Source organism: Daucus carota, chromosome 6 (genome assembly GCF_001625215.2).
Source record: "Daucus carota subsp. sativus chromosome 6, DH1 v3.0, whole genome shotgun sequence".
NCBI classification, from domain to species: Eukaryota; Viridiplantae; Streptophyta; class Magnoliopsida; order Apiales; family Apiaceae; genus Daucus; species Daucus carota.
Genome location: NC_030386.2, coordinates 7336995 through 7408296, shown reverse-complemented (window position 1 = coordinate 7408296; position 71302 = coordinate 7336995). Strand labels below are relative to the sequence as shown.

Sequence of the window (71302 nt, the reverse complement as noted above, 5' to 3'; positions counted from 1 at the left end):
GGAGATGAAGAACAGAGGGATTGTTCCTAACTTGTACACCTACAATTCCCTAATACTCAATCTTGGGATTGTTGGGATGATAGAAGAAGCTGGTAAGATGTATGAAGAACTTCTACACAAGGGTATCGAACCAAATGTGTTCACATATAATGCTCTAATTCGAGGGTATAGCCTGTCAGGTAATACGGATCGTGCATATGAAGTGTATGAGAAGATGATGGTTGGGGGCTGCAGCCCAAATACTGGAACATTTGCTCAGCTCCCTAATCAATCTTGATCTCTAACTGAGAGTTACTTTGCGGGCTATGTAGATCACGTTTATGATATCCATACCAAAGGCAGTTACCAGGTTCTTTTTGATTCTTTCCTTATTTATATGAAAAAAGTGAAGGGTTTTCTTTCTGCCTATTTCTAGTTCAATTCGTATAGCTTCCTTTATTAAAAACTTACTGATGTTTCCTCTCCTTTTCTCCAGGTATGATTATGGCCTGATTGCTTAACTACAGGTCAGGAATTAATCTAACTTTTAGGGGCTGTAAATATCACACACTGTTGGTACAACATGTATCTACAAGATGGTTAGGATGAGGCGGTGTGAATTGTGAATTATATAGGTCAAATTAGATACTTAAAGCAATAGTACAGTCCAGGATTATATCTGGAAATGTAAGTATGAGACGAGCACAGTATGAATATATACAATGTTTTACATTTTTCAAATTATAATCACCCATTTTCATATCTTTCACATAGGAATCGGCAAAATTTTGTGATGAAGTGCATAACAGTAAGAGTAGTAATTTCCCTGGTCAAGCATCAACCCCGTCAACTGTTGCTGGAGTAACGAGCACGACCCTTGTGAAGACTCCGTATTCAATGGTAACTAGTGCAAGTTCATGTATTACAAAAGCGTAAAACCTCTTTTGGTTTTCTTTTATTTGTTGTTGATATACTTTGTTCATAGCCTAGTTGTAAGACTCTTCCCCTCCCCTAATGACCAGAAATGGTGGCTCGGTGTGGACGAAATATGTCAAGTTACAGGTGCCCTGAAAGGCTCTTAACAACCAACCTGGCAATTAAAACCTATTCTGAAGCCTTATTTAATCTAAAGATTCACCAAATAAATTTGGGGACTTGCAAAGCTGGAATTTGCCTTCCAGAGTTGTAAGAGCAAGTCCAATAGGTTACCTATCTCAATACTTATTAATAATATAAAATAATGAATACTAGTGAGTCTTGGTGATTTAGGTAATCTATTTTAAGAGCAACTCCAACGGAACATCTCCCTTACCTATAATGAGCCTACGTGGACAAAAATAAGGGGTTTGAGTAAAACTTCTTCACTCCAACCATCCTCTCCTTACCTAAAATTTTTAGGTGAGAGAAAACAAAACCCCATATTTAGGGGATAGAAAAGCAAGCCCCTATTTTTTTCCACCTCATCTCCCTCTCTCATTTTCTTTCATTTTTCATTTTCCCTCTTCTTTTTATCTATCTCATCATAGTAAAAATTCTAATAAAATATTATTTTTTCAAATATAGGGATGATTATAGGGAATACCGTTGGAGTAAAACAAGTTTTTGTTTACCTATATTTTAGGTAATCATTATTTTATTATATTTTAGGGGTTCAAAATAGGTAACACCATTGGGGTTGCTCTTAGTGTCAACTCCAATAGCAATCCCTATATTTGTTCTCTTAAGATTATTTTAATAATAAATTTAAGAGAGAGAATGGGAAAAGGAGGGAAAAGACAAAGAAAGAAGGGGAGAGATGATTATTTTATTCATAAATATTAAATAGGTAATGGCTAGGGGTTACTTATAAATAGGTAATGGCTAAGAGATTTGAGGTTGTGCTAGTGATTTAGGTAACCACTAGGATAATGTTGGAGTGCTTTTTTTTTGACACATTACCTAAATGTGAGTTTAGCACATCATATAGGTAACCTATTGAACTTGCTCTAATTGCTTGTATAAACTTAATTATACTTGTGGAAGTCTATGAGATCCCGTTGGAGGCTTTGGGTTTTAAGTTTACTGTTACTTGAGAAACATTTTTTTTTCCCCAATTTTGAAAAGCGCTGCAGTGTGAATTCTAGTTGCTGGTGAGAAAAGAAACCAGCCAGCAGGGAGTCTGCCAGTGGGACTGGCTAAGGTCATGGCTTTGTTTTTGTTGCTCAAAAGTGAGTCTCAGAGCCTAAACTTCTGAAACTGATGCAAGAACTCAAACATGGCGTGAGATTTGGACGGTTTGGCACCATGGTTGTCACGTCGATGAGTCGAGGCGAGTCGATGGGCCTCCGTCTAATCGACTAGTCGTTGACAAGTCGTAGACTAGTCGACAAAAAAAATATTATTATAAATTAAAAATAATATATATATATATATATATATATATATATATATATAGACACACACACACATATATCATGTAAATTAGATTTTTAGTTCTAACACCTTCCACAATGTTTTATTTCAGATTCTAAGGAATTAAGAATCGGAAACTTAAAGAGAATGATGGAAAAGCGAAAAGAGTTAATATGTAACAACTGATATATAACAATTGTGTGATACTGTGATGTGATGTGGTAGTGCAGCAAGTAAGCAACAAATATGCGCAGAAATAATATATACAGAGTTATGCAGAACTTATTGTGCAGATTGCAAAAAAATAGAGCAGACAATATAATCAGAGAAAACCAAATCAGGAAATTTAGCAGCTCGACTAGTCGACCGCTTAGTCGACTAGTCGATCGAAATATCAACATTCAGCTAGTCGACAAGTTGAGTCGACATCCATTCACCGCTTAGTCGACTAGTCGCGACTAGTCGGCCGACATGACAACCATGTTTGGCACAAGTACGTGATATATGCAACATGCAAGTATTTTATTTCATGCAACGGATTTTCGAAAAATATAATAGGAAAAAGGGTTAAATCACGTTTTTGTCTTTTTATTATTAGGTGATCGGTACGTCGGAGAACAATTTTGGCACGTGTTTCTTCCGATTAAACATTATTTGCTAGTTTTTATCAGTGTTGTAAAAAGCGGGAATCGGACTTAGTCGGTGAAGTTACGGAACAAGGATTAATCAGGGATTAATTGAATTGATCGGGGATTAATCGGATATTTAATCAATTCGGTGAGCTACGGAACAGGGATTAATCGGTGATTAATCGTGATTAATCACCGAACAGAGGTTTTTATACATTATTTGCTAGTTTTGTTCGTCATTTGCTTTATTTCTTTCATTCTATTTGTTATACCCAAAGTTGGCATGGGTCTCGACAGATCCACATCGACAAATCAACATTCGTTAAGATGGGCCTATCCATCTTAATTAACAAAAGAGTTTCAACCCCAATATCAGAATTGGACCAAGTTTTCTATTCTCGTCATTCCACCAGGTCATTTCATCAATAGACCTCCTTTACTTAAGAAGATTATCAATGCTGTAAACCCATTCTTAGAATAGGGGTCGCTACATGAAAGTGGCTCCTGGGTCGCTACACCCGGATCGTCATCCGGGATCGTCATCCTTAGGGGTCGCTCCTTTCTGACTCATTCTTCAACAAAACTCTCCAGCCTTATCATTTATACTCCAAGGTGGCACTTGGGGAGTCATCAACTTTATACGGTAAGTCTCTTTTGGGTTCTCTCTAGGTTTACTCCCTCTATTTTGGATTTACTCACCCCACTAGAGGATGATCAATGTATGCAGACTCATAAGAGTCCCGGCTAGAGCGGCATAAGTGTATCTAATAAGGTCTCTACCTCCGCCATAATGAGGTCTCTACCTCCGTTCTCTTGAGATCTAAACCTTTGGTTACTAGATCGTTATCCATTATTCGATCCACTTCATGGCAGCTCGTTAGTCATCTAGGCTTGGGATATACGAGCTACGGGCCTTCTTAAGAGCGCTTATACGGACCTGTGCCCTGATGGACCGCGATAAATCTCATTCCATCTAGATTATTTGTTCCGAAAGAACTACGTGATAGTTTCAACCCTATAAATAGGTAATGTAAGCCTCTTGTGTCGCCAACTTGATTCTCGTTAAGAACGCCGAAAAACACTTTTTCTTGTTTGTTTATGGATCATTAGCTACAATATCCATCACCCTATATATGTGTTTCATAACGTTTTTGCTACATTCAAGCAAGTTCCTACATTTATTGTTAAAAATCTAAATTTTAATTTTTTTCTATATAAGATAAAAATCATCAAAACAAATAAACAATATTACTGAGAAGTATGTTCTTAAAGACCATTTTGCACAAATTTAAAAAGCCCAGCAGGTGCATCCGACAAATTGACCACCTTTACCACCAGAAAAAACAGCCGTCTAATTTAAGTATGCTAGCTTAGGCAAGGCATGAGAACTTTAAATTAAAATTTTTAATTAAATAAAATTTTTAATTAAATAAAATTTGAAATTATGATTTGTTTATAAGTCAGAACTGTTGTAAAAATATATAATTTTTATATGTTGTTGGTATAATTTAAAATTTTATCTTAAATTTTAGTTGAATCTAATCCAAAATATTAGTTTCCCATGATTTAACAGTTATTATTAACTTAATCTAACATATTTGTCTTTAATAATAAAAATATTTAATAGCATGATGTAATGCATATTTGTATATAATTTTTTGTCTTTCTTTTTTAATATATACACTTGAATATAAATAATTATTTTAAAAATATTTTTATGTTAAATTATATCCGTTAATAATTTGAATAACATGCATGCAAGTAGAAGGCATAATTTGTCTTGAATTAGGAAAATGTGTTAAAAATATGGGTTCTACTTTTCACACTTGTTTCCGTCAAAAAGAAATAAAAAAACTTGTCACACATGTGGGATCATCCGATAATGACGATGCAATATGAAATACATCATCACATCCATTAACGACTTCAAATAAACTATTGTAATCAAGTCATTCCTTTTCTCGCATTTATCATGCCAATGTCTTAAATTCTTTCTATCAAATTTTAATATATTTTGAGTATAATATGAGACGCCAACTTCTATTAGATTATACTAATAAATGTATTTTATATTAGAATCATTATAATGTGATTTAAATATTTTTGTAAAAATTTATATGGTTATATATTAAAATTGATAAACATAATTTTTTTTGAGTTAGGAAAAAGAATCATAAACATACAATAAGAAGGTAGAATTTGTTTTGGATTAAGAAAAAGTTCTTATATTCGTTCCACACATAAATCCGACTTATTAATTTTAAAATATATTAGATATAAATAATTTTGTGACGGTGCGATTTATACGATTTTACAAATAAAACTGGTAGGAAATATTTATCTTGGATTAAAAAAAAACATAAACACACGAAAGACAGGATTTGTTTTGGATTCAGAATAGAAATTATAAACATGCAAGTAGACATCAGTTGCCTTATAAAACAGAATTTAATTTTGTTCGAATCTAACGGTGCTTATTTGTTCAATATACAATCCAACAGATTATAAGCTTTTGGACCATAAATCCATGCGACCAAATTACTCCCTTACGCTTATATAATCTGAAGGGTGTTTGTTCCTTTTTTAAAATTTATTATTAACTAGCTTATAACCCGTGCAACGCACGAGCGGTTATAATATTTGTTATTTTACTGTATATATTTTAAAATTTAACTAATTTTATTTTGAAAATAAAATTATGATAGAATAGTATGATTAAATAATTTTTTTATTTAACAGCTGAATAAATTCTTAGTAGTTAAATTTGTCAAATAGTTAATTAAAAATTACGTCGAACATATATATTTTAATGAGTATGTTAAGATATTTTTTTATATGTTATAATTTAAGAAGACCTGTGAACCTAGATATATATCGATCAACCAATCAATATTTCGTTATTAATTATTAATAATATCATATAGAATATATTATAAATTAAAGAGACGCGTAAATCCAAATATCGACCCATCATACTGATCTAATATATAATATTTTAGTCTAATTAGAAGATAAAAAATAAATTATAATATGTTATAAATTAAAGAGGTCCGGGGGTCGAATACCAACAGCCTCGCCAAACTCGACCTACCGACCAACAACTTTTCCTATTTCGGCTTTAGTGATATAATGATATAAGTATAGTATAGATTTATAATATTACTTTTAAATTGAGACCATTAGAGTATTTAAAAATAATGTTAATGTATTTTAATTGAAAAATATCACCGGTTAATCGTAAAGCATCTGTCTTTTTAAGTTGCAAAATCTAAAAAAGATAACGTGTTTTAGTTAGAAAGGTAATTACTATGTTGATTTATGTTATTTTAGAAGATTAAGTTATTTTAGTTAGAAAATATAAAGAAGATAATCTATATCTATATTAATTAAAAAAAATAATTGGTTAAATAGATAGGCTGTATTTCGGGCCATGTATCGACTAATGTTTTACTTTTAATAATATAGTGTGGATATATAATAATAATGTATTTTTTATACGTATGTTCCATGTGTTATGTTTAGAAAAAACCCTTTTTAGTTAGGATTGTGAAAAAGATAATGTATTTTGGTTAGAAAGGGTAATTGCCATGTTGAACAATATTATTTTTAGAAAATTGAGTTTTTTTGGTTAGAAAATATAAAAAAGATAATAATTTTAGTTAAAAAAGATGTTTGATTATATGAATAGGCCCATAACTCGGCCCAAGTACCGACCGAATAAATTTTTAATGTTTCGGCTTTAATAATATAGTATAGAAGTATAAATGTCAAGAATATTATAATTCGAAAAGAGTTTCGAAATATTTTTTATTAACACCCGATCGTGTATTATCTTAGATATTCACAAAAATGATATATCTATCAACTAGCGTTATGTTACGGTTAACAGGACACATTCTGTAAAAAAAATTATTTTATATTATATTTTATTGAGATTAAAATAACAAAATCTAACATTTAACCTCTGTTCTAAAAATAGGTGATTAATCATAATTAATCATTGATTAATCCTTATTTCTTATTGATCAAATATTCGATTATTCAATTAATCTTTCGATTAATTCTGATTACCGCTTTTTATAATACTACGGTTTAACAGATTAATAACCGCTATTTGGGACAATTACAGAAATATGTTATTTCGGACATTACCTCGTAACTCGTTGGCTCGTTGTTTTACGAGATGTGGGCCCTTTTCTCCTCCTGAAGCTAGTGTAGGAAAAAAACACAGATGAGATTAACAGGATACGCCCAGATAGTATCTAAAATCCCAACTTGCTATTTCTGCACTCTTTTCATATCAAATCCTATTCCTAAACCCCCTCCAACAACACCCCAATGCCTCTTTCTCATTCCTCCTACTTTTACCATTATTGTCTTTGTATTTTATATTCCCCCTTGATCCACTACATAAATTTAACCAACTTCCTCGCCTACCCCTCTCTGTATAAACACATTGTTCCTTGTCAATTCTTGAGCTTTGGCCAAGATGATGAAAAGGGCTTTTGTCAAAAACAATCAACATGATGATGCTAAGATGCAGTCTAAGTATCAAGGCCTCTTGCAAGACTACTTGGAACTGCAAAAGGTTCGATTTTTAGTTTTTGTGTCGATTCTTGATTTCGGGTGTTTTTTGAATTTTGATTAGAGCCCGTCTCTGAATTGTTTTGGTGAGGCCTGATTGTTGATGTAATGGATTGTATGTTACAGGAATTTGTTGCGAAGAAGAAGAAATTGAGGAGTGTAATTGTGAAGAGGGATACTCTTTTGGGTGAAGTTAGGTAATGTATATCTTTGTTTTGCTTTTTAATTTTATTATAGTAGATATGTTTATTTTGGTTTAATAGTGATCGAGGTTTCGATCCTGATTTTGTGATTTGGCAGCTTCCTTAGGCGAAGGCATAAACAACTTTTGAAAGCCAAGTCTGTTACGCCACTGGCATTGGATTATGATCAAGCTCATCTGCCCAGTTCAAAGGGAAAATTTGTTGAGAGTCACAGGAAGCTCAGTGCTGATGATACTACATTGAAAGATTAAGGTTTATTCTTGGCTTCAAATTCAATTTTTTTAATTGATTGATACATAGTGAATTTCTTGCCTGCGAATTTAATGTTGCTGATTGACTGATGCGTGGTTCATTCACTAACCATACGTATTGGATTCCGATTTGAACTTTATTTAATGCTCTTAAATCAGTGTTGTGAAACGCGCAAAATAAAAAAACACAAGCTCCAATATTGAAGCGCGATTACTCGCGCAATTTTTTGCCAAAAATTAAATTATCTATATAATTATATAATTCTGAGATTGTTACTTCTAATACTAGTTTCAAACATAAATAATAGTCTCAAACATAGTGGAAATATCATATAAAAATATCATACTATCAATCAATAATATTTAGTATGTCGGCAAACGGAACATTGAACTTTTGACTTGTCTTTCTCCACTTGATTCTCATATTTCCATCCAATGGCAACACTTCAAGTCATCTTTAAGACTTTAACTATGGCCCAAGTGATCTGTACCTTTGAAGAGAGTAATTTCTAAGGGTAATGTAATCGAACACCTAACAAACGTTGAAAATAGTATTTAAATTTTGGCATATATGCTATATATTGAAGACCAGGGCATGATATAAGAAGTGTTGACATAGTGAGAGATGAAGAGAGAGGGTCGAGATGAGTAGAATTTTTTTCAACTTGAGGATATTTTAGTCTTTTTATATTTTTGCGAGTTTTTGTGCTTTTTAGTGCGAGTTTTTGCGAGTAATCGCAAGTTAAGCGTGATTTTTAGCCAATTTCATGATTGCGCTAAATCGCTCAAATGCAGCTCGCGGAACCTTTGCCTACTCGCAAAGCGCGATTAATCGCGATTTTAACAACACTGTTTTAAATTATGTTGACTTTTGTTATCATGGTACAGATGTGTAGGGAGGAGCTGGAGGGCCCGAAGCAAAAGAATAGACTAGGTTTCACAGACACAACATACATCAAAGCATGGATAAGAGAGCTACATTATTGTAAGCAAGAAAAAATTTACAGGCGGGAAACATTACGTGTAAGGGTATAAGCTTCGCTATTGTGTGAGGATGGAGTCTTTAGTTTAATTGGTACTTGATACACAGTTTATACCTTATTGTACTTGTCCCTTTCGCCTTTATTGATATATACAAAGACATGATCACAACTTATATAGTCAATGATACATTTTTGCAAATCATTGTGGATGCCTCAACGTTTATCAGTTTGTGGATGTGGCTTTTATTTACTTTTGCTCATGTTATTTAAATATGACTTGTATCCGTCAACCCTACCTTAATGCCATGTCTTCACGAGTCTAGGCTGGCTATCTTGTTCCTAGTGTAAGATTGTTAATGCATTTTCAAGGGTGAATTGCAGTGGTTGATGAGAAAAGATACCAGCGATGACCATGGGGGGTCGCTCACCACTTGCTGTGTTTTGGTTTTGTTTTTTGTTGCTTGAAAGTGAGTTTCAGAGCCTAAATTATGAGAATGATCACAATAACTTATACATGATGTGAAGACCCAAAATTGTATGGCACCAGCACGTGATATATGCAAGTAATCTTCAGAATGATAACAAGAGCTTGTATATGCATTCACGCAGTCAGGTGTAGTTTGATCATATCAAATAAAAAGTGCGCGGAAATTCAAAAAATGCAGTGTAATGTTTGTCTTAATTATGTGCTTTAGGTGTAATTCATGATGCTAACAATAACACAATCAAGCACTTGTCTGCTGTGTTAAACTTTGAAAGCTCCCAAGCTGCATGCTCAAATTATGGCCAATATGCAAGGCCAAGGTAGAAGACACAACATCTCATTTTCTCTTTTTAAACATCTGATATGCAACTGAAGTCATATTCAATTTCAATTAAATTTGAATTGATCTGTACCAGTGAAAACCATAACTGCCTTTCGGCAAGGGGTCAGTAACTTTCTCAAAGTCCGCCTAACAAATCTTGTTTGAAGCTTTCTTCCATTTCTCAAGTAGACTTCTCAAAGACCACCTAGCAAAACTTGTCAACTTGGTTTTAATACCAAATGAATCATATAATTTTATATGGGGGGAGTTGACTCACATTGAAACATGAAGTCTTTGTTGTAACAATTTCATGTTTCATTGTATTTTAGTGACTAGACTTTGTTTCACAATAAGTAAGAGCAATAAGGGCATTATCAGTAATCACTGCCCTTCTTCAGCACCTGCAGCTTATGAGTTCTAAAATGAAATGCTATGAATCATTATGCTGCAAAAACAAGACACAGATTCTAAAATGAAATGCTATAAATTATGCTGCAGAAACATTAAGTAAGACACAGAAGCACAAGTTCAGAAGGTGACCATATTTAGTTGAATTAACTATACATATCAAAAGCCAAGGACCCTCACAGTACAAATATACCACATAAAACTGGAAAAGGAAAACATAAAATGTGACTGCTCAAGCTAAACCATCTACCAATTATAATCATCCCGATATCCCACATTGTCAGGCACACTGAATACTTAATATTTTTGTAATGGCTCAATATGACAAGGGATCTGATTGAGATGAAGTGAAACTGCAGCCACTAGTTTGATGAGTCGCCTTTAGGAGACGAGGATGATACAATGTCAGATTGGTTAGAGGCTGAAGCTTCATCATCTGCAGGTGCAGCTGATGCCGACTTGATGGGTGATACGTCGGTTTTATTAGAAGCTGAGGCTCCCTCGTCTGCAGGTGTAGCCGATTTGATGGGTGATACGTCAGATTCGTAAGAGGCCGACGCTTCCTCATCTGCAGGCACAGCTGACTTGATGGGTTTTTTAAACTGTACCAAAATCATGGTCATGTTGTCGCATCCCTCACCTCCAGCAGTAGATGGTGCTAAGCATCGATTAAGCACTCTTTCACATATTGTGGAAAGCTTGCTTTCCTGCACGATAATAAAACTTTGTCAGAATATAAGTGGCAATATTTTTACGAAGCACAATCATATCATGGAAGTAACATAGATCCGAATCTCCAAAGAATCAAGTTCACAGAGATATGTGATCTCAATGTACAGTGGAAGGAGAACTACACTAAAAGCCTCTACAAGTGTCCATTTAACCTGCTCAGACCAATTCAAATTTAGTTCGTAAAGATGTCTGATCTTAAAAGTACACTGCAGACAGATTTATGGAAAGTCTCTACAAATGTGTCTGATTGGTTGTTACCATATACTTTGTTTTAACTTGTGCTACACCTTAAAATCAGCTTCAATGTGTCTTGACAGGACAACTATCACAAAAACTGCAGAAGTCATCCTAATGATTGACACATATGTAAACAAAGAAGTTCGACATCTATGGACTGTCTGAATGACGAGATATAAAGAAGCAGTGCATGAATAAAGAGTTAGACCTACTGCTCCAAATTGAAACTGAGCACCTAACACTCAATAACAAAATCTTAGGTACACATAATAAAACTTTTGCACACGATGTTTAAGAACTTTACTTTTTAGGTATCAAGAACATAGAAACGAAAAGTAAGTGACTAGTAGTAGCTTTCATATAGAAACTTTCTTGAATGAGTACAAACTTGGACATATACAGGGAATAAAATTTACCGATTGCAGCTGCTCGTGTATAAAATCCACAAGTTGCTGGCTTGTCATGCAGTCCCTGATGAAAATTTCCGTAAACAACAAAAATACTACATGCATCAGCCCACTATCAAATTTTGCATAGCCATATAAATGAAATCAAAAGGAAAACTATAAACAATTATGAAAGACACTGCTATGGGTTGGGCATTGTCACAGTGTCATATTATCTATTAAAATCCCAGAAAGCGCCATAGTATAATCTGAGATTCAGAATCCACTAGAATCAGGGAGCTTTAGTTAAGAACACCGAACCATACATTTAGATGTAGTTATTTATATACTTCTAAGGAATACGAGAAACCAAATCTGCTAAAAAAATATATTTCATAGTCTACAATATCTGTATAACAAATCTAGCACTACAAGTAATATTAATAGCTAGTTAACTTGTCCTTCAGTCTTCCAGATAAAACAAAATAACAAAAGATAAGAAACGAAGAGCTGCATACCAGATACCATCGCAAGCCAGCACAATGAAATCATCATCATCGCAAAGCTCAATCTAACCAGGAAAAGGACATCAAATATCAACATAGCTCGAAGCATGAGTTGATTATCTAACAAATGAACCTATGCCTATTATTCACCAAAATACCAATTACTAGCAGAGCGAATAAAGTCAACAAGATTCCTTAAAACGATAAAGGAAGTATTAACCTAGGTTTTAAAGGCGTATAAAGGCTAGATGGAAGTGAAAAATTACACATGAAATTTAGATCCCTGTTTTAAGATGTGCAGAAGGATTTCTCTGCAGAAGAGTAAGAGTCTACAGACTAAAGAAAATAAGTACCAATACAGGAAAGAGATGCCACAGAAAAATGTTGAAAAGAATAAAACCATTTGACTAAAGCTACTGACAAAAAGGCGCCCCGCTAAAACTTTATTGTGGTGCACTAACAAAGTTCTCAAATGAGACCACTTAAACTACAAGTGGAAGAGTATGACCTCACATATTCCGCTTTGTATCAAACCTATTAGAATACAAGATAACAGTTACAAATCCTTGCCATATTGTACTTATTATTACAAAATTTGACGGTTAAATGGTTAGCAGGTCATTATTGTATTACAACTTCTCAGTTCTCAGATTGGTAGAAGACCTAAATTTAAGAGAAGTCATCACTAAAATGCAGTAACTATTAATTTCATGAAGACATACAATGTTTATATCTGGATTGGCAGTTACAATTTGCCTTTCTGCTGGCAAAAACTTGTTCTGCTTAAATTCCATGTCTCCTGTAAAAAGTAAATAAAACACTAATTATCAATAGCAAATAGTAACTATTCAACATTATAAAGTTATTAGCAGAAAATAGTAACTAATAATATGTTCACAATATTAAAGAAATTAGCAGACTTAAGAAGTTATGTAATATTTACCTTCGTGAAAAATCCAAAAATAAAAAATTTATTTATTGCACAAAATAGTAAAAGAATTGCACCTATAGCTCTTGCAAGATTTAAACTGCCATTAACTCGGCCTGCATGGATAAAACCACCAGCTTTTAAAATTCTCTCCCTCTCAACTTCAAGCTCAGGTTTATGATCTCGGGAAAGATTGTATGCCTGCATACGTAAGAGCCTTCAAGAAATTGTGCATATTCTCAGGGATGCTAAATACATAATTATGATCAGGACATGGAGGCATCCTTATGATTTTAAATAACTGCCAGCTTAGGATAGAATTGGTTCCTTTATGAATCTGAAAGAGTTAATGATTTCCCTAGAATAATCTGCAAGGAAATCATAAAAACATCTCTTAAGACATTTATTATACCTGACCCTTCCTAGATATTACACACCGAGAGTCACCAGCATTCGCCACACAGACTTCATTGTTTCTGACAATTGCTACACAAGCTGTACTCCCCGAAGTCGGTCCAGTAAAATCAGAATGAGGACCCTGGGTGCAACATAGTAAACAAACATATTAAAAAAATTCAGCACAAGTGCAATACATAAGTGAACCACAGGGTGATTGATTACTTAATTTAAGAAGAATGCTTTTCAAAATGTTCCACTCCCCTTTAGTTATCATATTCCTTGGGAAAAAAGATTGGAACATAATATATAAGAAAGGTATCTGATTCTCCTAAATAGTTATGAATAACATGTTTGGGACTCATAATCCATCCTCCAGAATGGAAGAGAATAACATAAGCGAACCACAAGTTATGATTGAATTAAGATAAATGCCTTTGAGAATGTTCTACTCTTCTCTAGTTTTCATCTCTCTTATGAAGAAAGACTAAAAAATACAATATAAAAAAGGTTTCCAAATCTCCAATTTTCATGAATGGCGTATTTAAGACTTATAGTCCATATTCCAGAAGCTTTGACAATTACAATGTCTATCCTTTTGTGTTTCATGTCATCCTTGCAACAGTGGAAACGTTTCACGAAGCAAGATGACAAGATATGACATTAGAGACTATTAATTGGCGTGCTCTTTGTCGTGTTTGTTATTGGCAGTTACAAAGAGAGAGGCATGTATACTGCCACACACACATATAAATAACATTAGATTGTCCCATTGTTGCATACTTGCATTTAAAATTCAGAGTTGAATCCTAGTGTATACAGAAGATACCTCCTCAAAAGCCCAATCATCATCTTTGTCATTACTGTTGCCACCTTTCGGGGACCAAATTAAACCTTCTAGCATGCCAGTAAACTTGTTCATTTTGTCACCCAAGACAGAAAGCTCTCTCCAACCTCGTTGTCCACGCATCATTTCATCCATTCTAAATTAAAGAACCAAAAATATAGTAGGACGCATTTAAAATAAAACAGGGTGAAACGTATATGATTGCCGAATCTAAAACACATGGCTGGATCTAGCAAATAATTTAGAACAGCATAGCAAGGACTTCCCCTGCAATTAAATTATGATACCATGCTTCCTTTGTTAGACCATTTAAATCAGGATGTAGGTTGTTAGGTTGAACAGAAACCATTTGCAGAAAATGTCCAAGTCAGGTAAATATGATTTAACATCATCCTACATAAGCAGTATCATCGGCAGCACCCAAAAACAAAAATATACTTCTGGCCCCATAACATATTACGGAATAGCATAAACCAAATTTCTTAGTATATGTCAATTCAAGATCATGAGTAGAAATAGATAAAAACTTATGTTTAGTAATAACTTCTTATAGGTCCACATGAACACAGCTCAGATCTTTCATTAGTCTTGTAGGGAAGTAAGAAATGATTACCCAAAAAAGCATGGACCTAATCCTACTTGATACATTTATAAAACATATCTTTTGACAAGCTAAATACAAGGTCATCAATTGCTTAACAAGTCTAAGCACAATATGAGGATATACATTATTATTATTATTTATGTTTTTTTTTTAATCTGTAAAAGCAATTATCAGACTTGTCAAGTAGTATAGTTTCTCAACAAATAGAGTATCACCAATCATTGCGGAACTTAATCATAAAACTTATTTCGGTGCATCAGATTGTAGATACATAATTTTGACAAGCGACGCATAAATCATTAGTCTAATCAGAGATTCAAGCAAATTCATGACTAGCTTATGTATGAGGATAAATATCATCCGTCTTCAACATAATTTTTGCTTATTTCTACCAACCCCTAACAGATTCAGCACTTACCAGACTTGTCAAGTAGTCTAGTTTAAAGGTTCTCAACAAAAACATTGGAGTATCATGCCAGTATTGCACACATAATTAAATCTAGCAAGATTTTGGTCCTGGCACAAAGAAACCTAAGACTACAACTTGACCACTAGGTAGTGGCTAAAACATATAGCACTAACATTAATTATATTAAAAAAGGTTAAACAGTATGAATTTTATCAACTGTGTAATCCTTAGAGGTTTAAAAATCAACTACTTCGAATTCTTAAATAATACATCCATTTGAAACTAGCAAACTGAATAACAGGAGATTCTAAAGACAAATATTTATTTCAGCAAGAAAATACCTGAAAAAGGCTTTCTGAACAGAAGTCCCAACATCTCCAGCAGCATAAGCTTCGTGCTTGAGCACTTGTTGATGAAGATACTTGGCACAAAATTTAGCAACCACCTTGCCTGCAGTTGACACATTTCAGGGTATGACATCAATATATATTTATTTGGCAAATCTCAGCATGCCTATAGCCTGTAGCAACTAGTAAACATAAAAATTTAAGTCTCTAAGTCACATGGTCACATCCTATGATAAGATGTTTATGGCTACATTTTTCATAAAGAAATCAATTCTCTCTATGTATACAGAAAAAGTTTCCAACCCCCACAAATGCAATTAGGAAGTTGTCAGGTAAAACCAACTTGACTTGGCAGAAATCAAGTAATTTCAATTAGAAATAAGGATACGTGGAAAGCAATAGTTTATTTTCAAAAATTATTGTATTTGCCAATATGTGATGTTAGGTGTGCATAATAAATTATAAAAATTCCACAACGAACATCTCTTATTAATAAATTTCGAGAAACTCTGAAAATCTTTACCATTACTGATCATTTAATGATCCAAATTATAATAAGAAGGTTCAACTTCTAAAAGAGCATCACATTATCACATATAATAAATTTTCATGAATCTTGCTTTATGTATGTACAATCATACGTCACATGTGTACATCTAATACAGTTGGCTCATCATTAAAATTCATAAGAAAAATAAATATGTTAAGGTGATCTTAGCCTATCTTAGCTGGCTTGCCAAATATTCCCGTAACCCAGTCAACTAATATAGAAAGATATATAGAGTGGCTAGTCTTGTGGACTCACCTCCATGGCCATCATATACCCCAAAAAAGGAAGTACATTCGTCAAGATCAGTCAGTGCTGCATGCTAAAAAATAAAAAAATGGAACACTGTTAAGAGAAAATCTCTGAACCAGCCTGACACATGATATCATGCACTTTACTGTTCTATCTAATAAACCCACCAAAGCTCTTATATGTGGTTTTATGTCTTCATATGACTACTTAAACATGAACAGCAATTTGTGTGTTTCTGAGACGAACGTCATCGTCCAGTCCTCTGAAGTGACATACTGCAATTCCTAATGATATCTAAGCTAAGTGATGTGACTTTGGGGTTGCAAGAAATTGAAGCACTCAGTAAGTTCCGGCGGGACAGGCCTATTCAATTAGAAATCTTTGCAATGCCTGGATTTTCAAAAGGATAATAATAGTTTCCTTTATAACCTATAATCACAGCAGTAGTCACTGCGATACCGGTTCTATTACAATAAATTTGATTTTTTTTTTCTTTTCCTTCAAATATTTATCAAAATTTCCCTAACAGGTTTGTGTTTGTATTTCTTATTTCGCTAAAATTACAAACAGAATGCCAAAAAAGGACTTAAGAGCCACTTCAAAGTATCAAAGAGGACTGAACCTTTAAGTATACTTCACTTCTGCCATTTACACATTTTTATCAAGTGAACTGTGAACTTTAACACTATTTTGAAATTTCAATTTCTAATACTAGTATCGAACAAGGTAACGTTAATTACAAGAATTTTTATATGCTTTTGGGGGAAAGAATCAAACATTTAATTCCTGTATCTCAATATGAGTTCTCACGAGAAGATCAAAAACTATATCTGCAAGTTGGACTTCACCCAAAACTCACATTTTTCACAAGACTCTTCTCAATCAATAATCTTTTGATGGTCTGAATTTCTAGGTCGCAAAACAGCACATCTCTTCATATATGATTTTAATTTAATGTATCAACAAATGGCTACGGGAAGTATCTACCAACTATTAAAAATACTCCAAAAGAACATGTTCTCCGTGATCTTGGTAGAGTTTATGACAATACCTTACAATTAAATATAATTGTGACATCCAATCACGCACAATTATTTGGCAAAAACTAGTAAATTATTATCAGATGCCAACGCCAATGATTTAAAGCATCAAACACATTATGCATATGTAACTACACTGAACATGAGCATTATCCAAGAACTGAAATATAGACCTTCACAACAACATAAATAAAGAATAACCATATAAGTATGTGAATATCAAAGGTAACACAGGAGCATCATGAAGACTGAAAATGCTTTTTTTAGTACTCACAGCATCTTCCATAGAAGCACGCCACCCTTGCATAGACGATAAACCATATCTAAGTGTATCATTCTCACCATCTTCAGAAAATTTGTCAGTTTTTGGAGTACTGAGGTAAACTCCCATCTCCTAGCTGAAGGTACAGAATATTCTAAATCACAAATTACTTTAATCAAACTTTTACCAGAACAATATCGACAGAAATGAAACATGCCCTTCAAAGAAAAGAGCTTAAAGTAGAGAAATTTCAGACACCCAAAAACCAGATAAATGGAGATCCATTCAAAAACTCGAGAAACATCAAGATCTAACTAGACTAGAAAAATTCAACAGAAAAACATACGAAAATCCAAGAATTCAAGATTAAAAAATCACAAGCACACAAGAAGAGAAATACACAAAAGGGTATGTTAAATTTACCTGCCTAGTTGACTTGGGAGTCCAATCAAGATGTTGAAGATTAAGCACAATCAACACAGACCCAGATATCAATTCACCAGGAAAATTCAAGAAACGGGATTAGAGATGCAGAAACAATAGAGTTGCAAGAGATTTATATTGGTAAAAAATTAAACGGGAAAAAACCAAAATGGAGTTAAAAGACAGACACGAGAATAAACAAGCAGCAGGGAATGAAAGACAGATATAATTGACTTTTGGGTGACTGAGAATTTGATTATTTATTTAAAACGAGTTTCTGTAAATTCACAGATTTGCTCAATGTCTGGTATTCTGGTTAAAAAATTCTGTGGGTGGAGGAGTGTGTAGATAATACTCCCTCTGTTTTGATTTATTAGACGTTTAAGGATGTTGCACAGGTATTAAGAAAATTTATTGGAATGGTTAAACTATCATTAAGAAGGCACTATTTTACATTCATGTCCCTTCATTTTACACACCATTTGTAACATCTAATTATAAATATAGACAATAAATAAGGGCAACTAAGTAATGAGATAGTTGACATTGCATTGAACACTGAAAACGACTAATAATTACAAACAAGTGCATTTTTCTAAAACGTCTAATAAACACAAACAGAGGGAGTATGTGTTTATCATTATAAGCTCATAAAGTTGGGAGCTTTTACTTGAAAGTTCATTTTACAGCTCATTTTTCATGACTAAATAATTATCTCTTCTCTCTCGTCTATCCACTTCACCACTACTACTTCTCAGTTCGAGAGAGACTGCTTGTCGTAATTTTGCAAACTTACCTTCATTTTATATTTGTTAGGAATCAATAATTTTTGATGATAACATAAACATTTTGTAACATGTCTTACTTAGAACCTTTATCAAATTTCAGTTGTAATTGTTATGTTTCTTGTCTTTGGGAATTATCAACGGATGGGTAGAATAGGATGGCTAATTGTAAATATCCAATGCCATGTAATTTTATCTAAGTGAAGGATATTCAACTGATGAGATGTAACTATTCAACTGATGAAGACTGGATGATGTTTCAACTGATGAAAATCAAGCATTCAACTGAAGACAAAGTGTTCAACTGATGATGCTGAGGAATTCAACTGATGAGACTGGAACAGCATTCAACTGATGAAGTTTGTAATTCATTCAACTGATGAGCCGGGCATTCAACTGATGAAGTCAAGAGCAGTTGAAAGTAACCAGAACTTTCAACTGATGAAGCAAAGAGCAGTTGAAAGTGACTAGAGCTTAAGTCTGACAAATCACATGGATCGAATTACACTAAAATAGACATGGAAGCCTAATTAGGAAAATAAAGAAGAAGCAGAAACATACTTATCTCATGCAGTGCAATCTGGATCAAATCAAGATGATGGTCAAAGATGAAGACATCTCAGAAAGCATGCATAAGACAAAGTTGTGCAGCATTGTTTTTAGATTAGAGTGCATTTTGTATTCTAGCTAGAAGCTTTGTAAAACTTGGAGTATATAACCAAGTTAGTAGCATCAGTTGAACTTGTTCAAATTACTTGAGAGAAAAATCTGAGAGTTAGAACTTGTTGAGTGATGAACCAGCAGCTGTGCGAATTGTAAACAATCCACAGATTCTTCTATATAAAATCTCACGGGTGGATCATTCAATCCACCCGTATTTTTAATACTTGGTGTTTTTCTGTTTACTGTGTTTTAGTGTATCATCCTTGAATCTTTTAAATTTGTAAAAGATTGTATTCAACCCCCCCCTTCTACAATCTTTCTCATAGTTGGTGTAAAATAACAATTGGTATCAGAGCCAGGTTCCCAACAAACAGGGAAAAAGATCAACACTGCTAGAGAAAGATGGGAAAGAAGGATGCTGGAGTGAAGATTCCTGTTCTTGACAAAGACAACTATTTTCACTGGAAAGTGAGAATGCATCTGCATCTGTTGTCCATTGATGAAAGCTATGTGAACTGCATTGAAAAAGGACCTCATGTCCCCATGAAGGTCTGCACAAGCATGGGAGCTGATGGTGAAGACATGGTAGGTAAGATGATTCCAAAACCTGTCCATGAATATTCTCAAGAAGATACTGAGGAGGTGCACAAGGACAAGAAAACCATGAACCTTCTGTTCAATGGTTTGGATCAAGAAATGATTGATAGTGTTATTAGCTGCACAAGTGCCAAAGAAGTTTGGGACACCATCAGGACCATCTGTGAAGGGAATGAGCAAGTAAGAGAGAACAAAATGCAGCTTCTGATTCAACAATATGAGTCATTCCATTTCAAGGCTGGTGAAAGTTTGAGTGATACATTTAACAGATTTCAAAAACTGTTAAATGGTCTAAAGCTCTTTGGAAGAGTATATCAAGTTAAGGATTCAAACCTGAAATTCTTAAGAGCTCTTCCCAAAGAATGGAAACCCATGACAGTCTCTCTCAGAAACACACAAGAGTTTAAAGACTATACTCTAGAGAGACTGTATGGAACCTTAAAGACTTATGAGCTTGAAATGGAACAAGATGAAGAGATTGAGAAAAGCCAAAAGAAAGGGCATTCATCTGTGGCTCTAGTTGCATCTCTGGAGGACACTGTCAAGGACAAGGGAAAGTCTCAAGTTGAAGAAACTGAGAAGTTGGTCAAAGAGGAGAGCTCAGAGTCAAGCAAAGGAAGAAGAAAGGAGAAAGAAGTAGCTGACTCTGGTGAAGAAAGTGATGGAATTGATGAGCATCTAGCCTTCTTGTCAAGAAGATTCTCCAAACTGAAATTCAAAAAGAATTTTAATTCTGCAAAATCTTTTAAAGGCAATCCCAAGTCTGATAGAAGCATGGTAGACAGATCAAAATTCAAGTGCTTCAACTGTGGGAATGCAGGTCACTTTGCAAATGAGTGCAGAAAGCCTAAAGTTGAGAAGAAGTCAAGTGAAAACATTGACTACAAAAAGAAATATTATGAACTTCTCAAACAAAAGGAAAGAGCATTCATCACAAAGGATGATTGGGCAGCTGGAGATGATTCTGATGAAGAGGAGGAGTTTGTCAATCTAGCTCTAATGGCCAACTCCACAGATCAAGAAGAAAACACTGGAAGCAGTAGTCAGGTATTCACTACAAACCTAGTTGAGTTAACTAAAGATGAATGCAATGCTACCATTAATGAAATGTCTACTGAACTGTATCATTTGCATGTTTCTTTAAAATCTCTTACTAAGGAAAACAGTAGAATTAAGGAAGCTAACACCTTTCTTAGTGATAGAAACAGTGCCTTAGAAGCTCAATTTATTGAATTTGAGAAGCTGAAGATTGAGTGTCAGACAGCCAAGGATGATCTCTTGGTTGTTCTGAAGAGAGAAGAGGTCATAAGAAAGCAGCTTGATAAGGAACAAGAGATCATTGCCAAATGGAAATCTGGTAGAGATGTTTCCACCAATATCATTAACATGCAAGGCAGAGAAACCTTTGTGGAGAATGAATGGAAGAGGAATAAGAAAGTGCTTAAGATATCTGAGAACAGTTCAGGTGATGAGAATACTGATGATGATCATCAGTTGAAGAACAAAGTCTCAACTGATGAGAGTCATCAGTTGAACAAAAACTCATCAGTTGACAAGAATGTTCTCAAGAAGCTTAACAAGAAATATGGTCCTGTTAAAAAGAATTTTGTTAAAGGTGAGAATAGTTCTTCTGAGACCAGTGATAGTGTTAATAACACTCTTCATTCTAGTAACAAGAACAAGAAGAAGTTGGATACTAGTGAGCATAAATCTGAGGAGACTAAAAAGAAGAAAGGAAATAGAAATGGCAAAATAGGAGTTAACAAGCACACCAATTACACTCCCCATGCTAGTGCTCTTAGGAAAACCTGCAGTAAGTGTGGTAGTGTAAATCATTTATCTGCTAATTGTAAAACTGTGATTGCTCCTAATTTGTCTTTGCCTATTCCTATGACATCTGTTCCTCACATGAATTTATCTGCTATGAATATGATGCCTGGTTTATTGCCTCACAATCCTTATTCTCAGCCTAACATGCCATATATGTTCAATCCTTATTTCAATGCCTTTAACATGCCTCAATTTCATTCAAACTTGCATGGAATGAACAATGTATGCATGCCTCAAAGGCCTGTGTTTGAAAACAAAGTTGATATTCCAGTTTCTCAACCAAAACCAAAGATTGAACCTATTCAATCCAAGGAAAAGGTTGAGAAGGTGGAAAAGGTTGCTAAGACTAACAAATCTGGACCCAAAGCAATTTGGGTACCAAAATCAACTTGATCTGTTTGTGAAATGTGTGCAGGGAAACCACAAGAAGAATTTGTGGTACTTGGATAGTGGATGCTCCAGGCACATGACTGGTGATTCCTCCCTGCTCACAAAGTTTGTGGAGAAAGCTGGCCCTAGCATTACCTTTGGAGATGACAGCAAAGGATATACTATGGGATATGGCTTGATTGCTAAAGAGAATGTCATCATTGATGAAGTTGCATTGGTGTCTGGTCTTAAGCACAACTTGCTTAGCATCAGTCAGCTCTGTGACAAAGGTTACAAAGTCAATTTCACTCCTGCAGCCTGTGTTGTCACCAAAGGAGATGACAACAATGTGGTTCTGATTGGACAAAGAAAAGGAAATGTGTATGTAGCTGACTTCAATTCTGTCAAGTCTGAATCTATCACTTGCCTTCTCAGCAAAGCAAGCTCAGATGACAGTTGGCTATGGCATAAGAGATTGTCTCATCTAAATTTCAAAACCTTGAATGAGTTAGTAAAGAAGGACTTGGTAAGAGGTCTACCAAAGCTGGAATTCTCAAAAGATGGACTTTGTGGAGCCTGTCAGCTAGGAAAGCAAAAGAGAAGCTCTTTCAAAAGCAAGACTCTTTCATCAATTGTGAAGCCCCTTCAGCTCTTGCATATGGATTTGTTTGGACCAGTCAACATCATGTCTATTTCAAAGAAGAAATATTGCCTAGTGATTGTTGATGATTTTTCAAAATTCACTTGGACTTTCTTCTTGCATTCTAAGGATGAAGCTGGGAAAATCATCATCAATCATATCAAGGCATTAAACAACAATCCAGATGTCAAAGTTGGAAGGATAAGAAGTGACAATGGGACAGAATTCAAGAATTCTGTGATGAAAGAATTTTGTGAAGGAGAAGGAATTATTCATGAGTTCTCTGCACCAAGAACTCCACAACAAAATGGTGTTGTTGAAAGGAAGAATAGAACTCTTATTGAGGCTGCAAGAACCATGATTAATGAAGCTCAACTTCCAACCTATTTTTGGGCTGAAGCTGTGAACACTGCTTGCTTCACTCAAAACATTTCACTAATTACCAAACCTCATAATCTAACTCCCTTTCAACTCTTCAAAGGAAAGAAGCCAACAACTAGCTTTCTTCATGTATTTGGATGCAAGTGTTATGTTCTAAGAAATCAAGGTGAAAATCTTGGAAAATTTGAGGCCAAGGCAGATGAAGCTATTTTTGTTGGATACTCTGATGGAAAATCATTTAGAGTATATAATCTGAGAACCAACATTGTTATGGAATCAATCCATGTGGTTTTTGATGATAAGAAGATTCAAGGATTCTCAGATGAAGGATTTCATGATAATCTCAGATTTGAAAATGAAGGTGAAGGTGATCTGTATGACAGTGATGATGATGATGACATTATTCAAAATGTTGGAATTAATCCTGGAATTAATATTCCAACTGATGACTCTCTAGTGCAAGGAACAACTGCAACTGGAAATTCAACTGAAGCATCAGTTGAAACTACATTGGAGGGATCAGTTGAAACACCTCAAGGATCATCAGTTGAAAGAATGTCTCAAAGTTTCAATCAGTCTAGAAATAATGAGATGTCAAATTTAGGGGGAGCTTTCCAACATGGAAACCTGAACTTCAACAATGAAGCCACATCATCAAGACAATCACTTCCACCACAAAGAAAGTGGACAAGGGATCATCCTTTTGAGCTAATTATTGGAGATGCAAATGCATCTGTACAAACAAGAAGAGCAACTCAAGATGAGTGTTTGTACAGTGCATTCCTTTCACAGGATGAACCTAAAGTCATAGAAGATGCTCTCAAAGATGCTGATTGGGTTCTTGCTATGCAAGAAGAATTAAATCAATTTGAGAGAAACAATGTTTGGAAGCTGGTGCCTAAGCCTAAAAATAAAACAATTGTAGGAGTAAGGTGGGTATTCAGAAACAAGGTGGATGAGAATGGAGTTGTCACCAGGAACAAGGCCAGACTTGTTGCTAAAGGATACTCTCAATCTGAAGGAATTGATTTTGATGAGACCTTTGCACCAGTTGCAAGACTGGAAGCAATAAGAATGTTCCTAGCTTATGCTGCTCATGCCAACTTTAAAGTTTATCAAATGGATGTCAAGAGTGCTTTTCTAAATGGTGAACTGGAAGAGGAGGTATATGTCAGTCAGCCTCCTGGTTTTGAAGATCCAGAATTTCCAGAGTATGTTTACTTTTTATTAAAAGCACTCTATGGACTAAAGCAAGCACCAAGGGCATGGTATGACACTCTGTCTCAATTCTTATTAGATAATCATTTTTCCAGAGGAACTGTGGATAAAACACTATTTTACAGAAATGTAAATGGTGCCTTTATTCTGGTTCAAATTTATGTAGATGATATAATTTTTGGTTCTACAGATGAGAAACTTTGCAAGAAGTTTGCTAATCTTATGAAGAGTCAGTATGAAATGAGCATGATGGGAGAGCTCACCTACTTTCTTGGTTTACAAGTTAAACAAGTAAAGGAAGGTATATTCATAAATCAAACTAAGTACATCTATGATCTACTTAAAAAGTTTGATTTATTGGATTGCAAAGAAGCTAAGACTCCCATGCCAACAGCCACCAAATTAGAGTTAAGTCCTAATGAGAAATCTGTGGACATCTCTAATTATAGAGGCATGGTTGGTTCTCTTTTATATCTGACAGCTAGTAGACCAGATATTATGTTTTCTACATGCCTCTGTGCTAGATTTCAATCTGATCCTAAAGAATCACATCTTATTGCTATAAAAAGAATATTCAGATATCTTAAGGGAACACCAAATCTTGGCATTTGGTACCCTAAAGACTCTGGATTTGATCTAATTGGATATTCAGATGCTGATTTTGCAGGATGCAAAATTGATAGAAAAAGTACAACAGGCACATGTCAATTTCTTGGTGACAGACTGATTTCTTGGTTTAGCAAAAAGCAAAATTCTGTATCAACCTCTACAGCTGAGGCTGAGTACATTGCAGCTGGAAGCTGTTGTGCACAATTATTGTGGATGAGAAATCAATTACTTGATTATGGATTAAACCTCTCAAAAATCCCAATATTTTGTGACAACACCAGTGCTATTGCTATAACTGAAAATCCAGTACAACACTCAAGAACCAAGCACATTGACATCAAATACCACTTCATAAGGGAACATGTGATGGCTGGTACTGTTGAAATGCATTTTGTTCCAAGTGAAGATCAAATTGCAGATATCTTCACAAAGCCTCTTGATGAATCCACATTCACAAGGTTGGTGAGTAAATTAGGTATGTTAAATTTCTCCTAATTTAGAGTGAATTTTTCTGTAATTTGGCAGCCAGAATTTGATTAATTTTGATTTATCAAAATTGAATTAATTATAATTCTGGATAAAATCTATAATATTTCAACTGATGAACTAGTGAAATTGTTTCAACTGATGTTTGACACAATATCCTCCTGCGCTGTTTTTCATTCAACTGATGACACCAGTTGAAGACGCCTTCAACTGATCTTCATCAGTTGAATAGGAAGTTTAAAGAGGCGCTTATTTCATCCGTTGAAAGTATTATCAGATCTGAGCCGTTGAAATTTCTTTTGTCTCTCACCTACTTTATACACACGATCGTGTGTGTAATTTTTGTAGAGTTCAATAAGAGTAATTTCTTCTCAACGGTAATTTCTCAGCCAATCACAGCAATTTTCTGAGAAAGTATTTAAGTGTTTTAATCTATTTTCATTTCTTTTCATCTTACTCTTTCGAATTCTCAAAGCTCTCTTCTCTCTCTGTGCAAAAACAAGTTCTAATTCTTCTTCAAGCTTTCTCTGTAACTGCAATGGCACCAATGAAGAAGTACACTGCACCAAGTGGGTTTATCTATGAGAAGAACAACTTTGCGTCATTTGTGGATACCAAGGCTGTGGAGGAGAAAGAGTATCACAGGATGATGGAGTTCATCAAGTCAAGCCAGCTCTCTTATGCTATGACTGAAGCTCCCATCATCTACCATGAAATAGTTGAGGAAATGTGGACCTCTGCAGAGTTTAATAGTGAGCATGAAACTCTAACTTTCTCTGTCAATAATAAATCTTACTCTGTTAATGCTGATGTTATGAAAGCATGCTTTAAGATTCCTGAAAATACTGTTTTATCTTTGCCTAGTGATAATCAGTTGGTTAATTTACTTTATGCCATGAATTATGTTTTGCCAACTGATGCCTTAGGTAAAATAGAAAGAAGGGGTCTTAGGAGAGAATGGAGTTATTTATGTGATGCTTTTATTAAGGCATTTTCTGGTAAGATTAGTAATTTCAATGCTCTTACTTCCCAGATCTTACAAATGCTTTACATGTACCTGACTAATGAATATTTCAACTTTGGTGGTTTGATGATCCAAGAAATTGGGGAGAAACTAGGTGATAAAACTGATAGACCTAGGAATATATATTATGTCAGATTTCTTATGATGCTAGCTAATCATCTCAATGATAAGCTAGTTATTACTAACAAGGAAGCCAAGCTTCCCAGTTTTGTGCAGGAAAAGAGAGTCTTTAAAGACCTCTTTAGGATGAATTTATACCCCTCCTTGGAGGTGGTGTACCTGCCAACAATGGAGGCTGGAAAGCACAAAGAGGTACATGGCTTTCCTACTACTCTCTCTCAACCCTCAACTTCTTTGCTTTCTGCTATCAGGGCTGTTGAAGAGGCCCATCAACAGCCTACACAAGTAGCAAAACCCTCTAAAACCAAGTCTTCTAAACCAACCTCAGATGCCTCCCAAAAGGCATCTGTTGTAAAAACTAAGAAACACAAGCCTGAGGGGAGTGTGATTGGAGGAAGTAAGGGGGAGGGAAAGGGTGATCATCAAAGAAACCCTAAGGATAAGGATGGAGAGGTGAGTGCTAACCAGCCTAGCCACTCTGCAGTCTCCCAAAAGACTGTAGATGTTAATATGGATTTAAGCACATCCCTAGCAGCATCCTCCCAAAAGGATGTTGTTATTGAAAACAGTCCTCAGCCAAGGACACAGTCAAAAAGGGGGAGGGACACCACTTCTTCACCTGTTAAAGCCTATGGGAGAAAGAAGAAAAGAAGTGATGAATCAAAGCACTCTGCACACACACAGGAATGTATTCCTGTCATTTCTCAAATTCAGATTGATGTGACTCCAATAAATGTGGAGTCACAGCCCCCTTCTTCAGTAAATCCAATTACCCATATTCATGATCTTACTATTTCTACAACTCAAACACAATCCCCAACCTCTTCTGTGGATGTGGAATTGATTCACACCACACTTGTAAATTCTCCATCTTTAGATTTCATGGAGAAGTCCCCCTCTGAGATTGATCATCATCACTTTGATGATTTGTTGGATCTTTCTCTTCCAATTCCTTCTTTTGTGAAAGTGTGCTCTGTGGATATACCATTAAAATCAATCACCACAGACTCAACTATCACAGCCTCTAAACCTATTTCTTCATTTTCTTCAACTGATCTTTCTCATCAGTTGACAAGTGTTTGTCCTTCAACTGATCTGCTTAACAGCTCTCATCAGTTGAATGCCTCCTTTACTCATGTTTCAACTGATGTCTCTCATCAGTTGACAACTGCTACTACTTCAATTACTTTACCTTCTTCTACAGCAGTTGATCACATGGTAGCACAAACACTTTTAGGATTGAGTGGAGTGAGCTATGGAGTGGAGAGGCAGCCTAGTGAGCTGGCAAAAGGAGAGGGTGTGGAGAGTCTGGCATTTTCTTCTAGCCAGGAAAAAGGAGAGGATATGAGTGACCCTTTAGTAAGGGTAAGTGAGGGAGAGGTGAGTTGTGTGGTGAGCCAAGGGGAGCCCTTGATGCAAGAAAAGAGAGATAATGAGAGAAATGCAGGTGTCAATGAAGGGTTTAGTGAACAAGAGATTCAAGCTGAATATAGATCCATATTGGATAGTGTTTCACTAGACCCTGAGACTTTTACTCATGGAATGTCTTCCATTCAAGATTTTGCAAGATTGGATAATCAAGCAGCTGAGAGGCACCTTAATCTGATTCACACTACATCTTCCATGCTTAGAGCAAAGGAGGCATTTACAGCTCTGCCTGCCAATGCTGGAGATGATTTTCAGTATGATGATAGTGATGAAGACCTCAATGATGCTCTTGAGGAATCTCTTGGTGAACAACCTACAACTTCTCTGCCTTCATGGCTCTCCATGCAGTCTGCCAATGCAATTGTTGTTAGCATGGAGCTGGAAAGGCAAGCCTCCACTCTTCTTCAATCACAACCTGGAAGCTCATCCTCCTCTCAAGCCATCTCTGCCACCATTGCCAGTCAAGCTCTGGAAAACCTCAAGCTTCACAAATATCAATCTCTCCACTTTCAGAAAGAGATAGAGCATCTCAATTGTCTCATTGCCTCTGTTAAGACTGATCTGACCAAACAAATTGATGAAAAGCTTCCAGCTCAGGTCAAATCAGCTATTTCTGGTTCTGAGCAAAAACAACTGCAATTGGAAAAGCAAGTAGAAGCTCTGGAAGGCAATGTCTATATCTTAAACTCTAGAATGGATGAGATGTTGCAGCATCAAAGAATTCAGACTGGACTCCTTCAACATCTTCTTCTTGCCTCTGGTGCTTCTCTTCCCAGTCCATCCCTTACACTTGCTGCTAACAAAAAGGGGGAGAAAGAATTACCAACTCCTGCAGAATTGATCAGTCAAATTCCTCCTCCTTTCCACACTGAAAGGGAAAAGCAAAAGATTGAAAGGATGAAAGAATTGGACTCCATTGCAAAGAGAGTGGCTCAATTGGGCAAGAAATCATCTACATCTTCTACAGCCACCACAGCTCAAATCTCTTTTCCAACCACAACCACAATTCTCAGGGTAATCACACCTGAGATTGTTATTCCCTCCAAGACAGAAAAGGGTGAGCCATCATTTTTGAATGAGTTCAAGCCAATTCTGTTTCCAAACAATTGTGGTTACTCCAGGCCTGGAAAAGACTCAAGCTCAATCTACTTTCCACTAGCCAGGCCTGACAAAAATGAATACAAGCTTTTGGGCCAAGAAATCAAAAGTTATAAAGACTGTGCAGATGTGGCCTTAAAGGCTCATTTTGCCATCATCCATAGAGAAGGCCAGAAGCTGTTTATTGGAACTGGCCATCCTCACTACTCATTTGCAAAAGCTGAAGAGGTGGCCAGAGAATGTGAAAAAGAGGAGTTTGAATCCCAACTCACTTTAAATCAAATAGAGGTTGATGAAAGGTATGCTATTGAGCTGGAAGAGGAGTTGGCAGCTGAGCTTTTAAATGAGGAAAGATTGCCTCTTGAATCTTCTCCAAAGAAAAAGAGAGTCAAATCTAAGACTAAGATGCCTGAGGCAGCCAAGAGAAGAGAAGAAGTGCCAGAAAAGCCTATCTCAAAGCCTTCTTCTCCAATCAAGGACACCACAGTGGTACATCCAGATGTCAACTTCCATGATGAGCCAATAATGCCAAAGGAGGAGCCAGTTGACTTGGAAGATATCCCAATTCCAGCTTTTCTTGTTCAAGAACCTTCCAAGCCAAAGAAGAAAGTCAAATCTGTGGCTAAAAGGATGGCTAACCCTCCTAAACCTCCAAAAGAACCTGAGAACCCTGATGACTATCTCATCATTGCTAACATTGAAGAAATTTCTGAGTTGGATCTGGAGCTGGATGATCTTCAAGAAGTAAGAGGAATAGAAGCAACTTCAAAGTTACCTGAAAGATTGGTATTCTCTTACAAAAACAAGGGTGATGTCATCTGGCCTCTTCACAGAGTTCTGAATTCTGAGGGATTCAGTTCTCTAACAAAAATATATGGATCTATGAAGAGGACTGGAGGATTTACACCACCTGCAAAGCAAATGGTACTAAAGAGAATCCTTGAGATCAGGAAGGAATGGAACTCAGATGCTAGTCTACAAAGAAGGCTGAAAATTCCCTACACTGGAAAGAAAATTCATCATGAACCTACTCCAGTTATGGAATTTAGGGACAATCAAGGTGTTAGGAGATTTTTCAGACCTAAAGATCAACTCAAGGTTGCTAGCTTGAATACTCTGAAGACTCTCCAATCCAAGCTCAACAGACAAGATAGTGATGAAGAATGGTTCTACAGGATCTTTCAGAAGCAAATTAATATTCTTGAAGAAAAACTTAAGTCCAGAAGAAGAAGATCTTCTAGGAACAAGTAACTGCTCAGTCTAGAGGAGCATAATCATCTGTAATCTTTTCTAACTCTTGTATTTAAATTCTGCATTTTATTTTATTAATGTTTTTGTTATCATCAAGTGTAGAATTTATGTCTGCATCTTCTCCAGTCATAAATTGGGGGAGATTGTTAGGAATCAATAATTTTTGATGATAACATAAACATTTTGTAACATGTCTTACTTAGAACCTTTATCAAATTTCAGTTGTAATTGTTATGTTTCTTGTCTTTGGGAATTATCAACGGATGGGTAGAATAGGATGGCTAATTGTAAATATCCAATGCCATGTAATTTTATCTAAGTGAAGGATATTCAACTGATGAGATGTAACTATTCAACTGATGAAGACTGGATGATGTTTCAACTGATGAAAATCAAGCATTCAACTGAAGACAAAGTGTTCAACTGATGATGCTGAGGAATTCAACTGATGAGACTGGAACAGCATTCAACTGATGAAGTTTGTAATTCATTCAACTGATGAGCCGGGCATTCAACTGATGAAGTCAAGAGCAGTTGAAAGTAACCAGAACTTTCAACTGATGAAGCAAAGAGCAGTTGAAAGTGACTAGAGCTTAAGTCTGACAAATCACATGGATCGAATTACACTAAAATAGACATGGAAGCCTAATTAGGAAAATAAAGAAGAAGCAGAAACATACTTATCTCATGCAGTGCAATCTGGATCAAATCAAGATGATGGTCAAAGATGAAGACATCTCAGAAAGCATGCATAAGACAAAGTTGTGCAGCATTGTTTTTAGATTAGAGTGCATTTTGTATTCTAGCTAGAAGCTTTGTAAAACTTGGAGTATATAACCAAGTTAGTAGCATCAGTTGAACTTGTTCAAATTACTTGAGAGAAAAATCTGAGAGTTAGAACTTGTTGAGTGATGAACCAGCAGCTGTGCGAATTGTAAACAATCCACAGATTCTTCTATATAAAATCTCACGGGTGGATCATTCAATCCACCCGTATTTTTAATACTTGGTGTTTTTCTGTTTACTGTGTTTTAGTGTATCATCCTTGAATCTTTTAAATTTGTAAAAGATTGTATTCAACCCCCCCCTTCTACAATCTTTCTCATAGTTGGTGTAAAATAACAATATTCTTGCCGTATTGGCTTTGGAGTTTGGATTAATGATAATTTTTTTTTGATAAATGAGTTAATTCAATAATAAAAAGCCATACGGCATCTACATAAACAGTCGTGTCGAACAAACAAAACACAAAAACAATCACTGATCAATCCATTCTTCTTGGAGATAAAATCACGTAATTTGTTGAAGATGATATGTACACATACTTCGCCACATTCGCTTCCGCCACAACCAGTTTGAACTATCGACTGAGAATGCAATCCCCTAACAACCTTCATTACTAAATCAAGCATCATACTCACACAAATGGTGAGAAAATAACAAAACTCACACAAACGGTGAAACAACATAAAAAACCAAGATCAAACACGAACTAAACGTGATAAGCTAGCAATTTTTGATCTGCAAATACTTAAATAAAATACCAACTAAATCAAGACAATCCCTAGATCTGGGGAACAAAACCACAAAACAGAATAACTCGGACCACTTTATAGAATAAAATCACCTGGAAGAACGAGAAATCCACAGTTCCGTGAAATTGAGATCTAAGAAAAAGAAGGTTAAATCGGAAAAGGTTTTGAATCCATAGATCCGAAAAATAAACTAATGTCAAAATTTAAGAAAAATTAGATCAATCTTACCTAACAAGAAAGATCTTTAGGAAAAACAAAATTTATTAAAAGAAGGGAGAAAACAAAAAAATAAATACTGTTTGGGGCTTTCCACTGGTAGAGATCCGGTGGAAGCCCCTGCGGCTGTGAACGAAGGAAAGAAAAAGGAGCAGCTGCGGGCTGCGGGAGGGAGTGTAGGGTTTATTTTTATATTTATTGGAAACTCTGTAGCATAAATCGGATTAATCAGGTATTAATTCATGATCCGTATCTCATCGAATTCATTAAATATTCGATTATTTCATTAATCATCTGATTAAATTCCGATCAATTCAATTAATCCTCGATTAATCCTAATTCCACAACTCGACTGATTAAGTCCGATTCCCGCTTTTTACAACACTGATTTAGAAATGATTATTTATAAATATGTGTTTTAAAATTATTTCTAGCATATATCTTTTATAACGTAGTTAAATTTTATTTTAAATTAACATATTTATATTATATTTATGTTATTAGTGTTTTAAAAAAATTGATGGAAGCGGGGTGTACACGTGTTGGTGAAACCGACCGACACAATTCAAACCGATCATATTTGACCTGATTTAATCCAAAATTTTTAACTTGATACATAATTGGATTAAAAAGATAGTAATCCAATTTAATTGGGTTGAACACAAGTTTAAGTTTTTTTAAATCGATACAACCCAACCCAATTGAAAAATATGAAAATATATTAAACTTATCCATCCCATCTCATATTAGCTTAGTCCATTTGATTTTATTGTATTAGTGTGCTCTTTAAATTCAATATAGTAGTTTGTTTGCTACTTAAATGTATATATGATATTAAATTTATGAATAAGAATAGTGGATTAAAATTCATTACTATATTTCTATAGGAGCACACAAACATGAATACTATATGTTTGCTTGCTACTTAAATGTATCTATGATTTTCAATTTATCTTTTTTTTTTGTTGACAATTTAGGCTTATATGCCTTACACATGAGTATCTGTTCTAATATTTTTTTGGGTGAGCTAGAGTCGAACCCGGGTGTCCCGGGACAAATTAAATTTATGAATACATTTGTCCATTATCTGCCACTACTTGTTTTTTAAAACTAAATTCAATTTTATGTCTTTGACGAGATTGTTAAAGTAATTTTCGGTGTAAGAAATTGGATGTTAGAGACCTATTTATAACACTGATGATTGTAATAATTCACTAAACTATTTCAGTTTTAAAAACTTGACAGATTTTCCGTTCTATTTATATAGGGGTTTGTCTAGTGTGTGCCCATGGGCAAATGCTATGCCCGGAATTTTATATTTTTGGAAGATTTTGATTGGTATAATTGTTGTATATGCAGGGGTTCCACCATTATTAAGATATAAGAGCCAATCAAAATCTCTTAAACTTATAAAACTGTGCGCTTAGCATGTGCCCATTGGCACACACTAAAAAACCATTATATAATTTATCAACCCAATCAAACCGATCCAAACCGAAGTGCTACAAATTAGTTTGGATTACAAATTTATACGATTCGGGTTGGGTTGAAAATTCGGAAACACGAATTAATTAGGTTGGGTTGATAAATTCCTTGGGTTGATGAATTCCGTTAACCCGCCCAACCTGAACCGTGTACACACCTAGATGGAAGGGTCGGTTGATTAGTATTTACACCGAAACAACTCCAATATATATATATATATATATATATATATATATATATATATATATATATATATATATATATATATATATATGATCAAATAAAAACTTTTTAAAGTTACAAACTTACAAACTTCTTTTTATTCTCACAACGTGTTAATCCTTATTTATAGAAAGTATCCATGTTGAAAATTATTGAAAAAATATCGCAAATTTTAAAAATAACTTATAAATAAATCGTGCATTCAACACATTTGTAACTGGGGTTCAACATCGTGCGTTGAACACTAATTATCATTTTGTTGAATATATTTATAGAGGTGCTTAAGCTATACCTCTGGGGTTTGGGTAGGGTCTAGAAACATAAATATTGGTTATATAATACGTTTAACTTAGTTCTTACATTAAAAACTTAGTTTATGTACTTCTCCAACATAATTTTAACCATGTTCAACAAAATATATCAAAACAATGTTAAACTCAAATTATATATGTGTTGAACGCATAAAGTTTGTACCAGAACCCACCCCTATATATATGTGTGTGTGTGTGTATATATATATAGAGTGTCTTACTCCAATAGAAACCTCCTTATTCTAGAAACTAAAAACCAAGATGAAATATCACTAAATCCTAAAGCAAATACCATTAAATTCTTAAACAACCCCATTTCCACCTCCATCTTCACCAACCCCACCTCCACATCCGCCATTGCCACCACCTCCGTCGTCACCTCCTCCATAATGACCACCACCACTATGCCGCCCGCCCCCTCCACCTCCAGCTCCATTATTTATCTAACAACACAATCTCCACCTCCATCTTCACCAACCCCATCTTGGTCGTTGCTTCAACCTCCTTCAGCCCCGTTCATACTTCTTTCTCCACCTCGGCTCAACTTCAAAACGTGCCACTATTCCGGCAACGCTCCAACCCCCTACTTCAAGCCGCCCACACCTTCGCTACAATCATCCTTCCTCCATCTCCACCTTCACCTCCACCATCTCCACCACCGTCACCACCATCTGAATCGAATACGTGAACAGATTTGGAGATTTTGAGCAGTTTTTGGAACATATATGGAGATTCTGGGCCATTTTTGCAAGTTTTCACTATTTCTTGCAACAAAGATCACTAAATTCTAAAGAGAATATCACTAACTTGTATTGGTTTCTAGTTTTTATTTTAAAAGTGGTTTCCATTTGATCATTAGCCTATATATATATATATATATATATATATATATATATATATATATATATATATATATATATATATATAGAGAGAGAGAGAGAGAGAGAGAGAGAGAGAGAGAATCCTAATCCAATAGAAACCAAATTAGCCTAAAAACTAAAAACCAGTTTCTGGACATTTTTTATCACTATTTTTAACTACAGAAATCACTAATTTGTACATAACATATCACTAATTTATATATAGCATATCTCGCGAATATGAATATATACACACACATATATGCAACGTATATGACCATCGTCTTCACCCAAATCGTAATAATGGACCTCTTACTACCATTACTAGATGTTTCTATGACTTGCCACCATTGTCTACCATCACCAATAGTCACATACACTTTCCATCATAACTTACAAAACTAACGACTACTTACCATCATCATACAACTTCTCTTGCGGCTTCCTACCGCCAAGAACCATCCTACGGATGAAATTGATCATCTATAATCGATTATAAATAGATTAAATAAGTAGATTTTCTCAATTTTGATAATAAAAATCATTGTTTACATACTGTATAAAAACAGTGATTAGTGCAGTATAAATTAGTGATACCCATAGTCATAAATAGTGGTGGGGAAGCTGGTTTCCAGTTTTTATTTTAAGAGTGGTTTCTATTTGATCATGAGCCTATCTGTGTGTGTGTGTGTGTGTGTGTGTGTGTGTGTCTAGAGAGAGAGAGAGAGAGAAGTTCTATGGAGACTGATTTTTGTGGAGGCTTTAGAGATTTAATCACAGCCATCCATTTCTTACCCATCCAAGTGCTTGCAGATATTTGTCCTGCACATTCGTTTTCTCTCCCTATCCTGTCATGTACTTCTAAATCGGTGAACAACAAGCAGAAATTCTAAATCCTACATAACATAAGATAATAATTCCATAAAATTGGTGTTCAATTACCGAAATCCTAACAAATCAAAATAATAATTGCATACAAAATAAAGATGTAGTTGGACATTGCTATGATTGGCACTGAACTCATTGTCATTGTCCTGCAACGAATTGAATTTGTTGCAAGACAAAATAACACTTAGATATATCACAAATATGCGGGACAAATTATTAATATTACATTACTAGAAATGCAGGACAAAAATAATGTATATTATAAAGATAGTTTTAAATTAAAAGTAAAACAATAAATGCAGGACAAGAATATTAATAATACATTACTAGAAATGCAGGACAAGAATAATATAAATTATTAATATTACATTACTAGAAATGCAAGAGAAGAAATGCAGGATAAAAAATATTTAATCATGTCCATTAATTGTCATATTATTTTAACGGTTGATCTTGAAGTCTCTAAGGACTCCAAAGTTTTTGGTCTCCATTGAGTCCAAATATCTCTCTCTCTCTCTCTCTCTCCCTCTCTCTCTCTCTCTATATATATATATATATATATATATATATATATATATATATGTGTGTGTATATATATATATATGTATATATAGGCTCATGATCAAATAGAAATCACTCTTAAAATAAAAACTAAAACCAGTTTCCCTACCACTATTTATGACTACGGGTATCACTAATTTATACTGCACTAATCACTGTTTTTATACAGTATGTAAACGGCGATTTTTATTATCAAAATTGAGAAAATCTACTTATCTAAACTATTGATAATCGATTATAGATGATCAATTTAATCCTTGGGAAGGTTCTTGGCGGTAGGATGTGGCAAAAGAAGTTGTATGATGATGGTAAGTAGTCGTTAGTTTTTGTAAGTTATGATGGAAAGTGTATGTGACTATTGGTGATGGTAGACAATGGTGGCAAGTCATGAAACTGTCTGGTTATGGTGGTAAGAGGTCCATTATTACGGTTTGGGTGAAGTTGATGATACGTTGCATATATGTGTATATATATATTTATATTCGCGAGATATGCTATATATAAATTAGTGATATGTTATGTACAAATTAGTGAATTCTGTAGTTAAAAATAGTGATAAAAAACTGTCTAGAAATTGGTTTTTAGTTTTTAGGCTAATTTGGTTGGAGTAGAACTCTCTCTCTCTCTCTATATATATATATATATATATATATATATAGATATATATATATATATATATAGATATATATATATATAGAGGGCTACTCTAATGAGAACTTTAAGTGGTGAGAACTAGATACCAGGCTTAAAACAAAAATAGATACTGGGCTTAAAATTAGAACAAGGCCCAATAACATAAACATCCTGGACATCTGGGCATCGGCGGTTTTTAAAAATTAAAATCGCGTAACCATACACCATTACCCACTCAAACTCTCACTAGCAAATCACCCCCAAATCACAAAAATCTCTCAACTACGCTGCTCAATCGCCGTGTTTTGCTGTTGAACGCTCCTCAACGCTGCTCAATTTGTTCTTGTAAGTGTTCGACTGTTCGTACGCATTGTTCCTTTCACTACTCTAACGAATCACTTTAAATTTGAGTAGTTATGTAAATAGATTCATCATTACGAATCACTGATGTTAGACAATTTGTTTTTCTGCAGATTTCGTGCTTGGACGAAACTCGAGCACTAAAAAACCGGTATGTGAGTTGTATATATCGTATGCATGTGTTTTTAGTTAGTTTTTGTGAAGTGCATATCACTAAATCACTTGCAAATCAATAAGTTTGTATTAATTTTTGATTTTAACTGTGATGAAAGTAACTTGTATACGTGTTTAATTAAAAAAGTTGCTTAGGGTTTTGTTCATGATTTAATCAGTTTAAGATGTGCAGAGCAGTAATTATGTATTTGTAGTTTAGTGCTCAGAGGATTTGTTCATGATTTAATCAGTTTAAGATGTGCAGAGCAGTAATTATGTATTTGTAGTTTAGTGCTCAGAGGATTTGTGAAGGCAACAGTAATTTTGTTCCTGTGTTTGCATTTGATTTGAGGTGTTTTTTTTTGTCAAATTGCTAAAGTGGAAATGTGGTTGAGGGGGAGTGTGATCTGAAATAGTAGGATATATATGTTTCTAGCCCCTGAGAGATATATCCACATTCAAAAAGAAGAAAAGTGATTTCCACAAGTTAAGTTGTTTAAGTTGAAGTATCAAAAAGCTCAGGTGAGCGTTTTTGTTTCATAACCTTACTTACTCAAAACTTTAAGTATCAGAGCACTTATGTATAGAGCGTGTGTGTAATATTGTTTATGTTTCTTAGGACTAGTTCATCTGTTGTATTTATAGTTTTTCCACTTGCACAGGTGCATTTTAGTATCTTGAGAACTTATGTATCAGAGCTTGTGTATAATGCCTCTGGATTGATTGAGTGCTTCTTCATGGTTGATAGGTTTCACTGAGTGAAGGGGAAGCAAGGTCTTTCGTGTGTAATATGCATATGGAAGGTAAGAAACCTATTCACTGATTTGTGCCTATATTGTACTTTTGGCATTTTGTGGACAGATCAAACACAAATCAGATATACATTATATAATTCTGTTGCTAGATATAGGTTTTAAGTGAACACCATGTATGTAGTTGTATAAATACATAAGTTACCTCTAAGAAATTAGTTGTTCTCTTGATTGCAAGCTCTTTGAACTGTTTTATCCACCAATATAATTAGAAATATGCACAAAGCACTTATTAGCATAAACAAAGCACTTAATTATACATAAAAAAAACACTTAGAGGTATAAAAAATACACTGATTTATAAAATATGCACAAAGCACTTAAAATTAACACACAGAGCACTTAATATTTAATAAATAAATATTAAATACTCAAGGTATCTAATCTGTTGTTATGTGCTACATGTGCGTGATTTTAAGTGATATATTTTCTTGTATCAGGATCCAGTAGAAGGCAAAGCAAAAGATTAAAGAAAAAAAGCTTTCCAACAACATCATCTTCTGCTCCATGCAATATCGAAACAATGAGGAATCCATCATTCAGTGATGATGACGACTTCGAAACACCAGTACCAAAAACAAAATCAAAGCCCTATACTACAAACCTCCGAACAGAGGACGGAGTGCGCAAAGAAATAAGATCAAAATTTTCCGCAGACAATCCAAAATTAACTCCGAAAGCACTATCTTTGAGGAATGAAAAAGGAAATAGACTTAAGAAAAGGGCAACGAAACTTAAAAGAACAATCATTCACAAGCGCGGTGTTCAGGTATTATTCTTGTAATTCATGATTTCAATAAACTTTATATATTTAAAATTGACCATGTGACTATTATTTTTTTAATTAGGGAAGTGATGTGGAAGAGGAACGAGGACAGTTGCCAAAACAAGCAGAACAAAAGAAACAACTAAAGAAAAGAAAGGCAATTAACAAACTAGTCAGCGATGTTTCTGTTTTTGTTTTATTATATGTGATATTTCATCCTGCATTAGTTACTAATTTAATGTAATTTTTTAATGTTGTTGTGTTGGTTTTGTTTAATATTTTTTAGGCAAAAGAGCCCAGTCAAAACGAGTTAGACAATCAACGCAAGAAAATCAAAGAAAAGAGACAACGACAAGAAAAGGTAAAGAATCATGAATCTACACTTTTGCTCTGTTTATATTGTTTGTGTTTCAATATTTTGCTCTGTTTATATTGTTTGCATTTCAGTATTTAATGTAACCAAAATATAATGTAGCTTTGTTTATATTGTTTACATTTCAATATTTTGCTCGTCGTTATTTCTAAAATGTGTTACTATCACTTTATTGAAATAAAATATTAACATCTTTGCCATTTTAGACAAAGGAAGCTGTTCAAAACAATAAAGAGAGGCAACATAAGAAACGGAAATATAAAGAGAACACTCCAGAAAAGGTATACATTATAAGCACTGTTTAATAAATTTAACATATAACATTTTTGAATAGTGATTTTTCTTTGTCACTTTACTAATAAAATTGTAAGAGTATATTAGCTTAATTTTTGATGCTTTGTTCGATTCCTCTTATTTTAATGCAGGAATCAGATAATTCTGATGATGATGAGGAGGAGGAGGAAAAAGAGAATGGAAGGAAAAAACAAAACATAACAGAAGCATTTAAACTAAGAAACTCTCCTGCAAATCTTACAACCATGATTTCAGGACTTTCTGAAGAGCAAAAGGAGTGGATCCGAAAAACTGGTTTTGGCCCCTTATTAGACTTCACATTAGATAAAATACCTAACAGACTAGCATATGATGTGCTCAAATCATTTGATCAGGTTACTCAGTCCTTAAAACTTCCAAATGGAACACTCCAACTAACGGAAAAGGATGTATATGAAACTTTGGGACTACCTGTTGGAACAAGAAGTTTTAGTTATGCAACTACAGCAGCAAAGAAAAATTTGTGGACGTCCCAATTTCCAGAATCAAATCCATACAATGTGCGACCTCAACAAGTTATTGATATAATGAAAGGAATGACGGCGGCAGATGAGATGTTCAAGCTAAATTTCATGGTTATGTTGTCCAACATGTTGCTTGAACGAAACATATCTTCTTACTTACTCAGGGATATACTGCACTATGAAATTGATCTTGAAGAATGCTTTCAATATAATTGGGGAGAGATGTTGATCAACAGCCTTGTAAAGACCATCAATAATTGGGAAGTGAACCGTTCATTGTTCTTTACAGGACCAATAATTTTTCTCACTGTATGCAAAACACTTCCCCAACATTGAATTACGAAATTCCTTTATTTTTTGATATCAACAAGCTCTCTGATATTATTTAAATCTTTACAGATATTCTATGTCGATCGTGTTACCATCAAAGGTGCTGAAAATGTAGAAAGACAGTTCCCAGCATTCAAAGGATGGACGAGACAAGCACTTAAGCAAAGGCAGGCAGCAGAATTGAAGGCAAAAGTTTTTGGAAGAGGGGACATAATCAAACCTAGATGGGTACAAAATGATAAAGTATGCTACCTACGCTTCAACTTTGTTTGATATATGTAGACACAGAGCACTTAATAATATACACAAAACACTTAATAAAAATCCACCAAAATAATTAAAAATATGCACAAAGCACTTATTTTCATACACAAAGCACTTAGGCATACACAAAAAAAAAAACACTTAGAGGTATAAAAAAACACTTAATTATAAATTATGTACAAAAGCACTTAAAATTATACACAAAGCACTTAATAAAAATTTATATTTTAAGATTATTTGCATAAGATATTAAGCATAATCTTGCTACATATTAGGAACAAGGGAAAAATGTTGAATCAACTGCAGAAAAAGAGGCCACTGTATCATCTCCAACAACAAGAGAACAAGAACAAGAAACACAACATGATTGGTTTGATAGATTAAGTATTAAAGCGTCAATGTTGGGGGACGCTATTGAAGCATACAAGAAAGAATATGAATCGGCTATAGCACTCATGACTCCTGATGATCCTGATATAATAGAAATTCAGTTAGTATTGAATCAGTTGATAAAGACATTACCAAGCACAACACACGCGTCAAACAGTGAAGGTGCACCTGAAGATGGAGGGATGCAACCTCAAAACACCAGCAACAAAGGTTCAAAATGTGCAACCTTTTTATGACTGTCATACCTTTTTTTATTATACTTCTACAACTCATCTAATGTGTACAATTATAACTTTTTTATAGGTGGAAATGTGGATGATGTTGATAACTTTGGTGAAAAATTTGACTCTGATGATGTAATAGATCAGAACGTCATAGACCAGGCAGAAATTCTTGAGTATCTATATTCTTCACAAGGAAGAAGGGACGCAGAAGCATTGGATGATGAATTTTTTATTCCTAAATTCTCGTTAGGTATCCATGACCAAGGTGATCCAGTGTTGGAAGTATGTAAAGATATAAACAAGGACCATGGAGATCAACCAAATACTAATGGGGACAGTCATCCAAGTATGTTTCAGACCCCATTACCACAAGATAAAATGCCAAAGAGAAAAACCAAACTTGCAGCAATTTATCTATCACCATATGTACAAAGAAATGTCGACCTTAATGCAAAATACTCAACTGAAGAGTACTCGACATGGAGATGGATAATTCAACAAGGCAAAGACCCACTGTAAGTATTACCACTACTTTATATACTAACACGAATCAACTACACCATGATTTTCTGTTTCTAACATCATATGTTTATTATTAGGGAGCATGTTTTCAAATGTGGTGTACAGTTTTGCATTCGCGAGCACATGATGACTTTTAAAGCAAAGGAAAAGCTATATTACTCCTTGGTAGATGTTTGGGCAACATTGTTGAATGACAGAGAAAAATACAAAGCACCTGAATCACCATTGCGTATATTTTTTGACACTGCATTCTCGGTAAACTCTATACCGTATCGAGTGTGTGTTCAATTAATATCCAACTAAATTCATATTTTTTATACAATTAACATATTCACAATGTTTGAAAATCTGCAGAATGTGCCGTTAAACAATGAAAAAGATGACAAGCATCAGTATAACTCTTTCAAAGGTTTGATGCAACACTTCTTTGAAGTAAACCCTGACAAGAAAATTGAAGAGTGCGACCTGGTAGTTATGATAGTTTCCGGTACTATATAAACATTTTTTTTCTACATGCTACATTCTCATCGCTTCAATTTATGTTTTTGTAGATCTTTTTCCCAGTTTTGGCTGATGAACATTATTATCTGCTATGCTTCAATGTCAAGAACAAGGCTTTCGAAGTTTTTGACAATATAAGATTAGGGAAATCTGCTGCCAAAATATATGGAAAAGATGTTCAGCTACTGGTAAAAACACTAAAAACTGTATTTAAATGCATTGTTACTTTTCTCACCTAATATATAATTAAATGTGATCTGATTATTTATATAATTTTTATTGGACAGAAGAAACATTTTGTAACATACTTGGAAGAAAAGCAACTAGTGCTTCTAGCTGATAAAATAAAACAGCTGAAGCCTACTTACCCAGCACTAAAGTGGCAAACTTTAAGGAATTATGAAGACTGTGGGATATTTCTTATGAGACATATGGAGACTTATATGGGTGAACAGAATACCTGGAATACTGGATTTAAAGCAGAGAAGGTACTTGCAAATTAAAGGGTTTTCACATTATATTATCATATAATTTATGCAATTATTTTAACCTTTTTACTATTTTTTGTTCATTTCAGATGGGACAGAGAGCACAACTTGAAAGATTAAGGGTGAAATACTCAAATGCAATCCTTACATCTCACTTGAATGAATACAGAGAGATTGTAACAAAGCAGGCAAAAAGCTTCTACAAAAAGATTGCAAACAAGACACTCATGTCCATTGTACTTGCATCAAGTTCAAAGAAACCCAAGAACACAGAGATTCATGGGAATGTGCTATTTCCAGACATTGAAACAGGACAAGAAGAAGCATAATGAAGTACAGGAAGCTAGAAAGTTTAATGTATAGATTTCTATTTGTCGTAAAAACATACATCACTTCTGTTAAATACTTGAATTTCAGTGGTTTTTAAGGAACTTCTTAATTACTTGTTGTGCATGTAGATATCTTTCAATTTCTTTTTACTCCTTTTTTACATTCAATAAATAGCAGTTTACAAAATAATAAGCAATTGGAAAACTAAATAGAAAAATAAGCACTTAGATATCAACATACACATAGACATGTATAACACCTAAAAAAATGTATTGAAAGCACCAAAACATTTATTAAAATCACTAAATTTACATAAAAAGCTGAAAACAAGTATACAAAGCACTATAATATATATACAAAGCACCAAAAATAAAGTGCATATAATTTCCTTCTTCCTTCAATGTTTAAATAAAAAACTATTTGAAATATACATTATTATAAACACACTTAATTTTATTTCTAACTTACACAGTTTTCCATGAAATACTCCTTTTTCCTACTTAGAAAATCAAAGAAATCACCAAACAGTATATTCAAAGCACCAAAAATTATATCTGAATGTAGCAAACTAAATATGTACACACAAAACACTAAAAAATGTACACAAATCACTAAAATAAAAAATATCCGATGAACTAAAAACAATGACTAAATCTTGACATTATCATCAAATACTATCTTTACAGAGTCTTAGAAAACCACACCATAATTTCTTAATTATATTACAGAGTCTTCATTCAAAAAATTGAGAAAATTAATAAGGTATTTCAGCTTAATCTTCATCACTTCCATCACTTTGATAATCCTCTCCTGCAGCTACCTTTTTTCTTGTTGGACATGTTCTTTTATCATGACACGTTGAACTACAAAGCTTGCACTTTCTTGGTCGTTTGTTCCCTTTGTTTAATGCCTTCTCCCTCGCACTAACAAATCGTTTTAGTCCGGAACCTTTATTTTTACACTGCTCTGGAGCATGAACAGTAATACCATCACTTGGTTGTGGACCAATTAATAATTCCAGATGCGCTTTCTTTGTTATGTAGGTGTCATCACCAAGATCATGACTAAGCTGTTTAATTATGTCTTCAACATAAGCCAACTTTGCAATATCAACACCAGCTTTATTCATCAATTTCTGAAAACTAAACCATATATTTTTTTGCTTCAAAGACACAGATTGTATTTTGATAAAGTCATCTGATACACCTGGTAAGTTTGATGAAGACATATTCTCTGCATTCTTACTCCATCTGTTAAGAACAAGGTTTTTTGGGTATTTCACAACCTCAAAGTGTCTAAGAGCACAAAATGCATGTCTACATAGAAGCCCACACATTATAAACTTCTTGCAAGAACACTCTGCATGAAACGAACTGACTTTAACCTGAAAAAATGGAATATATTATACTAAAAGAGTACAAGTACTAAGCAAAAGCAATTCATATTTACTAAATACCTGATAGGCATATAATTACCTCAAAAACTTGATCTTTTACCAAAACATCTTTCATTTCATAAACCTTAATCCCATCAACCAAAGGACCAATACTTTGAATTCTCATATCATAACCTGATGCCACCATCTCTTTCTGCACTTTGTAGAAAATTGGTCGAGTATACAAATCTGCAGCTTCACCCTCCATGAACAACTTTGTAACTAAAGCTGGTTTTGTAGATGACCCCTCTTGATTAAGCCGATCAGTTTCATTTCTTTGACGATCCATTGCACTTTCAAATCGCAAATAAAATTCACACAAAGTGTCGCTCTGTCTATGAAATTGACTGAAGAAATTATTCTCACTTTCAGACCTGGATGTCGTCCTCATTAAACCAAACATCGGCTTGTCACGGAAAAAAGCAGGAATCCATGAAGCTCTAATAGCATACATCTCCCACAGCCACCTATTACCCTCTAATTTGAATTCCTTTAACACTGAATTCCAGCCTTTCTCAAACTCACAAGGTTCAATTGTAGAAGACCATATATATTTCTTCATTTTCTCCATAAAATCAGTTTCCTTGCACAAAAAGTTCCCAAGCTGCAACCAATATTAGAAAGATATAAACATTAACAAATCATAAAAATACAAAAATCAACCTCCAAATAAAAAAAAACAAAACCAATACCTTCATTGGAAATTTCTCCATGATATGCCACATGCACAAACGATGTTTTGTGGCAGGATTCCCTTCCCTAGCAGCAAATGATACAGGGACTGCTTGCTTCATTGCAGGACATTGGTCAGTAATTATGCAGACTGGATTGCGACCCATTGCTTTAACCAATTCATCAAATGCCCATTTAAAGTGGGGAATATCTTCTTTCGATAAAAGTGCAAAGGCAAAAGTAACACATTTGTCATACTTATCAACACCGGTGAATGGACAAAAAACCATATTATACCTATAATCAACAAAATATAGACATATCATATATCACATATGAATAAAACTAAACAAAGCACCTAATATAACACAGGAAACACCAATAGATAGCATACAGAGCATATATAAACAGAATGCAAAGCACCAATAAATATAATACAAAGCACTAAAATTAATTATCAAAAAAGCATACTTATTTGTGTCAAATGTAGCATCGAATGAAACAGCATCCCCATAAATCTCATAATTCCTTCTAGCAACTGAATCAGCCCAAAATAATTTGGTCAAGCGTCCTTCTCCATCCAGATCATAAGCATAATAAAAGGTTTCACAACTATCTTTTTTAACCTTAAACTTATCAATTATCATTTGTGCATCACGTTCACCAACGTACTCCTTCAAATCTCTACTGAAATTCCTATAGTCCCGAACCGTAGCACCAACATTTGAATAACCACCAACCATCTCCTTCATTAACGTATATGCCTTACTTGGTCCAATATTTACTTTTGAAGCATTAAACACAAAATTACGAGAAATGCATGACATTTCACGGTTGACCTTTAGAAATTGCCTACCAATCTCAGAAGCTAAGTCATGATTGTGTGCCTCAACAAATTTGGACACTCGATAACTGCCTCCATCAACATAAACCAAAACAACTTTTGCATTGCAGCCACATCGTCCAGAAACAGTTCTTCTATGTACAACTTCATTTCGAATGCCATTGCTTATAACCTCTTTCTTCTCGTTAAAACCAGCTTTACTACAAACCACATATTTGCTAATAGTTGTACCATCATCATGTTTCTTTTCAGCACTCTTACGCGTATCAAAACCACAAACACGACCATACTCCTTATAGAAACTCAAACCAGCTACCAAAGAGTCAAACAACTGATCAACAAATGGTTTACAACTATTATCTGGACACTTGGGCAAATAATACCTACTACCTCCTGGAGTTATACTAAGATTTGAAACAGAGTCATCGCTTTCCACACCTGATACACTACCAGAACCTTGACCACAAACAGATGTAGCATCATCAACATATCGTCTAACACGTGCTGAATCTACGCTACCAACACCTACACAAATTATGACAATTGGACATTAAAAAAACAAAAACAAAAACACAGAAATACAAAATAACTACTAAAGAACTTATATAACTACTCATCTTCACTAGACATAAACAGAGCTCACATTACAAAAGAATAGTTAAAAATAGATACAACACTAAAAAAATCAAAAACAAAATTAACAACGCAATCAACAAAATTAATATTCAGAATCTCACAAAAACAAAAATCATAAACAGCTCAAAAATAGAATCAAACTTTAACATACACAAAAATTAACATTCAATATACTCAAAAATACCTTGATTGTCACTGATTCTTAAAATATCTTCAATTATCATACCGAAAAATCTATAATATCAATTCGATTGAAGAGAATTGCTCATTATACTCGTGTTGAATCACATACAGATGGAAATATGTAGCGGCGAGTGCTGCAGAGACAGGCAGTAACGGATGAGAGAAAACACGAGAGAGAGAGAGAGAGAGAGAGAGAGATGAGAGAGAGAGAGAGAGAGAGAGCAACGAGAGTAGTCACAGACAAAAATCATGAAATTGTGCGAAAGAATATTGTCGGGTAAAAGTGTAAGTTAATGCATAGATTTCAGCGGCCAGGATTAACTTTTCTTTTATAAAAATCAATGGCTCACATTAAATCTCAGTTCTCATATTTTTAAAAGTTCTCATTTGAGCACAAGCCTATATATATATATATATATATAGAGTTAAGTTCTATGGAGTACAAAAAAAATTGGAGTATTGGAGTACAAAGTTTGATAAAATGTAATCTAGTCATCTAAATTTCAATTTTTTTTGTCCAATAATATTTGTAAATATTTGACAACCTGCACACTATGTTCTGCAACATAAATATCGTGATCAAATGGTAGAATAATTACTTTTATAAATCATAGGATTCCATGTTCTGCAATATAACTAATTAGCAGAACAATAATCTTAATACTTGTTAAAGTTGAAAGATATTAATGATTAATTGACAATTATGTGCAAGACAACTTATAAATGATAGAATATATCAAAATTTGAATAATCAAAGATATTATATAAGATCAAACTAAAAATTTTTGATTTGTACTCCAATACTCCAATGTTTTTATGTACTCCATAGAACTTAACTTATATATATATATATATATATATATATATATATATATATATATATATATATAGGCACTTGCTCAAATGAGAACTTTCTTAAAATGAGAACTGTGAGAACTTTCTTAATTTATCAAAATCTCATTCATTTGAAGGGCCCCGCCAGGGGCACCTTCACAAAAAATGTATATCATTAAGGTCTCCACCTAGCTAGCCGAAAAAAAATATAAAAAAATAAAAAAAAAATCACTGATGACGTGGCAGTGGACCTTTTTTTTTGAATTTTTTTTTTTGACTAGCTAGGAAGAGACTAGTTTTATATACATTTTTTATATTGGGCACCCACTAGTTTGATGTTTAGATTAGCCAAAATATGATAAATTAAGGAAGTTCTCACGGTTCTCATTTTAAGAAGTTCTCTCTCTCTCTCTCTCTCTCTCTCTCTATATATATATATATATATATATATATATATATATATATATATATATAGAGAGAGAGAGAGAGAGAGAGAGAGAGAGAGAGAGGTTCTATGGGGTACTAAAAAAAAGGGAGTATTTGGAGTCCCTTAGATTAGCCATTGGATCAGATTACATCCTGCGGTCCAGATTAAAAGATGAGAAATATTTTTTGATTAATTTTTAAAACACTAAAAACTGCACATTTTTTTGTTCTGCGCGTGTCATACCCGTCTTCAGCGCTGGGAGACTTATCCTGCATTCAACTCCAGTTTGATCCCGCATACTGTTAGGTCCAATCAGACGTAGAAGGGGGGGGGGGGTTGAATACGTCGTACCAATTTCTTCGATTTAATTTAATTGCGGATAATCTTGTTTCAGTCCATGTTAAATCAATCGTAAATAAATAACTCCAGCAAGTCGGGGAATATTCTTATATTAGAAATAATCCTCGGGTGCTACAAATTCCAACACAAGTGTCGGCTGCAGAGACTACAATCACTCTATTACAAACTCTCGATAAAAACGATCTTCTAATTTAACTCTCGAGAATGTGTATAGTGTGTGCACTTACAAAGTGTGTAGTTGTTTTCAAATGAAAACACAAAGCTCTATTTATAGGCTTTCCAACAACTAACCATGGTTAACGAGTTCGTCCTGGACGACTTGAGTTCGTCCTGGACGGATTCGATTTATAAAAATAAATCTAACTCCTTACAGTAGTGGAAGTGGCGCCAGTTGCATATACATATATATACATATATCACAAACTTGCGCTTGAGAGGTGAATATATATATATATGTATGTGGTCAAACATTGCGCCTCAGGGGAGTCAAACTTGGCGCCCCAACTGTTGCCTCTGTGGTTTTTGACTAAGAGAAATTCTGTATTTCCACATACTTGCGCTAGTGAAGAGAATGGGAGGCGCAACCTTTGACTTAGTCAAAGGTTGCGCTCCAATGCAGTGGTAACTTCACTGTATGGAGTACTTAGGCAATTCTGCAACATATTTACACTGTGATGAAGGGAAGCGCAGGTTTTGACTTTAGTCAAACCTGGCGCCTCATTCCTTCCACAGTGCAGAGGGCAATGTGAGCGCAGGTTTTGACTTATGGTCAAACCTTGCGCCACATAGTGCATGTATACTGTCTATGACTTAGACAGAATTCACAAGCCTTCCCATTTACACACACACATATATATGTATATATATATATATATATAATTAATTGTTTTTATTTAATTACTTGAATTTAATTGTATTCAAGTAATTCACAATTAATAATATATATATATATATATATATATATATATATATATATATATATATATATATATGGCAATTAAATACATTGTCTTCTTCTGAACTGTTTAATTGACTTGATCAATTAATCCGTTGATCGAATCCACTGAATTCTTTCGTACGTCCTGACGTCCTGTGCACTGGTCTGGTTCACGAACTATTCGAACTGAAATGATTCCTTGAATCCTTTGCTTGATAATATACTTGATCAGTCACTCCGGGTTAGATGTTGCTTCGATAAATCTGATTATAAATAATCAAATTAAATATACTGGAATCTTCTGGTCTTTGATACTTGATCTTCAGGCAATCTTGATAGCAGAAACACATTGTACTTTATTCTTCACTGAGGCTTGAACATGTTAATGAACTTCTTTCAGTGGACGGATGCTCGTCTCAGATATCTTGATTGACTTTGTCTGTTCGTATCGAATCTCCAACCTGTAGATTCCTGTAATATACTTACGTATTGTTTCCTGTCTTTTGTTGTGTTGAGTTATCGTAATTACATTTACGTTACATTATGCTTTACAATCTCCCCCTATTTGATTGTTAGAGTTCGACAAGCAAATCCTTTAAGAGGATAACTCAACTGACACAATGAAAAAGCATTCTATTTTAAACAGGAAATAATACTAAGTACAGTCTGGATCATAACTTACAATTTCCAGAAATCAAAAGTAAATACAAGCAGCCATTGTTCCTCTAGCCTGAACTAATCTCTCCTTGGTTTCTTGGCTCTTGCATTAATCAGCTTTTGCTCTGCTTTTCTCTTTGCAGCTTCCTCCTCTTTCTTCTGAGTGAGCTTGCTCTCAATTTCTTCAATCCTAGCAGTGATGGTACTCAGTGCCACTTGCTCCAGTGTGTTCTCAGGTGGAGGTTGCTCTAGATTCTTCTTCATCTTTTCTAATGTCTGGACATGAACCATTTTCTTCAACTTCTTAAAGGCGACATTCATCTCCATTCCTTCAATTTTCATGATGATTCTTGATGGATGAGCACGAACCCTTGAAGTGTTATGGACAGTCTCTACAGCTTTTCTTATTTCTAGAAGATCAATCAAATCTTTGAGCACACTCTTGTCTTCTTTCACAACTGATAACTTGACAGCAGCAACAGCACGAATGATTCTTTTGGAAGAGAATTTTCCAATCTCTGTGAGTGGTATAGAAGTGGCCTCAGAGTCTTTCTTCTTTTTGAATATCACAGAAGTAGGATTGTAAGTGACAACAGGTGCTTTTGGATTTTCAGGAATTTCAGGATTGAGTGGAGGCAGTGGATATGGTGGTTGACGATTGATTGCTGATAAGTCTAAGTCTCTCAGAGCAGCAAAGTTCAGACGATAGGCATATAGCAGTTCTGCAGTTAGTCTTCCCTTGCTAGTCCTTGAGCACTTCTCCCTGACTTGAGTTTCCAGATATTTCAGTATACGAGGATTGTATGTTGACAATGCTTCATCAGTGAGTCCAATACTCTGAATCATACCATCCTTGAAATACTTGATAACTGAAGGTTTGTCATGAATTTCAACTCCAATATCAGTGATCCATTCTTCCACCATATCTCTGAATACTTCATTATGCTTTCTGCCGGTTGAGATGATCTTATTTCTTACCACAAACAGCTCAGTTAAAGATAGATCTCTGAGAAACTGACTTGACACATGCTTGAGTCCATGGCCTTCTCTTTGTAGCTCAAATGACATGTTTACCATCCATCCTCTTCTGGGAAGCACAGCAACAGACACAGTAGAAATGATATCATTTAACACCTCGTGATAATCATGTAAATCCTTGTAATTGTTCCTGAAGGAGTCAAAGATATCTTTCACTTCGTCATCATTGTTTTCTTGAGTGACCTCTGGAAAATCAAACACAGATCTAGCAATGTCCCATTCAGCTCCATCTTTATGTAAGTTGGCAAGTCTCCTTTCCCTTCGAATTCGTCTTTGATTTTCTAACTTCTCCCTTGCTCTCCTTTGCTCAGCATAATCCTTAGAAACATCAGCAATGTCTTGTGGATTTGCAATTTCAAATTCTTGAGGAGGGAAGATGTCATTGTGATATGCAAGTTCATCAGCAAAGACTTCATTGTCTGGGATTTCTCCTTCTTCCAGATCATCATTCTCAGCACCAACCATCCTTATTATTCTATCATCAACAAACTCAGGGATGTATTCATCATGACTGTAACTGAATTGATGTTTAAGAGCAGAATCAATCAGTTCTTCAGACACCCCTGTGATCACCCTTTTTCCTTTTGCTTTTTCTGCTGCTCTCTCCCCCTCAGTTGAGTAATCCTCTCTGGAGAGTTGAGATGCCAGCAATCTAGCTTCAAGAGCAGCCAACCTTTGTTCCATAGTTGATTTTATTTCCACTAACTCCTCCCGTAGAACAAGATTCTCAGCTTCTAGATGTTGAACTTTGAACTTCAGAGCTTCAAATTCTGTCACAGATACAGTTGGAATAGCAGATTCAATTGTAGGTGTGGCTGTTGGGTTCTCACTTGTTCGTTCTGTAGGTGTTTCTCTCGTTTCACTCAAAGCTAGAACACTCAGTGGGTCAGAGGGTTTCTGTATATCAAGTTCAGTTGGTGTTTCCCTCTCACTCAAAGAAGTTCCAGCAGCCTTAGATGTACCTGCAGAAGAAATCTTCTTAGCCTCTTCTAGAGAGGTCACAGAAGGTGCAATGAAGGTTCGTAAGCCTTCGTCCTCAGTTTCCTCGTCAGATGAATCTGAGTCATTAGAAACAAGTTGCCAACTACTCGAAGGTAGTGAGTCCTTTGATGGATCCTGAGGTGGAATCTCAGGGTGAGTAGACACAGGGCTCGAAGGATGTGATCCTTGAATAGGCGAAGCACCCTGGTTTCCCACAACTGCCTTTGACGGCGAATGACTTTGTGACAAGTCCTCTATAACTGGCACACTTCCTGATATGAAGGGCTCAGAAACAGATTGCCGTTCACCTTCGAGAGGTGAAGAGTCCCTTAAGGGATCTGGGAATGTTCCTCCCAGGGGGGTAGACAAGGATGGAGAATTTGGCAATTCATCCAAGTTTCCCCCAGAAGCCTGTGAAGGCATTTGACCCTGAATAGGATCAGAAACAACAGTGTCTATCCCTGACATGGACGACAAAGTGTTAGCAACCGTCAATTCTTCAACTGTGTGTGCAACCTCACTGTGCATTGTAATATCATGTGGCTGAGGTGGTGAAGAAATAGACATATCTGCAGTTGTCTCAGGTTCTATTCTCCTTTCCTGACTAGGAGACAGAGCTGCAGTTTCAGAAACAATCTCCTTATGTGGTGCACTTAAGGCACTTTCTCCCTCTCTCTCAGAAATATGAAGTGGTTGGCTGAGGGGTTGAGAAGTTTCTGCTACAAGTGTTTGTGAAGTGGTGCCTTGGTTATGAACTTGGGGGATTTCAAATTCATTGGCACTTGTGATAGGTGGTGAAAGCTGATTGGAATCCAAAAGATTCTGAACCCAATCAGGTGCACTGAAAGACAGGTTGTCAGAGTCAGAAGGGATACCTGACTGTAGCAGTGGATTGTAAGTGTTGGTGAAGAGTTCATCAATATCCACCATCACATCAGCTGCAGTGGTTTGAACAGGAGTATTCACTTCATCCTCAGAATCAGTAGAATTATCCTGTAATGAATCCTCTCCTTCAGATTGAGCATTGTCATCTGAGGATGTCTGTGCATCTTCCACTATCACTTCCTCTTCCATTTGTGAAGTTTGAGTCTCAGGGATATTAGCTTGATGAGATGACTCAGTGACTTCTTCAGCTTGTGTTTCAGGGGCCTCCTCTTCCTGAACCACTGGATCAGCAACATTTTGAATGTGTGGTGGAGGCAAGTTCTGGTTGTTTAAGAATTCTTGCATTGCCTCCGGAAGAACCACATCCTCATTGTTGGTGTAGTTCTGATGGTTTTCCAGCATAGAAATGACCCTGGTAGTCATGAAAGAGCATATAACATTGTCTATATTGGGATAGACAGCTCTTTCAGCAGGAGTCAGCAGTTGATTCAGCACAATCTGGAAGAACCGAGGATAGAGGAGTATATTCCTGTTTTTCCTTAAGGAGTCCTGAAAAGCTCCCATGATTAAGTGTCCCAGATTTATCCTTGTGTTCTGTGCTATTGCAATTCCTATTTCCTGGTTGAAGATAGTAATTCCATGGAACCCTCCAGTCTTTGGTGCAAATACATGAGAGATGGAATTAAAGAAGAAATTCCATTCTCGAGGTAAATGCTTGACGTACATTTTTCCTGGAAGATCACCATTCTCCCTCTGGCAATGAATAGCAAAGAAGAAGTTTATCCTTTCAGCCCTATCTGGAACAGCTTCAAAATTGTCAGTTGGCAGATGGAGTGCATTGTTCAGAGTTTGTTCAGTTATCATCAGTGTTCGTCCCTGAATAACACACTTGAGTCCAAATACCTGTCCTTCATTTACAACAGAAACAGAAGACAGAAAATCTCGAAGTAGAGATTTGTTAAGATAAACAGACTCTGTCATAGCAAACCGTGAAAATGAGAATTCTGACATATATCTAACCCAGCGTCGATAATTTGCTTGCGTAATTAAATTATTATTTTCAACAATAGTGAAATTTGTTTTCGGAATCTCAAAATTTGCAGCCATTTTTAATTTAGAATTAAAAATGATTATAAATTTCGTTTCACGAATAATAACGAACAAATTTCAACTTATGTCACGAAAATAATTAAATAATAACGCTCCGTAAAACCCTAATTCCAAGAATTTTAGAATTCAATGAAATTCAAGTATGTTGTTCTACTCGAAATTCTAAGAATTATGGGATCGGTTTTGCAAATTATGGACACTAAAATCTCGTACAAAACTAGCCTAGAAGGTGAAAAGTCTCGAAAAACCCTTACGAAAAACGGTTATGGATCGTAAAAAGGTTTATATGAAATTGAAGTGCTCGTCAAGGGGATCACGATTCTAGTCTCAGAAATCAAAATGGACAAGGTTTGATTGTGGTTTTGTGGATTTGAGAGTGTTCGAGTTCGTGAGTTCTGGAACAGTGGGGAGGGTTTTAAATTGTGTGTATATTTGCGTGTGTATTGTGAGGATGAAACAAAGAAAACGACTAAGTCTAACACTTATACATACACAGAGATAGGAGGCGCAATATATGAAATTACGAGAATAGCCCCTATGCTATACACAGTGTACATACTAGGCGCAAAGATTAAAAAGACGGTTTTGCCCCTCATACACGCACTGTGTACGAGAGGCGCAACTCCCACACTTAGACGAATTTCTAAGTGGAACCACAACTCCACAAGGCATACATATACACTTAAACGCTCAGAGGCGCAACCTTTGACTAAAAAGTCAAATGTTGCGCCCATAACGGTATTCAGTATACTTAGAGAGTGAAAAGAAAATTCCGAAGTTACAAGTATATATATATGTTAACCTGGGGCGCAACATTTGACTAGTCAAATGTTGCGCCTTTTATATATTAACAGTATATATATACTTGAGCAAAAACATCGAAAGTTTCCTCTCAAAGGCACATCAATTTTGTCAAACTTATTTCGATTAAAATCAAAATATTCTAACGAATTGATATCACAATTAAATAAATTTGAACTAAATTGAAATTTAGTTAAGAGATATTTAATAAATTGTGCTGCAGCTATTTTAATTAAAATTTAATTAATGGACAACTTAAAATAATTTGAATTGCTTCAAATCCATTAATCAAATTTAATTAAAATATGAATCAAATAAACACTAATATTCATTAATTGAATATAAGCACTTAAATAATTCAAGAAAATTAATTCTAGATATCTACCACTTAGCAATTAATCACATAATCACATAAAATTATGCAAATCATATAAATCATGGCAAATAATTAAAACTAATTATCAGATTAATATGTAAAATACTGGATGCACTTTGTAAATTCACAAGTCCTGAAAATATGAACATTTTAAAACTTGTGAACTTACGAACAAATTGCAGTTATTTCTTGTCTAATTAATTAGACATATTTAACATCCCAAGTTCACCAACCAGTCTAGAGAAAGTGGATTCGTCTAGTGGTTTAGTGAAGATGTCTGCAATTTGTTGATCAGTAGGTACAAAGTGTAACTTTACTGTTCCATTCATGACATGCTCGCGAAGGAAATGATACCTGATATCAATATGCTTTGTCCTGGAGTGTTGAACAGGATTGTTGGCAATGGCAATGGCACTCGTGTTATCACACAGAATCGGAATTTTATCCAACATGAGTCCATAATCTTGTAGTTGAATCCTCATCCACAAGATTTGAGCACAGCAACTTCCAGCAGCTATGTATTCAGCTTCTGCTGTTGACGTAGACACGGAGTGTTGCTTCTTGCTATACCATGACACCAACCTTCGTCCAAGAAACTGACAGCTTCCTGAAGTACTTTTCCTATCAATCTTACATCCTGCAAAGTCAGAATCTGTATAGCCAATCAGATTAAAACCTGTATCTTTAGGGTACCAAATCCCTAGATTGGGGGTTCCCTTAAGATACCTAAAAATACGTTTAACAGCTATAAGATGTGACTCTTTAGGATCAGCCTGGAATCTAGCACATAAACAAGTTGCGAACATGATATCTGGTCTACTAGCAGTTAAGTATAAGAGAGAGCCAATCATACCTCGATACTTCGTGATGTCAACTGACTTACCAGATTTGTCCTGATCAAGTTTGACAGCAGTTGGCATAGGAGTTTTGGCAGGAGATGCTTCTTCCATTCCATATTTCTTCAGAAGATCCTTGATGTATTTAGATTGGCAGATAAAAATACCGTCAGGCTTCTGAATGACTTGAAGTCCTAGGAAGAAGGACAATTCTCCCATCATGCTCATCTCATACTTGCTCTGCATTAACTTAGCAAATCTCTCGCACAAAAGATCATTAGTAGAACCAAATATAATGTCATCGACATATACTTGTACAAGAATTATATCATCCTTATGCTTTTTATGGAAAAGAGTTTTATCGATGATACCTCTGGTGAAACCATTTTCAAGTAAGAACTTGGAAAGAGTGTCATACCAGGTTCGAGGGGCTTGCTTCAGGCCATAGAGTGCTTTGAAGAGAAAGTATACGAAGTCTTCAAATTCTTTGTCTTCAAACCCAGGGGGTTGTTCAACATAGACTTCCTCTTCCAGATCACCATTCAGGAATGCACTTTTCACATCCATCTGATATACTTTGAAGTTGGAGTGTGCTGCAAATGCTAAGAACATTCTGATTGCTTCAAGCCTAGCAACTGGAGCATAGGTTTCATCATAATCAATTCCTTCTTCTTGTGAATAACCCTTTGCAACCAGTCTTGCCTTATTCCTCGTAACAATACCATCTTCATCCAGTTTGTTTCTAAAAACCCATCTAGTGCCAACTATAGATTTTCCTTTAGGTCTTGGCACTAGCTTCCAAACTTTCTGCCTTTCGAATTGATTGAGTTCTTCCTGCATTGCAGATACCCAATCTGGATCACTTAGAGCCTCTTCAACTTTCTTTGGTTCTGTCTGAGACAAGAATCCAGCAAAGTTGCATTCATTCTGAGTTGCTCTTCTAGTCTGCACTCCTGTGTCTGGATCACCAATGATTTGTTCAACAGGATGGTCTCTACTCCATACCCTTTGTCTTGGCAGATTCAATCTTGATGATTCACCAAAATCATAGTTGTGTTGAGTGTGATGACTAGTAGATCCACTTTGACTTACTCCCCCTGAGCTGATGTAGATCCTATTTGATGATCCTCCACTTTGACCACTGTGACCATGATGATCATTTGTATTGTTGCCAATACTTCCTCCAGATGGTTCAGGATCAGCATTTCCTTCATTTGTATTAGGTTCCCTTATATCAGCTTCAGGTTGATCTTCTCCTAAGATGTCTTCTAAATTCTCAAATTCCAGAGAATCAGATTCATTTTCTTTTTGGAGGCTTGGGAGTTTGGTATCATCAAATCTTACATTGATGCTTTCAATCAGCTTGTCGTCATTGATCAGATAAACCCTGTAGGCCTTAGACTCCAAAGAATAACCCAGAAATATGCCTTCTTCAGCTTTGGCATCAAACTTTCCCAAATGCTCTTCTTTTAACACAAAGCATTTTGCACCAAACACATGAAAGTAACTCAGTGATGGTTTTCTGTTGGCCATTACTTCATAAGGAGTCTTATCCAAATCCTTGTTAATCAGGGTACGATTTTGAGTGTAACAAGCAGTACTCACAGCTTCAGCCCAGAAATAGATTGGAAGTCTTGATTGACTAATCATTGTCCTTGCTGCTTCAATCAAGGTTCTGTTCTTCCTTTCTACGACACCATTTTGTTGTGGAGTCCTTGGAGCTGAATACTGACGAGAGATGCCCTTATCAGTACAGAAGTCATTAAGAACAGCATTACGAAATTCTGTTCCATTATCTGATCTGATTGCCCTTACTGGCAGATTTGCTTCCTTTTCAATCTTCTTGATATGATCAATGATGACGAGTGCTGCTTCATCCTTTGAATGTAAGAATAATACCATGTGTATTTTGAGTAGTCATCGACGATCACAAGAGCATATCTTTTCCTTGATATAGAAGGAATGTTGACTGGTCCAAACAGATCCATATGAATCAGTTGAAGGGGTGAACCAATATCAGTCATGCCTTTGCTCCTGTGTGATGCTTTCTTTGACTTCCCTTTTTCACATGCATCACAGAGTCCTTCCTGACAGAATTCTTTCTGTGGCAATCCTCTCACAAGTTCCCTTTTGACTAAAGAGTTCATAGTCTTAAAGTTCAAGTGTGAGAGCTTCCGATGCCATAGCCAACTATCATCAGCAGAGGCCTTGGTGTAGAAACACTTGACCTCCCCCTTACTTGCTGAGTCTATGTCGGCTATAAACAAACTTGATTTTCTTACACCACGGAGTGTAAGATCCTTGTTCTTCCGGTTCTGGATTAAGCAAACTTCCTTCTGAAAGATTACGTCGTATCCTTTGTCACAGAACTGACTGATACTCAGTAAGTTGTGCTTGAGTCCTTTTACCAGAGAGATATCTTCAATGATGACATTTCCAACTTTCAGTTTACTGATTAGTCCATATTTTTGCATATTTAAGTGCCTATTTTTTGTTTATTTTCGTAGTATTAATCGCTTATTTATTTTATTTCAGGAAATTGTAGATAAATAAAGAAAGAAGAGAAAATGCAAGAAAAAGAAGAAAAGGGAAAATAAAAGAAGAAAAAAAGAGAGTTGGCGACTAAGGGACACATGGAGGGCCACAATCTTCCCAACACACAAGGCACATGGATGGTCAAGATTGAGCCACCCTACCCCTAAACCCTAATTCTTTAGTTATAAATACCCCCTTCTCTTTACTTGTAACCTACCAACCGTAGCCACCTACCCACCTTTTTTACCTAGTCATTTCTATAGTTAGTATCTTAGATAGATTTACATTTTGCTAGCCCCAATTTCCTTTCCAAGCTTGTATACACTTTTTAATTTCTATGCAAATCTCTTTTAGCTTAATCTTGTGTTGTCTTTTTAATTTATGTTCTCCAAGTTGTATGATTCTTCTTAGTACCACCATATATGCTTAAGGGCTTTTGGGAAATGAGGAATCATTAAACTTGTGATTAGTGTAGATCTCTTAATTTTTAGTTTTAATTTCAAGAAGGTAAAAACTCTAACACAAAATATGATTTGTGTGGGGGTTTAAACTTCAAAAATCCAAAATCATTCAGTTTAATAAATATAATATTAGTGTAAAAATCGTTGGTTTATACCCCTGCTCTGTTTTTCAAAGAAAACCCCTCCCCTGTTCCTATTTCATTTTTTTTAAAACACATAACACCCACTTCACTGAGTCGACTCGCTAAGTCGCGTGGCTGATTCACCGAGTTCCGATTGCGTTTGTTTCCGATTCCCCTGCTGTTTCTTGCGAGTTTATGAACTGGGTTTTTGATGCTTTTGTTTTGTACTGAGTTCGTTTACTGAGTTTCTTTGTACTGGGTAGTGTAGTTGAGCTGCGATGTGTTGCTTCCTGCTGAGGTTATGGGTTTGTACTTGAGTTTGTAGCTTTTCTGAGTTTGTATCTTTTCTGGCGAGTCTGTTTGCTTTCTTTTAGAGACTCTGCTGAGTTGCTTCATCGAGTCGCGTCTTAGTCCTGAGTTCCGAGTCGCTAGTGAGTCGGTCCCGAGTCCTGCTATGCTCTGTTTCAAGTCTGGGCTTTGTCCGAGCCACTGAGTCGTTGTAATGTTTCGTTTTCTGCAGAGTTTTGGACAAGTTGGTATGTTTGTGGACTGAGTTTGCTTGTGTCGTTGTGCTGAGTTTGACTCGCTGGACTGCGGATTTTAGTTCTGAGTTTGTTTAGAAATCGATTTTGTTTCTTTTTCACTGAGTTCATTCCGAGTTTGCGTGCGTTTTTCAGGCTTTAGTTTTACTCGAGTAGCTGCTCTGTTTTTGTTGGAGTCGAGTTCTTGTTGCTGCTGCGTTTGTCGAGTCAGTTTCGCATTTGCCGAGTTGTGTCCTGTGTATTAGTTTAGTCTTTAGTCTAGAGTTGTTATGGTCTGTAGCTCGTTTATAGTTTAGTTTTGTTTTCGTATTTGTCTTGTTTTCTTCAAAACCGAGTGTGTTTATTCTGTTTCTTTACCACTGCTCTGCTGGGTTTTGTTTCAAATTCGAGTCACATCTTTGTTTTCAAAGTAGCGAGTCTGGTGGTAGTAACTTAGTATTTTTGATGGATTTATCTGGGCATGATTCCTTCTTATGTCTGCTATGTACTGCTGAATTTTCTCCCGAGTGGGTTTGTCTGGTTTTAGTTTAGTTTTTGTAAGTTTTGTTTTTATCTTCTGAGTTTAGTTGTCTGTTAGTTGCGTTGTTTATATACGATTGAGTTAGTTGTTTTATTTCTTGGAGTTTTGCTTTTACATTTTCTTACTGATCTTTTATTTAGTTTGTTTTTAGATTTAAACTCTTCGTTTTTGATTAATTAGATAAATCCAAATCATCCAAAATTATATGTTCTAATTCGCCTAAGTTAATAATAAAAGGATTGCGAAAATAATTTTAATCTCTGTGGATCGAATCTTAAATATTAAAACGGTGATCGTGCGCTTGCGATTTATAAGGTAATATTTTTAGCACATCAAGTTTTTGGCGCCGCTGCCGGGGATTATAATTAATTTTTCGCTCCTTTATTTTTAATCTTTCGGATTAGTTTGTTTCTCACTATTTTTGTTTTTATTTCGAGGAGGAGTATTCGGGAATGATGGAGTAAAGTGAACAAATTTTGCTCGGATTTGGAAGCTTGCTTTGGTATCCCGTATCTCTCCACTTTTATCTTTCGTTTTTATTTAGAAAATCACAAACAAATCTGAAAATTGAAAATTACAAACAAATTAAAAATTTTAAAATCCAAAAATATTAGTTAGAAATACATATTTGTTGCATCATGCATTTTAACACTTAGGGGCACATCATTTAGATTTTAATTTTTTGTTTTTAAATTTTCGTACCTTTAATTGTGGTGATCGCTGGAGGACCCAAAGGTACGTTAATTTCTTTTCTTTAGATTAAAACACGTAGTGTAGAGCATCCATAGTTGTTTATCGCTTTAATTATCTCATTGTGTGGTGCATCATTTTAAATAAATCTTAAGGGCAAAACCCTCTCACAAGATAAGGGAAGGGATTTCATCACTCTTTCCTTGGCCCACAACGATTTAATTACTTCATTTTGCATTTACCTAGCCTTTAATAAAATTGAATTAGACGTTAGCCCCTAGGATTTCGCGCTCAACTAGGAAGGTACCTAAAAGACGAGGTAATCTTTAATTATTCCGACTTTTCGGTGTCTAGGACAAGCGAAAGCATACCTGGCCGATTAAGGTTTGGTGTCTAAGCGCGGAGATTGGCCTCTTGGCAATGCCTGCTCCAAACTGGCTAGACCGGTCCGAATAATTTTGGATTTATCGAGTTTTTGGTGGTCCTTAACGTTAGGAGCAAGGTCTAGTTCATTTTTATTAGGGAACCCCAGAATTAAGTTTTTCTTTCACTTTTACACCCTTTCTTTTGTTTGTTTTATTTCTTCGCACTTACTTGCTACGTGTTTACTATCTAGTTTATGCGAACTACTTGGGTTAGGAGCGAATCGTCTAGATTAATTAGACCGATCATCGAAATTCCTTCTTCGTCCTCTTCGGACTCCGAACCCATAGAAGCTAGCGAACCGATAGTAAACATGGCATTGTCTCTTAAAGACCGCTGTTACCCGTCCCGTTCCGCTCAACCTTCGTGCATCACCCTTCCTCCCATTAATGGGAACAATTTCGAGATTAAGGCACATCACATTAGCATGTTGCCTAAATTTTTAGGGAGTGAAGGTGAGGATCCCTATCTTTTCATTCAAGAATTTGAGGAGGTTTGCGGTTTGCAAAAACTGCAACAATTGAGCGAAGACTCCATTCGGCTTAGACTAATCAACTTTGCTTTGAAAGAAAATGCTAAAAAATGGTTATATAGTCTACCCGTCAATTCTATTTCCACTTGGGAGGGATTTGTGGTAATGTTTCTTAAAAAGTATTTTCCAAACCATAAAACGACTCGAATTACAAATGAAATAAACCAATTCCATCAAAGGGAAAATGAGTCTTTTTGGAAATTCTTTGATCGTTTCAAAAATCTTTTATCACAATGCCCCCACCATGGAATAGAGAAATGGAGACTTTGTAAGATTGTGTACGAGGCCTTAGATAGTCAAACAACCGCTTTGTTAGAGTCTATGTGCCAAGGCAAATTCATGGAGAAAGATGGGGACCAAGGGTGAGAATTTTTCGAGGACTTAGCCGAGAAAACAATGTTATGGGAGTCTACTAGGGAACCTAAAAAGTCAATCGAGGCGTCTAGCTCTAGGGGTTTGCACTCGATAGGAAACAATGTGGCAACCGATGCCAAATTAGCAACCCTAACTAAGAGACTAGAAGTTTTAGAGTCTCATAGTGGCTCTTCATCTTTGCCTATGTTCCCGAACTATAATGCTCCCCATCCCGAGATCCAACAATCTCATGATTTTGAGCAAGTGAACGCGATGTTTCAACCCAAGCCTAGAAATGACCCGTTTGCACCAACGTACAACCCCGGGTGGAAGAATCACCCGAATTTCTCGTGGAACCAAGGTCAAAACTTTCAAACTCCACAACCCAATTTCCAAAGGCCTAATCCTAACTCTTTTCCGAATTATCAAAACTCGAGCCAAGCTCCGATAAATCCTCCCGGTTTTAATGATTCGGATAAGAGACTCAATTCCTTAGAAAAGAGCATAGAGGCCTTAGTGAAATCGCAAACTAACTTGACTCAATCCCAACAAACCTTCATGCAAACTTTAACCCAAGATAGGCAACTTTTGCATTCTAATGTGCAAGCCGTCTCTAAGTTAGAGTCCCAATTGAGTCAATTAGCGAGCACATTGTGTGAACGAGAAAAGAACAAATTCCCTAGTCAACCGGAGCCGAACCCAAAATTTCCACTTAATCAAAGACCCCCGGATAATGTGCATTCGGTCATTTCTCTTAGGTCGGGTAAACAAGTTGATACCCAAGTTGGTGAGAACCTCGGTAAGAAAGGGGATTCGACTTCTAATCCAAGTCCACCCAATACTCCCATTAATCATGACAAACCCGAGAGTTCAAAAGCCCGTGAGGAGTCGAGTGACCCAAACCCGGAACCCGAGTTGCGAAGTGAAGTAGTCTATAAACCGAGAGTCCCTTACCCACAAAGACTTATTTCACCTAAGCAATCGGCCCAAATGGAGAAGATTTTGGAAGTATTTAAGCAAGTCAAGGTGAACATACCCCTTTTAGATGCAATTCAACAAATTCCTTCATATGCTAAGTGTCTTAAGGAGTTATGTACCCATAAGAGAACCAACCATGTCCCTAAGAAAGCTTTCCTTACATCTCACATTAGTTTGATTCTCTCAAACCAAATTCCCGTGAAATACAAGGACCCCGGTTGTCCTACAATTTCATGTGTCATAGGAGAAACTTTTGTGGATAAGGCGTTTCTTGATTTAGGGGCTAGTGTTAATCTCCTTCCATATTCTGTCTACCAAGCCTTAGGTTTAGGGGAGCTCCGACAAACAAATTTCACACTTCAATTAGCCGATCGATCCGTGAAAATTCCTAAGGGAATGATCGAGGATGTGCTAATTAAAGTAGGTGACTTTGTGTTTCCCGTAGATTTTGTCGTCCTAGAGACCGAGCCGGTTAGGAACCCAAAGAATCAAATTCCCATCATCCTAGGACGACCCTTTTTGGCTACATCCAACGCGTTGATTAATTGTAGGAATGGCTTAATGAAGCTAACATTTGGCAACATGACAATCGACCTCAACATCTTTCATGTAGGGAAACAATCCGATGATTTCTATGATCAACCTATGGACGTTAATCTAATTGATGAAATAGTTGATCAAGATCTCATGAATCCCAAAGATGCCCTTGAATTTTGCTTAAAACATTTTGGAGAGGATTGGGATGTTTCCGACTACACACATGAGGTCAACCAAATGTTAGAATCCACCATTCCTACAACGAGTCAAGAGCGTGATGTTGAACCCGAGCCTTTGCCATCTTCTAATAAAACCGTTGAGTCACAACCGCCGGAAGTAGAACTCAAACCTCTTCCCGACACTCTTAAGTATGCTTTTCTAGGTCCTAACGAGTCATTTCCCGTTATCATTGCCTCTAATTTGACTACGTCACAAGAGGAAGAACTTTTAGGAATCCTTAGAAAGCATAAGGGAGCGATAGGGTGGAGTATCTCGGACATTAAAGGAATTAGCCCGGCAATTGTCCAACATAGGATTCATTTGGTAGAAGATGCAAAGCCCGTGAGAGAACCTCAAAGGAGGTTGAATCCTCCCATGATGGAGGTAGTTAAGAAAGAAATTCTTAAGTGCTTAGACAATGGGATCATTTATCCCATTTCCGATAGTAAGTGGGTGAGTCCCGTCCATGTAGTGCCTAAGAAGTCGGGCATCACTTTAGTGACGAATGAGAATAATGAGCAAGTTCCCACACGTGTCCAATCCGGTTGGAGAATGTGCATAGATTTTAGGAAGCTCAATGCCGTCACTAGGAAAGATCATTTCCCTTTGCCCTTTATCGATCAAATTCTGGAGAGGTTAGCGGGTCACGCGTTTTATTGCTTCTTAGACGGTTACTCGGGATATTTTCAAATCCCGATTGCACCCGAAGACCAAGAAAAGACCACTTTCACTTGCCCTTTTGGAACCTTCGCGTATAGACGCTTAGCTTTTGGCCTAACCACGGGCCCGTCCACGTTCCAAAGGTGCATGACTAGCATCTTCTCGGAAATGATAGGTGACTTTCTGGAAGTCTTCATAGATGACTTTTCCATCTTTGGTCCATCTTTTCACCAATGCCTTAACAATCTAGATCGAGTGTTGAAAAGATGTGAGGAAACGGATCTAGTGTTAAATTGGGAGAAATGTCATTTCATGGTTAAGGAGGGAATCGTTTTAGGACACAAAATTTCTGAAAAAGGAATCGAAGTAGACAAGGCTAAGGTCGACTTAATAGCTAATCTCCCACCTCCCAAGTCCGTAAAGGAAATTCGTTCTTTCCTTGGACATGCGGGATTTTATCGTAGATTCATCCAAGATTTTAGCAAAAAGGCTCGACCTTTGACCAACCTTCTAGCTAAGGATGTCAAATTCGAATTCACAAGTGAGTGTGTTCATGCCTTCGAAGACCTTAAGAGAGAATTGACTTCGGCCCCGATCATGAAGTCTCTCGATTGGAGTCAACCTTTTGAGCTTATGTGTGACGCATCCGATTATGCGATAGGAGCGGTTTTAGGACAACGAATAGATAAGAGGCCTCACGTCATTTACTATGCTAGTAAGACCTTCAATGATGCCCAACTCAATTACTCTACCACCGAGAAGGAGCTTCTAGCCGTAGTCTTTGCCTTAGAAAATTTCGCTCTTATTTTATCGGGTCCCAAATCATCGTTTACACCGACCATGCCGCTCTTAAGTACCTTTTCTCTAAAAAAGACTCAAAAGCCCGATTGATTAGATGGGTGTTGTTGCTCCAAGAGTTTGACTTAGAGATTAGGGATAAGAAAGGTTGCGAGAATGTCGTCGCCGATCATCTCTCTCGATTGGTGGTTGAATCCACTAACGACTTGCCCTTAAGCGAATCCTTTCCCGACGAACACCTTCTCTCGATTTCCACTCTCCCTTGGTTCGCCGACATAGTCAATTACTTAGCAACCGGTGACATTCCCTCGACATGGTCCAAGAATGACAAAGCCAAGTTCTTTTCTCAAGTGAAACATTTCTTTTGGGACGACCCTTACCTCTTTAAACATTGTCCCGACCAAATCATTAGGAGGTGTGTCCCAAATAGTGAGTTTCATAGCATCCTCTCGTTTTGTCACGATCAAGCATGTGGAGGTCATTTTAGTGCGAAGAAGACCGCCGCTAAAATCCTCCAATGCGGTTTTTATTGGCCTACTTTGTTTAAGGATGCCGCCGAGTATTGTTCCGCATGTAGTAGGTGTCAACATCTAGGAAGAATCACTAGGAGGAACATGATGCCTATGAGCCCAATCCTTGTTATAGAGCTCTTTGATGTGTGGGGCATAGATTTCATGGGCCCATTTCCTAGTTCGTTTGGCCACCTTTACATCCTTCTCGCGGTTGATTACGTTTCGAAGTGGGTAGAAGCCATCCCAACTCGGTCCAATGACAACAAAGTTGTCCTTAGATTCCTTAAAGAGAATATCTTTTCTCGATTTGGAACTCCTCGGGCTATCATTAGTGACCAAGGAACGCATTTTAAGAACCGTCAATTCGAGTCACTTCTTAAGAAGTACTCCATCACTCATAGGCTTGCTACCCCTTATCATCCTCAAACTAGTGGCCAAGTAGAGGTCTCAAACCGGCAAATTAAGCAAATCTTAGAAAAGACGGTCAACTCGAATAGGAACGATTGGTCAACCAAGTTGATAGATGCCTTATGGGCCTATCGGACCGCCTTTAAGACCGTCTTAGGAATGTCTCCTTATAGACTCGTGTTTGGTAAAGCTTGCCATTTGCCGGTTGAGCTAGAGCATAGGGCCATGTGGGCCATTAGAGAATTGAATTTCGACTTACCCACCGCCGGTAGTCATCGGAAGTTGCAATTGACCGAGTTGGACGAACTTAGAAATGATGCCTATGAAAATGCTAAAGTTTACAAAGAGAGAACTAAGGCCTTCCATGATAAGACCATCTTGAGAAAATCCTTTTCTCCCGGCCAAAAAGTTCTTCTCTACAACTCTAGGCTTCATTTGTTTCCCGACAAGTTGCGTTCTAGATGGGACGGTCCTTACATTGTTCAAGTTGTGTTTCCTCATGGTGCTATTGAAATTCAGGATCCTAAAAATGGTAATGTTTTCAAAGTTAATGGTCAACGTCTTAAACCATTTTTAGAATTGCCTATTGATTCAGAGGAAGAGGTCATCCACCTCATCGACCCTTGATCATGTAAGTTGCTTCAGTAGTTAATAAAAATCCCCTTCATCTCCTATTCAGGTATTTTTCCTCTTTACTCTCTCATTTCAACTCTCTCTTTTGCATACATTGAGGACAATGCATGATTTAGGTATGGGGAGGGCTTTAGTGTAATTCTAAAAAAATGAAAAACCCTAAAAATTAAAAAATTAGAAAATCCAAAAATAGAGATGTTTTAGCTAAGTTGTCTTTCCCTCACTCGAACTTTAGGAGTAGTTGGTGTTTAGCATGTTTTCGAAAAGTATATATATGTAATGTCTTTTAGATAATTTGAACGTAGTTGAGTAAGATTGTCTTTTTGAAACTTGTATCGACCGATTTGTACTCGTAATTCCAAGATGGCACACACATTTGCACAAGACCTTTGATGGAGAGATTGTCTAGTGATATTATTCGATACCTGAGAGAGAACCCACATGTTGAAACAATGTCGAATCGAACCTTTGCGAATAAAAAAAATATAGAAAAAAAAATTGAAAAAAAAAAGGAATAACTACTTCAATACCCATTGTTCTTTATAGATCAAATCTTTAGATAAATGGGCAAAAGTAGATTGGCTAGTCTCGTTTTGTGGCCTTTGTTACTCGAGCAATTAAGTCCGTAGGGGGATTTCAAAACCTAGTGCCCTAAGACCGTTTGGTTTGGGAGTCACTGACCCAAAGCTCGCTACATGGGTAACATTGTTTGCCTAAGAAAACGGACAAAATAAAGTCAATGCAAAAAAAAAAAAGAAAGGAAAAAAAAGCAAAAAAAAGAAAAAAAAAGGAATAAGAGTTTGTGAAGTTTGGCTAGATATTTGTTTCGATAGAGATTGGGTCAGTTCAAAATTGGTTGAAAAAGAGAAAGTGTTCTTAGACAATTAGGATCCATCAAAGGCCTTAAATTGTTACACTCCTTGGATTTCTAGTAAATCTTTGTGTCGATGCAAGTAGATTAGAGACAACTGTATCTTGATTATTAGTAGATGAGTCTTTAAGTCGTATTTTCCTTAAAAACGTTTTTTTTGTTAACACCAACGAAATTAGAGTAGAGTCGAGTAGACACTTGCTAGAATGTCTCAAAGATTTTATGGGTACATCTTCTGTAAACCCTTAGGAGACAAAACTCCTCTTGTAGAGATCATCTACGAGTTTAACGGGTTGGTGAACCTAAAATCACCCGTCACGCCTACGAAAAGGAGCCTAGGAATCGCATCTAGTTTTCTTAGTTTATTTTCTTTTCTTTTGATTTTTACTCGAGGACGAGCAAAAGATAGGTATGGGGAAGTTTGATTAGTCCATATTTTTGCATATTTAAGTGCCTATTTTTTGTTTATTTTCGTAGTATTAATCGCTTATTTATTTTATTTCAGGAAATTGTAGATAAATAAAGAAAGAAGAGAAAATGCAAGAAAAAGAAGAAAAGGGAAAAGAAAAGAAGAAAAAAAGAGAGTTGGCAACTAAGGGACACATGGAGGGCCACAATCTTCCCAACACACAAGGCACATGGATGGTCAAGATTGAGCCACCCTACCCCTAAACCCTAATTCTTTAGTTATAAATACCCCCTTCTCATTACTTGCAACCTAGCCACCTACCCACCTTTTTTACCTAGTCATTTCTATAGTTAGTATCTTAGATAGATTTACATTTTGCTAGCCCCAATTTCCTTTCCAAGCTTGTATACACTTTTTAATTTCTATGCAAATCTCTTTTAGCTTAATCTTGTGTTGTCTTTTTAATTTATGTTCTCCAAGTTGTATGATTCTTCTTAGTACCACCATATATGCTTAAGGGCTTTTGGGAAATGAGGAATCATTAAACTTGTGATTAGTGTAGATCTCTTAATTTTTAGTTTTAATTTCAAGAAGGTAAAAACTCTAACACAAAATATGATTTGTGTGGGGGTTTAAACTTCAAAAATCCAAAATCATTCAGTTTAATAAATATAATATTAGTGTAAAAATCGTTGGTTTATACCCCTGCTCTGTTTTTCAAAGAAAACCCCTCCCCTGTTCCTATTTCATTTTTTTTAAAACACATAACACCCACTTCACTGAGTCGACTCGCTAAGTCGCGTGGCTGATTCACCGAGTTCCGATTGCGTTTGTTTCCGATTCCCCTGCTGTTTCTTGCGAGTTTATGAACTGGGTTTTTGATGCTTTTGTTTTGTACTGAGTTCGTTTACTGAGTTTCTTTGTACTGGGTAGTGTAGTTGAGCTGCGATGTGTTGCTTCCTGCTGAGGTTATGGGTTTGTACTTGAGTTTGTAGCTTTTCTGAGTTTGTATCTTTTCTGGCGAGTCTGTTTGCTTTCTTTTAGAGACAGAGTTTGCTTCGTATGGGTCTGTTGGGTAATCTATTTCTCTGCTGAGTTGCTTCATCGAGTCGCGTCTTAGTCCTGAGTTCCGAGTCGCTAGTGAGTCGGTCCCGAGTCCTGCTATGCTCTGTTTCAAGTCTGGGCTTTGTCCGAGCCACTGAGTCGTTGTAATGTTTCGTTTTCTGCAGAGTTTTGGACAAGTTGGTATGTTTGTGGACTGAGTTTGCTTGTGTCGTTGTGCTGAGTTTGACTCGCTGGACTGCGGATTTTAGTTCTGGGTTTGTTTAGAAATCGATTTTGTTTCTTTTTCACTGAGTTCATTCCGAGTTTGCGTGCGTTTTTCAGGCTTTAGTTTTACTCGAGTAGCTGCTCTGTTTTTGTTGGAGTCGAGTTCTTGTTGCTGCTGCGTTTGTCGAGTCAGTTTCGCATTTGCCGAGTCGTGTCCTGTGTATTAGTTTAGTCTTTAGTCTAGAGTTGTTATGGTCTGTAGCTCGTTTATAGTTTAGTTTTGTTTTCGTATTTGTCTTGTTTTCTTCAAAACCGAGTGTGTTTATTCTGTTTCTTTACCACTGCTCTGCTGGGTTTTGTTTCAAATTCGAGTCACATCTTTGTTTTCAAAGTAGCGAGTCTGGTGGTAGTAACTTAGTATTTTTGATGGATTTATCTGGGCATGATTCCTTCTTATGTCTGCTATGTACTGCTGAATTTTCTCCCGAGTGGGTTTGTCTGGTTTTAGTTTAGTTTTTGTAAGTTTTGTTTTTATCTTCTGAGTTTAGTTGTCTGTTAGTTGCGTTGTTTATATACGATTGAGTTAATTGTTTTATTTCTTGGAGTTTTGCTTTTACATTTTCTTACTGATCTTTTATTTAGTTTGTTTTTAGATTTAAACTCTTCGTTTTTGATTAATTAGATAAATCCAAATCATCCAAAATTATATGTTCTAATTCGCCTAGGTTAATAATAAAAGGATTGCGAAAATAATTTTAATCTCTGTGGATCGAATCTTAAATATTAAAACGGTGATCGTGCGCTTGCGATTTATAAGGTAATATTTTTAGCACATCATTTACCATATCCCGTTGTAAATCCTTTGCTGTCATCTCCAAAGATTACAATTGGGCCGGTTCTCATCACCACATCTGTGAGCAGGGACTTTTCTCCAGTCATGTGTCTTGAACAACCACTATCAAGAACCCACACAACTTTACTTTTCCTTCCTGTGCCCTGCATTCACAAATGGATTAAACTTTCTTTGGTACCCAGACATTCTTGGGTCCAGGTGGTTTAGTAGAAACAGGATTATCAACAGAAACTGGTTTAACATGTGCTTGTTCAGGGGTGACTGGACTCTTCTCCTTTTTAGTCTTAGCAGAAG

The 71302-nt window shown here is 35.7% G+C and overlaps 6 protein-coding genes and 1 long non-coding RNA gene across 11 annotated transcripts in view; 5 read left to right on the top strand and 2 right to left on the bottom strand.

The window, feature by feature from the left end:
- Window positions 1–2634, top strand: part of LOC108228013 (pentatricopeptide repeat-containing protein At4g31850, chloroplastic) — a 5980-nt gene extending 3346 nt beyond the window's left edge. The window contains exons 1-4 of one of the 3 annotated variants that reach the window (XM_017403466.2): window positions 1–349; window positions 476–666; window positions 754–879; window positions 2483–2634. The exon at window positions 1–349 is cut by the window's left edge and continues 3345 nt beyond it. In XM_017403466.2, the coding sequence (XP_017258955.1) occupies window positions 1–277 (277 nt within the window). In that variant the 3' untranslated portion in view covers window positions 278–349; window positions 476–666; window positions 754–879; window positions 2483–2634. Of the gene's footprint in view, window positions 350–475; window positions 667–753; window positions 949–2482 lie in introns of those variants that run through there. The other 2 variants (XM_017403467.2, XM_017403464.2) reach the window with 2 other exon arrangements.
- A 627-nt stretch (window positions 2635–3261) lies between these two features.
- Window positions 3262–4176, top strand: LOC135147316 (uncharacterized). Its single transcript, XR_010284767.1, has 2 exons — window positions 3262–3642; window positions 3727–4176. It is a non-coding gene; the product is annotated as an uncharacterized LOC135147316 (long non-coding RNA).
- Window positions 4177–7168: 2992 nt separating this feature from the next.
- Window positions 7169–9222, top strand: LOC108226662 (uncharacterized). The gene is made up of 4 exons (XM_017401653.2): window positions 7169–7587; window positions 7710–7780; window positions 7884–8038; window positions 8926–9222. The coding sequence occupies exons 1-3, from the start codon at window positions 7489–7491 to the stop codon at window positions 8035–8037; spliced, it is 324 nt and encodes a 107-aa protein (XP_017257142.1). The 5' UTR covers window positions 7169–7488; the 3' UTR covers window position 8038; window positions 8926–9222.
- Window positions 9223–10289: 1067 nt separating this feature from the next.
- Window positions 10290–18538, bottom strand: LOC108227878 (probable protein phosphatase 2C 60). Of its 3 annotated transcripts, none has more exons than XM_017403247.2 (11): window positions 18151–18538; window positions 17740–17863; window positions 16432–16495; window positions 15621–15729; window positions 14249–14402; window positions 13436–13561; window positions 13101–13224; window positions 12818–12894; window positions 12108–12160; window positions 11620–11674; window positions 10290–10941 (listed from the first exon to the last, which is right to left on the bottom strand). In XM_017403247.2, exons 2-11 carry the CDS (start codon window positions 17854–17856, stop codon window positions 10597–10599), a joined length of 1224 nt encoding a protein of 407 aa, XP_017258736.1. In that variant the 5' UTR covers window positions 17857–17863; window positions 18151–18538; the 3' UTR covers window positions 10290–10596. The 3 variants fall into 3 exon arrangements, with proteins under 3 accessions (XP_017258736.1, XP_017258737.1, XP_063935058.1); XM_017403248.2 differs by having other exon boundaries at window positions 17740–17881; window positions 18151–18517; XM_064078988.1 differs by having other exon boundaries at window positions 17740–17859; window positions 18151–18517.
- An 18869-nt stretch (window positions 18539–37407) lies between these two features.
- LOC108225702 (uncharacterized) lies at window positions 37408–43793 on the top strand. Its single transcript, XM_017400632.2, has 16 exons — window positions 37408–37705; window positions 37834–37871; window positions 38622–38676; window positions 39126–39454; window positions 39534–39608; window positions 39738–39812; window positions 40031–40105; window positions 40250–40930; window positions 41021–41194; window positions 41491–41815; window positions 41909–42344; window positions 42429–42606; window positions 42706–42819; window positions 42903–43040; window positions 43140–43340; window positions 43430–43793. Exons 3-16 carry the CDS (start codon window positions 38664–38666, stop codon window positions 43667–43669), a joined length of 3054 nt encoding a protein of 1017 aa, XP_017256121.2. The 5' UTR covers window positions 37408–37705; window positions 37834–37871; window positions 38622–38663; the 3' UTR covers window positions 43670–43793.
- A 649-nt stretch (window positions 43794–44442) lies between these two features.
- Window positions 44443–54570, bottom strand: LOC108225701 (protein FAR1-RELATED SEQUENCE 5-like). Its single transcript, XM_064080019.1, has 5 exons — window positions 54303–54570; window positions 46249–47146; window positions 45798–46074; window positions 45146–45709; window positions 44443–45054 (listed from the first exon to the last, which is right to left on the bottom strand). The coding sequence occupies exons 1-5, from the start codon at window positions 54568–54570 to the stop codon at window positions 44443–44445; spliced, it is 2619 nt and encodes an 872-aa protein (XP_063936089.1).
- A 9293-nt stretch (window positions 54571–63863) lies between these two features.
- Window positions 63864–68960, top strand: LOC135147371 (uncharacterized; the record flags this gene model as incomplete). Its single annotated transcript, XM_064080625.1, has 4 exons — window positions 63864–64814; window positions 66350–66482; window positions 67089–67519; window positions 68955–68960. Coding segments are annotated over 4 exons (1521 nt in total), but the record flags the coding sequence as incomplete, so codon positions are not given.
- Window positions 68961–71302: the final 2342 nt, after the last annotated feature.

Excerpts from the sequence above, each read along its gene's own strand:
- LOC108225702 (XM_017400632.2), top strand. Across the intron at positions 42,607-42,705 it reads TTTTTGACACTGCATTCTCG|AATGTGCCGTTAAACAATGA; the intron begins GTAAACTCTATA and ends GAAAATCTGCAG. Across the intron at positions 42,820-42,902 it reads AAATTGAAGAGTGCGACCTG|ATCTTTTTCCCAGTTTTGGC; the intron begins GTAGTTATGATA and ends ATGTTTTTGTAG.
- LOC108227878 (XM_017403247.2), bottom strand. The coding sequence starts at position 17,856 with ATGGGAGTTTACCTCAGTACTCCAAAAACTGACAAATTTTCTGAAGAT. Across the intron at positions 15,730-16,431 it reads GGTATATGATGGCCATGGAG|GCAAGGTGGTTGCTAAATTT; the intron begins GTGAGTCCACAA and ends TGTCAACTGCAG. Across the intron at positions 13,562-14,248 it reads ATGATTGGGCTTTTGAGGAG|GGTCCTCATTCTGATTTTAC; the intron begins GTATCTTCTGTA and ends TGTTGCACCCAG.
- LOC108225701 (XM_064080019.1), bottom strand. The coding sequence starts at position 54,570 with ATGTCAGAATTCTCATTTTCACGGTTTGCTATGACAGAGTCTGTTTAT. Across the intron at positions 45,710-45,797 it reads TGGAGAAATTTCCAATGAAG|CTTGGGAACTTTTTGTGCAA; the intron begins GTATTGGTTTTG and ends TATTGGTTGCAG. Across the intron at positions 45,055-45,145 it reads TAAAAGATCAAGTTTTTGAG|GTTAAAGTCAGTTCGTTTCA; the intron begins GTAATTATATGC and ends CCATTTTTTCAG.
- LOC108226662 (XM_017401653.2), top strand. The coding sequence starts at position 7,489 with ATGATGAAAAGGGCTTTTGTCAAAAACAATCAACATGATGATGCTAAG. Across the intron at positions 7,588-7,709 it reads ACTACTTGGAACTGCAAAAG|GAATTTGTTGCGAAGAAGAA; the intron begins GTTCGATTTTTA and ends TGTATGTTACAG. Across the intron at positions 7,781-7,883 it reads ACTCTTTTGGGTGAAGTTAG|CTTCCTTAGGCGAAGGCATA; the intron begins GTAATGTATATC and ends GTGATTTGGCAG.